This window comes from Melanostigma gelatinosum (assembly GCF_949748355.1).
Source record: "Melanostigma gelatinosum genome assembly, contig: SUPER_10_unloc_1, whole genome shotgun sequence".
NCBI classification, from domain to species: Eukaryota; Metazoa; Chordata; class Actinopteri; order Perciformes; family Zoarcidae; genus Melanostigma; species Melanostigma gelatinosum.
The window spans coordinates 109,145-181,233 of NW_027635324.1; the positions used below are offsets into that span (position 1 = coordinate 109,145).

The window sequence follows — 72,089 nt, forward strand, 5'->3', positions numbered from 1 at the left end:
TGTACTAATAACACAGTCATATCATTATGAGTGCTTTAACCTCATGTATGCAACCAGCCATCAAGAGGACATGAGAGCAAGTACACACTAAGCACACACACAATTCAGAATGCTGAGTCAGCACAATATGTGCCATAATGTAATGAACACATCCATAAGTTTATTCAGCGCCAAATGAACTTTACGAACAGCACGGCCTGCAGCGGCTTTCCCCATGTTCTCCGCATCGCAGACACTGTACTAAAATGTAGCACTCGCAGAACAGCACAAGGCTGCATCCAGTCTGAGACAGTCAGTGCTCGGCTGGGCGTGTGGTGTTCAATGTCTGCTCCAGAAGCTCTGTAAATAAATGATTCCTTGTGGGCAGAATGGATAGCGCTCGTATAGGAAGTCATCATGATGTGATGACGGATCTTGGCGATGTGGAAGAAGTCTCTCCCTATAAAACGCTCATCTAACTAATATCCTCCTTCATCAGTGGATCTCTGAGGAAGGGAGCTGCACATTAATGCAACAGAGGCTTCTTAGTTTGCTCCGCTGGTTTTAAGGATCACCGTGTGTCTCACTTTACATGCATTTCCGGAACTCCCGTATAACCCCCAGTATATGCGCAAGTCCGTATGTGACGGGAGCTGCCATGTTTTCCGGGGGAGTGACCAGCTTATCCAGCTACCTTCACTGAGCCTGCGCTGGAGCAGGTTCAAGCTTTTGGATGCGTTGCCATGGTGATTTTGCCGAACTTGCTTCGTGGAACCGAAAAGCCTGATCTACATCATCTTATCCTGAAAAGTATCCGGCTAACTAAGTTAGACACGTACGTGGAACGGGGCCCAGACGTCATTAATGAATGCTGACAGGTCTCCACCTCACAGAAACACTTGTTGTATTTGAGCATTCATAACTTTTTACATCCTACCAATGGTCTGCCCTCCAAACTAAGCCAATCGTGCCAGAGTCCTGGAGGCCTCCATTCTCTGCTGCTCCAGGCGCTGCTGGGCCTCCCAGTTCGCTCTCTCGTCCTCGAACACGCGTCTCTTCTCCTCCAGCTCTCTGTGCTGCGCCTCCAGGTTCTTCTTCATCTGCTCGTGACGCCGCTGAAGCTCTGCTTCAGAGTCTTTGAGCTTCTGCACTTTTTCCTTGACTTTCATCTCGAACACCTGCTCCATCTCCATCTCCATCTTCTTCATCTTAGTCACATGCTCTCGCCTTTCCTCCTCCATCTGGGCCAGAGGACTCTTGGTGGACAGTTGACCTTTAACCCTGTTGTTGTCCACTCCGTTGTAGGTGACCGCAGCCAGCTTCCTGCTGCGGTAGTTTTCGTAGTGGACGTTGTTCGTCACGTCCTTCAGGTCCTGCATGTGTGTTCTGATGAGCATATCTCTCAGGATGGTGAAGTCACAGTGGTCACTGTTTTCAACTTCTGCAACCCCTGTTGTGAAAAAATGTGTTGTAGCTGTCTTTCACACTTAGAGCAGGTTTAAGAATGAAACAGAAGCTCTCAGAGGCGTATAGTTAAATCAAAGCAATAGATTTATTTATCAACAGAGTTATTCAGCCCAGCTATCAAAAACAAGCTTGGGTGCTAATGGATGAACTTCGCAGAGATTCACCATGAGACACGCTTCAACACATCAGCGTGAAACTTAATATAGGGGGTCCACCCCTTGATACACATTGGTTAAAGTCAAAGATGCAGGCGTGGCACGTTTGTACGTTATGACACCTGGGTGGAAGCCGTGGATGTCCATCCACCTTGGCCCCTCCCAGTAGGCGTTGGTTTCCATCAGTGTGAGTGAGGTGTTGCATGCGAGAGGTCCTAAGAAAGAGTGTGTGAAGAAGCCGGGCTCAGCTAGGGCGTTGGCCCTCGCTTGAATCTCACTGTCTTATCTATCTGAAAGATGGCTGCCTGTTCCTTGTGACGCAGTTAAATAAGTAACCTTTCACCTGCTTCTCTCTGGCCTTGCTGTGTTGTGAGCACTGTATAAGTGGTTAATAGAGCTGCATAAGCTAATGGTTATTAAAACTACAAATATGCTAGTGATTAATTAAACTGTATATAAGTCAATTGCTACTTAAAGCTGTATATATAAGCTAGTTGCTACTTAAAGCTGCATATAAACTAGCTGCTGATTAAGCTGCATATAAACTAGCTGCTGATTAAGCTGTATATAAGCTAATTGCTGATTAAGCTGTATATAAGCTAATTTTATCAACAAATCCCTCTCTTGACGTCTGAAGGACGTCACTTTCTTTACTTTCCTGCCCTGTTCACACGCTGGTGTCTGCCTCTGCCTCTCCTGACCCTACCAGGCTGTTTTGCTCTTCCCATACTGGGTAAGCTCCATAAGGAGGGGGTGGTAATGGTTCCTTGGAGAGGGCAGTGGTGATAGGACGGCCAACCAAAGAACGAATACAGGGTATTATACAACATCCACATGAGACCAGTATTGCAATGAACACACCCACTGACACTGCTATTGACAAGATCAGGTGCTTCCATTTTCCAAACATGTTTTCCATCCAATCTCCAAATGGATTATTCACACCTGATGCTTCCTGCATTTCTTTTGACAGTGCCTTCAGACTATTCAGTGCTTTTGTGACTGAACCGTCCGGCGCAGTATTGTTGGGGATGACAGTGCAACACAGGTCTCCAAACATTGAGCAAGCAACATGTCCAAAGCCATTTTGTTTTGCATAGAAATCAAAGAAGTTGGGGCCAGCTGCTCAGCCAGACCCTCTATTGCATCCCTAGTATGATTAGCCAAACGAAGAACATTGTAATGCACATAATTGATACGATCAACATTTTTATTCACTGTTATCCATGGAATAATACTCGCGATACTCTCAAAACCTGCTGCAATTTAGTCTATCAATTTGTATTCATTAGGCACTCCTCTGGGCTCTCCGATTGCATCTATGTAGGTTGGACCTTTGTCCAGACTGAACTCAGTTCCAGCTGCTCTTTTTGCTAAGATATGTCTGCGTCTGCGTTGGGTCAGGTTTTGTACTTTAAATATGGATGCCAGAGTCGTGCAATTTGGTGGAGTAGCCATTTTAGTCATATTTGTCATGCATGCGTATCCTGTTGGGTCAGATTCAGGATATAGTGGTGCTGGTTCGGTGAACATAGCTGGTCTAGCTGCAGCACAAGCTACACAGCCACTCATTTTGTTTTTTTATAGCATTATCAACAATCCAATTTAACCAAACATTGTCGCTTCCATGTCCTGTAGCTAATTGGATCACCTGTTGGTGGTTGCTGAAAAGTCAAATTACAAATTACAAAACAAATTATGCATTTTGCGTCAGATTACCTCGGACCTCTGCTAGAGGTCTGGACGGCTCAGATGCTGGGGCACAGTGTGACAGGTGGTGCCAAGGTGCTCCTGCTTTACCTATGACTTGGACCGAGTGTGAAGTAACCTCCTTCACTTCGTACGGCCCTGTCCACCTGGGGTCAGTCCACTTTTCTTATGAACTTTGACCCTGACCCAGTCACCCTCTCGGATGAGATTTTTTACCTTTTCCTGGTCAGCTGCACTGGTTCGCTGGACCTGTTTGGAGAGAGCCTCCGTGAGAATGATTAATGCAGTCACATATGCCTTCATTTCAACTTGCTGCACATCTAGGTATATGTACATCTATGTATCTATGTATATTTATGTATATGACTACCGTCTCTTGGAGGACCAGGCATTTGCTTCCCTGTCATTAACTCATGTGGTGAAAGATGCGTCTTATTTCCTTTTGCGCTCCTCACTGCCATTAGAGCTAGTGGTAAAATTTTAACCCATGTCAGCTTTGATGCTACACATGTCTTCGCTATTTTTGATTTTAGCGTCTGATTTGCCCTCTCCACCAGTCCTTGTGACTGTGAATGATACACTGATCCAGATCTATGTCTGATTCCTAGTCTGGCTTCAACTTCCTGCAAATGCTTATTACTGAAATGTGAACCATTATCGGAGTATCAGCTCTGTCTGCAGCCACTTCATTACTGTCTGTGCGTCTTCTCTTTTAGTTGGGATTGCCTCCACCCACTTTGAGAATCTGTCAACCATTACCAAGATGTATCTTTTTCCTTGTACTCTGTTTTTCATGTCCCATGTCAGTGAAGTATATGCTGGTGTCTTGGAAGCAGGCTGATGGTACAGGATAAGAGCCCATAGGTGTTTTGTACGGTTTTTTCACATTATGATCCCCACAGGTGGTGCATTCGTCGCAGAAGAGGCACAGTGCTTGCATTCTTTGCAATGTTCCTTTCTTTCCTTCGTGCGTGCCTCTGATATCAGTGAGACACACAATTCTGCTGGTGCTACCACTCTGCCTTCATGGGATCTCCAAAGTCCACTTTCTCCTTTTGTTGCTCCTTTCCTTTGCCATTCGGACCATTCGTATGGTCCAGCCTTCTTCTGTATCTCAATCAGTGTTTCTTCAGTGATTTCTGGTTCTTGTATGGCTATTTTCAGAACCATCTGTTTTGGTCTGTATCCTCTTCTTCGCCACATGGGCCCATCACCGTGAGCTGCTCCATGTGCGTAAGCAGAATCTGTGAAGATGTTTACTGATTTTCCTTCTGCTATTTTCAAGGCTTGTATGAGCGCTTCGACTTCTGCCAGTTGTGCTGATGCTGGTTGAGGTAGGATACCTGATGCTACTATTGAGTGTTCCATATCTTCGAATTGTCTCACCACAGCATAGGATGCTATGTTTCCTTCATCTCCTTTGTAGCAACATTCTTCCTGTTTCATAGACAATATGTGCTCTTGTGCATTCTTTTTGAATTTTCGATTTTCTTGCAGCTCCGAATGTGAATTTTTCTTAGGAGGATTCTTTGATGAGTCTCCTCTTTCTCCCCCTTTTTTCTGATACAAAACTGCATTAACATCCCTCTTTTTTGTTCAGAAACATCTAGGTGGAAAGGGAATGAATAGTCAATTCTTGAAGTGCCGATGCATGTGACAGAGTCTACGTGAGAATGGTGAACACATCTTCTGTTTCTTGTGTTCAAACTAAAGGGGCTGAGGTGTTTCATGATGGAGGATGCTTTGTCTGTGGGCTGTGGGCTGTGGGTTGTTAAGGCAATATGTGGGTCTGGAACTGGATATGACGCAGGTATTGTGGCTAATAGTTGCAGCAGTGTCTCTGTTGTTGCCAGGTATGTGAAAGATATTGCTGTTCAGTTTGATTCTGGCTTCTTGGATGCTGACTGCCTGTCTCTCTCTGATAATTTCCTCTTCTTCCACGTGGTGAGCCTTGTTGTTGTTGACCACGCCGGTTCTCTTCTTCGTCATCGGTCTCTGGGAACTCGTAGATCTTGATTTTATGCTCTTGGATTTCTCGCATGACCTGTTTCTTGAACTGTTGGCATTCCTCTGGGGTGAGGGTGTCTGCTTTGGCGATCAGCGGGATGACATTAACGTTTCGGAGAAATCACTCCTTCTTCAGGCACATGGCTTAATTGTCGGTCACGCGAATTTCGTGACCGTTTCATTGTAACTTGTAAAACTGTGTCTAATTGCCGTCTCCCCCAGTGAGGTTGAGTTTAGGGCAACAGTACAGGGACTGGATAAAAAAATGGAGGCTGGGTCGGAGGGCGATAGCCACCTCACTGACAACATTCCACGCAGCGAGTACGGTAAAGGCACGGGCTAAGTTAGGTGAGGGTTTTTGCCTCCCGAACGTCATGACAACGTCCGAGAGAAGTGCACTGTCCATAAACCGACTCTGAGTTGCCAGCAAGGCAACCACCACCCCCCGGTGTCCTGGCCTTAACCAAATTTGTCCGTCCATTCTCCCACCGACGTAACCCCCGATGTTCCACAAGCACACCTGCGTACACACACGCTTAAAAATTTAGACTGTTTTGTCTTAAATAAAAATTAATAGCAGACTGTATGGTCTGACCCCTGCTCTCCGAGCAGACTGCATGGTCTGAGCCTTAACATTAACGTTTCGGAGACTGAAATTAGCAGCCTATTACGAGGACTCACCTGAAACAACCGGATTAAGATTCATTCGTAAATCTAACTGGTCTCCCCCACAATCAGTAATCCCCCAAGAGATAGTTAAAATTATCAGGGCGGACACAAAGTACTTCCAAGAGTACTTCACTAATCACCAGACACCTCCAAATTTGACCCCTCAAGAATATCTGGCCCTATTGGAATTAACAAAAAACAAAAGATTAGTCATTAAACCAGCGGATAAAGGCAGCTCAATTGTAATTATGGACAGAGAACAGTACTTATGGGAGGGGTACAGACAACTGAAGGATCCGAAATATTATGTCAAATTAGACAAACCTATCTATTTGATAACAATACCGATGGTGAACAAAATCCAAAATTCTCTCAATGTTAAGGGTTTCATAAATAAAAAACAACAGTATTATCTGATGGGGGACAAGGAACCCAGAGCCAGAATATTTTATATGCTGCCAAAAATCCACAAGGATACTGCAAAGTGGAGCATACCATACATCATTCCTCCGGGGAGACCTATAGTTTCAGACTGCAATAGTGAGACATATTATACAGCAGAATACTTGGACTATTTTCTCAATCCACTCTCAATTATACATCCAAGCTACATCAAAGATACATATCACTTTGTAAACCTGGTGAAAGAACTAACTATTCCGGAAGAGGCTATTCTATTTACCATTGATATCGACAGCTTGTACACAAATATAGATATGAAGGAGGGCATGCAAGCCATAAAAAATATCTTCCAAAAAAATCCCAGCAAGCACAGACCAGACAAGGAGCTATTGCAACTCCTAGAAATTAATCTGATGAGAAACGACTTTGTTTTCAACCAAGATATCTTTCTGCAGATCAAGGGAACAGCTATGGGTAAGAAATTCGCTCCAGCATACGCAAACATCTTCATGGCAGAGTGGGAAGAATCAGCCCTGAAAGCCTGCACACTGAGACCACTGCATTACTACAGGTTTCTAGACGACATCTGGGGAATATGGCAACATTCCAGAGAAGAATTTGACACATTTCTCAATACTCTACATAATCACAGAGAATCTATAAAAATTAAATCCACACATAGCATCACAACAGTTGATTTTTTGGACACAACCACGTACAAAGGAGAAAAATTCAAAGAAAAAAACACACTGGACGTTAAGGTCTTCTTTAAAGAAACAGACACACATGCTCTACTTTTCAAGACCAGTTTCCACCCCAAGCATACATATGCAGGACTCATAAAGTCACAACTACTGAGATTCCACAGGATTTGCACCAGGTCTGAAGACTTCCACAAAGCAGTCAAAATCTTGTTCACGGCTTTGTCCACCAGGGGGTACTCCAGGACCTTCTGTAGAAACTGCTACAGGACATTTCTGGAAACTAAACCAATCATGGTCACTAGTAATAGTCCGCTGATCACCAGGTTTTCACCATCCACCAGGGAGCTAGCCAATAAATGTAAGAAAAACTTCCAGAGAATCACCACAGGGACAAATATTCTACAAAATCATAGTATTCTTCCTGCATACAGGAGAAATAAAAATTTAAAAGATCTCCTCGTGAGGGCCAAATTAGGATCTGCCTCGGTCCCTATAATTAATAAATCAGAGACCTTCCTTAAACACAAACAGTGGATACAGAACCAAAATACACAAGAAATTTTTCAAATTAAGACAAGGGGGAATCTGAAAACCACAAATTGTGTTTATTTAATTTACTGTACAACATGCAAGTTGCAATATGTGGGAGAAACGGGTAACTCAGTCTCCACCAGGTTTACCCAACACAGATACAATATCATTAGTAAGAAAAAGACAGACACACACCTGGTGAAACACTTTATAGCACATGGCTGGGACTCACTCAGGACCACTGTGATAGAATACAACACAGGATGGAATGTGTCACAAAGGAGAAACAAGGAGAGAGTCTGGATCGCCAGATTAGGCACCAGAGCACCGGGGGGCCTCAATGAGGGCTGAGGGTTCCTGGGTTGGGCGGGTTATGTGACAGTGCATCGGCAAACCCATTGCTTTACGGCAGTGGGCTAGCCAAAACAATCGATTTCCCTACCCAGCCAGTGCCTTCCTGCCCGACCTGGGTCCTTTTGGTTCCTCATGGGACCCTCCGGTTTTCAGAGCACTAACCATAATCAAGTGGGGGACTTTAATGATTAGTAGTCCCCAGCCCTAAACATAACCAGGAGAGGACATGCTTTTAAGACCTAATCATGGTTTGTATACTAATCTCAACCTGTTGAAATACTAACCTAACACACAACCCTAACCCTAACCATAACCATAACCAGGTGGGGGACTTTAATGATCAGTTGTTGCCAGCCCTAAACATAACCAGGGGGGAACATGCTTTTAAGACCTAACCATGGTTTGTATACTAATCTCAACCTGTTGAAATACAAACCTAACACACAACCTGGAATCACATGAATGCAATAAAATTGTGGTTTATTGTGAAAAATACTTACCTGGTCATCATGACATGTACTTTCAGTCCTCAACTCATGTCATCATATCATTTACCTGCATGTACAGTGTTCATTCTGTAAAAACAATTGATACTAATGTACAAATTAATATGAATGCAAATGTTGTTCTCTGTTATTACACAGAAGTCTTTATTGTATTTGGCAGACAACTCGTTATTATTAGTTGGAAACCCACATGTTTGTATGTAACAATGTACACTGTAACCACAATAAGCAGTTTGGAGTCGAGTGTAAGTTTTAGGGGGGTCACATGACTAGAGGGACACGCCTGCTCAGGTCTGTTTGACATTTGACCTCTAAGCACTGTTATGCCCCACCCTGTCTTATTACTCAGAGCACGCTGCAGTACGAACGTACTTAGCATAACCCAGTCCATTGTAATTCACTCTTGATTACAATGCTTATTTTCAGCCTGATGAAGGTTAAATATTAACCGAAACGTCGCTTTATTATATATTTGTATTTGTTTATTTGTGTTTAACTTCAACCAACGAGAATAAAAGGTAAAACGCAAGGCTTCTGCAACTTTTTCCTCGTGAAGTTTCCCGTCGGAGGCCATCATGGCTAGCAGAGACACACACAGACGTGAACGAAACACGGACCAATATGGAGATGAACGCAGCAGAGGCCGCAGAACACGCTACCACAGCCCAGAACACCACGGCAGACCTGCCTCCCCACGAAGAGGTAGGGTCCACTCGGACAACCGTAGGCTCAATGAGTATTCCGATGGAAACATTACCGGATACGAGCATAGTGGACAGGGCAGCTGGAGCGGAGCGCGACGCACAGATTCAACCCATAGACACCGCGCTCCGTCACCACGTTACCGCCGGTCGTACGCCTCGGTCACGAGAACTGGGCGCAGACCTGATGAAGGCGGCCCTGTTAGACGGCATGGTTCTCCTCGACGGGCACACGGAAGTGGGTCTCGGTCCAGACGCGACGGACGCGCGGAGCGCACCTGGACACAGCGCGCCACGGACAGAGATGGTCCACCCCCACGGCATATGGAGCCATCCCGACACCGTGACCACTCCAACCACCACCGGACCAGCCCGGTAAGAAGAACAGAGAGAGACTATTACAACCGGAGAGACCATGTTCCCGGCTCGCGCCGCTGGCCGCTGGAGCGAGCTCGCAGAGCGCGCGCTCCTATCGTGAGGAGCGCATTCCAACGCGATACAGGACAAAGACGTGACCCGCCCCGGAGGACCAGGGAGGAAGAGCAGGGTCGTAGAAGTGCTCGAGACCACAGCACCCGTCGACCACGGACCGGGGAGGGCCACAACAACACGCACAGAGCAGGACCACACGACGGCGGACGCAGAACGACGCAGCAACGCTCCCGCAGCCACGAACAACGGGATGACAGCGGACCCAGGTCGGATGACCCGGACTTTGCTTTGAAGTGCCGCATACTGTTCAAGGTGATAAAGACTTTACATCATTTCCTAAATGTCACAAATGAAAAACCACCTTTGACCATAGAACAAATGACAAAACATCTGACCACAGCCATCAAACCGGCAATCCCAAATCCCAACGTTTTAAAGACAATTGAAGGCAACGCCAAGAATTGGGCCAAAAATACTTTAAAAACACTCAAAGAGGATCAGTATGTGTATTATTCATAATCAGACATTCAATCAATTGCAGCAGTGAAAAGAAATAGTGTGTGATTCTCTCTATTCTTATCATGAGTCCACCTTCATCATGTTCTACAGTAATGATGTGCTGTGTACTAATAACACAGTCATATCATTATGAGTGCTTTAACCTCATGTATGCAACCAGCCATCAAGAGGACATGAGAGCAAGTACACACTAAGCACACACACAATTCAGAATGCTGAGTCAGCACAATATGTGCCATAATGTAATGAACACATCCATAAGTTTATTCAGCGCCAAATGAACTTTACGAACAGCACGGCCTGCAGCGGCTTTCCCCATGTTCTCCGCATCGCAGACACTGTACTAAAATGTAGCACTCGCAGAACAGCACAAGGCTGCATCCAGTCTGAGACAGTCAGTGCTCGGCTGGGCGTGTGGTGTTCAATGTCTGCTCCAGAAGCTCTGTAAATAAATGATTCCTTGTGGGCAGAATGGATAGCGCTCGTATAGGAAGTCATCATGATGTGATGACGGATCTTGGCGATGTGGAAGAAGTCTCTCCCTATAAAACGCTCATCTAACTAATATCCTCCTTCATCAGTGGATCTCTGAGGAAGGGAGCTGCACATTAATGCAACAGAGGCTTCTTAGTTTGCTCCGCTGGTTTTAAGGATCACCGTGTGTCTCACTTTACATGCATTTCCGGAACTCCCGTATAACCCCCAGTATATGCGCAAGTCCGTATGTGACGGGAGCTGCCATGTTTTCCGGGGGAGTGACCAGCTTATCCAGCTACCTTCACTGAGCCTGCGCTGGAGCAGGTTCAAGCTTTTGGATGCGTTGCCATGGTGATTTTGCCGAACTTGCTTCGTGGAACCGAAAAGCCTGATCTACATCATCTTATCCTGAAAAGTATCCGGCTAACTAAGTTAGACACGTACGTGGAACGGGGCCCAGACGTCATTAATGAATGCTGACAGGTCTCCACCTCACAGAAACACTTGTTGTATTTGAGCATTCATAACTTTTTACATCCTACCAATGGTCTGCCCTCCAAACTAAGCCAATCGTGCCAGAGTCCTGGAGGCCTCCATTCTCTGCTGCTCCAGGCGCTGCTGGGCCTCCCAGTTCGCTCTCTCGTCCTCGAACACGCGTCTCTTCTCCTCCAGCTCTCTGTGCTGCGCCTCCAGGTTCTTCTTCATCTGCTCGTGACGCCGCTGAAGCTCTGCTTCAGAGTCTTTGAGCTTCTGCACTTTTTCCTTGACTTTCATCTCGAACACCTGCTCCATCTCCATCTCCATCTTCTTCATCTTAGTCACATGCTCTCGCCTTTCCTCCTCCATCTGGGCCAGAGGACTCTTGGTGGACAGTTGACCTTTAACCCTGTTGTTGTCCACTCCGTTGTAGGTGACCGCAGCCAGCTTCCTGCTGCGGTAGTTTTCGTAGTGGACGTTGTTCGTCACGTCCTTCAGGTCCTGCATGTGTGTTCTGATGAGCATATCTCTCAGGATGGTGAAGTCACAGTGGTCACTGTTTTCAACTTCTGCAACCCCTGTTGTGAAAAAATGTGTTGTAGCTGTCTTTCACACTTAGAGCAGGTTTAAGAATGAAACAGAAGCTCTCAGAGGCGTATAGTTAAATCAAAGCAATAGATTTATTTATCAACAGAGTTATTCAGCCCAGCTATCAAAAACAAGCTTGGGTGCTAATGGATGAACTTCGCAGAGATTCACCATGAGACACGCTTCAACACATCAGCGTGAAACTTAATATAGGGGGTCCACCCCTTGATACACATTGGTTAAAGTCAAAGATGCAGGCGTGGCACGTTTGTACGTTATGACACCTGGGTGGAAGCCGTGGATGTCCATCCACCTTGGCCCCTCCCAGTAGGCGTTGGTTTCCATCAGTGTGAGTGAGGTGTTGCATGCGAGAGGTCCTAAGAAAGAGTGTGTGAAGAAGCCGGGCTCAGCTAGGGCGTTGGCCCTCGCTTGAATCTCACTGTCTTATCTATCTGAAAGATGGCTGCCTGTTCCTTGTGACGCAGTTAAATAAGTAACCTTTCACCTGCTTCTCTCTGGCCTTGCTGTGTTGTGAGCACTGTATAAGTGGTTAATAGAGCTGCATAAGCTAATGGTTATTAAAACTACAAATATGCTAGTGATTAATTAAACTGTATATAAGTCAATTGCTACTTAAAGCTGTATATATAAGCTAGTTGCTACTTAAAGCTGCATATAAACTAGCTGCTGATTAAGCTGCATATAAACTAGCTGCTGATTAAGCTGTATATAAGCTAATTGCTGATTAAGCTGTATATAAGCTAATTTTATCAACAAATCCCTCTCTTGACGTCTGAAGGACGTCACTTTCTTTACTTTCCTGCCCTGTTCACACGCTGGTGTCTGCCTCTGCCTCTCCTGACCCTACCAGGCTGTTTTGCTCTTCCCATACTGGGTAAGCTCCATAAGGAGGGGGTGGTAATGGTTCCTTGGAGAGGGCAGTGGTGATAGGACGGCCAACCAAAGAACGAATACAGGGTATTATACAACATCCACATGAGACCAGTATTGCAATGAACACACCCACTGACACTGCTATTGACAAGATCAGGTGCTTCCATTTTCCAAACATGTTTTCCATCCAATCTCCAAATGGATTATTCACACCTGATGCTTCCTGCATTTCTTTTGACAGTGCCTTCAGACTATTCAGTGCTTTTGTGACTGAACCGTCCGGCGCAGTATTGTTGGGGATGACAGTGCAACACAGGTCTCCAAACATTGAGCAAGCAACATGTCCAAAGCCATTTTGTTTTGCATAGAAATCAAAGAAGTTGGGGCCAGCTGCTCAGCCAGACCCTCTATTGCATCCCTAGTATGATTAGCCAAACGAAGAACATTGTAATGCACATAATTGATACGATCAACATTTTTATTCACTGTTATCCATGGAATAATACTCGCGATACTCTCAAAACCTGCTGCAATTTAGTCTATCAATTTGTATTCATTAGGCACTCCTCTGGGCTCTCCGATTGCATCTATGTAGGTTGGACCTTTGTCCAGACTGAACTCAGTTCCAGCTGCTCTTTTTGCTAAGATATGTCTGCGTCTGCGTTGGGTCAGGTTTTGTACTTTAAATATGGATGCCAGAGTCGTGCAATTTGGTGGAGTAGCCATTTTAGTCATATTTGTCATGCATGCGTATCCTGTTGGGTCAGATTCAGGATATAGTGGTGCTGGTTCGGTGAACATAGCTGGTCTAGCTGCAGCACAAGCTACACAGCCACTCATTTTGTTTTTTTATAGCATTATCAACAATCCAATTTAACCAAACATTGTCGCTTCCATGTCCTGTAGCTAATTGGATCACCTGTTGGTGGTTGCTGAAAAGTCAAATTACAAATTACAAAACAAATTATGCATTTTGCGTCAGATTACCTCGGACCTCTGCTAGAGGTCTGGACGGCTCAGATGCTGGGGCACAGTGTGACAGGTGGTGCCAAGGTGCTCCTGCTTTACCTATGACTTGGACCGAGTGTGAAGTAACCTCCTTCACTTCGTACGGCCCTGTCCACCTGGGGTCAGTCCACTTTTCTTATGAACTTTGACCCTGACCCAGTCACCCTCTCGGATGAGATTTTTTACCTTTTCCTGGTCAGCTGCACTGGTTCGCTGGACCTGTTTGGAGAGAGCCTCCGTGAGAATGATTAATGCAGTCACATATGCCTTCATTTCAACTTGCTGCACATCTAGGTATATGTACATCTATGTATCTATGTATATTTATGTATATGACTACCGTCTCTTGGAGGACCAGGCATTTGCTTCCCTGTCATTAACTCATGTGGTGAAAGATGCGTCTTATTTCCTTTTGCGCTCCTCACTGCCATTAGAGCTAGTGGTAAAATTTTAACCCATGTCAGCTTTGATGCTACACATGTCTTCGCTATTTTTGATTTTAGCGTCTGATTTGCCCTCTCCACCAGTCCTTGTGACTGTGAATGATACACTGATCCAGATCTATGTCTGATTCCTAGTCTGGCTTCAACTTCCTGCAAATGCTTATTACTGAAATGTGAACCATTATCGGAGTATCAGCTCTGTCTGCAGCCACTTCATTACTGTCTGTGCGTCTTCTCTTTTAGTTGGGATTGCCTCCACCCACTTTGAGAATCTGTCAACCATTACCAAGATGTATCTTTTTCCTTGTACTCTGTTTTTCATGTCCCATGTCAGTGAAGTATATGCTGGTGTCTTGGAAGCAGGCTGATGGTACAGGATAAGAGCCCATAGGTGTTTTGTACGGTTTTTTCACATTATGATCCCCACAGGTGGTGCATTCGTCGCAGAAGAGGCACAGTGCTTGCATTCTTTGCAATGTTCCTTTCTTTCCTTCGTGCGTGCCTCTGATATCAGTGAGACACACAATTCTGCTGGTGCTACCACTCTGCCTTCATGGGATCTCCAAAGTCCACTTTCTCCTTTTGTTGCTCCTTTCCTTTGCCATTCGGACCATTCGTATGGTCCAGCCTTCTTCTGTATCTCAATCAGTGTTTCTTCAGTGATTTCTGGTTCTTGTATGGCTATTTTCAGAACCATCTGTTTTGGTCTGTATCCTCTTCTTCGCCACATGGGCCCATCACCGTGAGCTGCTCCATGTGCGTAAGCAGAATCTGTGAAGATGTTTACTGATTTTCCTTCTGCTATTTTCAAGGCTTGTATGAGCGCTTCGACTTCTGCCAGTTGTGCTGATGCTGGTTGAGGTAGGATACCTGATGCTACTATTGAGTGTTCCATATCTTCGAATTGTCTCACCACAGCATAGGATGCTATGTTTCCTTCATCTCCTTTGTAGCAACATTCTTCCTGTTTCATAGACAATATGTGCTCTTGTGCATTCTTTTTGAATTTTCGATTTTCTTGCAGCTCCGAATGTGAATTTTTCTTAGGAGGATTCTTTGATGAGTCTCCTCTTTCTCCCCCTTTTTTCTGATACAAAACTGCATTAACATCCCTCTTTTTTGTTCAGAAACATCTAGGTGGAAAGGGAATGAATAGTCAATTCTTGAAGTGCCGATGCATGTGACAGAGTCTACGTGAGAATGGTGAACACATCTTCTGTTTCTTGTGTTCAAACTAAAGGGGCTGAGGTGTTTCATGATGGAGGATGCTTTGTCTGTGGGCTGTGGGCTGTGGGTTGTTAAGGCAATATGTGGGTCTGGAACTGGATATGACGCAGGTATTGTGGCTAATAGTTGCAGCAGTGTCTCTGTTGTTGCCAGGTATGTGAAAGATATTGCTGTTCAGCTTGATTCTGGCTTCTTGGATGCTGACTGCCTGTCTCTCTCTGATAATTTCCTCTTCTTCCACGTGGTGAGCCTTGTTGTTGTTGACCACGCCGGTTCTCTTCTTCGTCATCGGTCTCTGGGAACTCGTAGATCTTGATTTTATGCTCTTGGATTTCTCGCATGACCTGTTTCTTGAACTGTTGGCATTCCTCTGGGGTGAGGGTGTCTGCTTTGGCGATCAGCGGGATGACATTAACGTTTCGGAGAAATCACTCCTTCTTCAGGCACATGGCTTAATTGTCGGTCACGCGAATTTCGTGACCGTTTCATTGTAACTTGTAAAACTGTGTCTAATTGCCGTCTCCCCCAGTGAGGTTGAGTTTAGGGCAACAGTACAGGGACTGGATAAAAAAATGGAGGCTGGGTCGGAGGGCGATAGCCACCTCACTGACAACATTCCACGCAGCGAGTACGGTAAAGGCACGGGCTAAGTTAGGTGAGGGTTTTTGCCTCCCGAACGTCATGACAACGTCCGAGAGAAGTGCACTGTCCATAAACCGACTCTGAGTTGCCAGCAAGGCAACCACCACCCCCCGGTGTCCTGGCCTTAACCAAATTTGTCCGTCCATTCTCCCACCGACGTAACCCCCGATGTTCCACAAGCACACCTGCGTACACACACGCTTAAAAATTTAGACTGTTTTGTCTTAAATAAAAATTAATAGCAGACTGTATGGTCTGACCCCTGCTCTCCGAGCAGACTGCATGGTCTGAGCCTTAACATTAACGTTTCGGAGACTGAAATTAGCAGCCTATTACGAGGACTCACCTGAAACAACCGGATTAAGATTCATTCGTAAATCTAACTGGTCTCCCCCACAATCAGTAATCCCCCAAGAGATAGTTAAAATTATCAGGGCGGACACAAAGTACTTCCAAGAGTACTTCACTAATCACCAGACACCTCCAAATTTGACCCCTCAAGAATATCTGGCCCTATTGGAATTAACAAAAAACAAAAGATTAGTCATTAAACCAGCGGATAAAGGCAGCTCAATTGTAATTATGGACAGAGAACAGTACTTATGGGAGGGGTACAGACAACTGAAGGATCCGAAATATTATGTCAAATTAGACAAACCTATCTATTTGATAACAATACCGATGGTGAACAAAATCCTAAATTCTCTCAATGTTAAGGGTTTCATAAATAAAAAACAACAGTATTATCTGATGGGGGACAAGGAACCCAGAGCCAGAATATTTTGTATGCTGCCAAAAATCCACAAGGATACTGCAAAGTGGAGCATACCATACATCATTCCTCCGGGGAGACCTATAGTTTCAGACTGCAATAGTGAGACATATTATACAGCAGAATACTTGGACTATTTTCTCAATCCACTCTCAATTATACATCCAAGCTACATCAAAGATACATATCACTTTGTAAACCTGGTGAAAGAACTAACTATTCCGGAAGAGGCTATTCTATTTACCATTGATATCGACAGCTTGTACACAAATATAGATATGAAGGAGGGCATGCAAGCCATAAAAAATATCTTCCAAAAAAATCCCAGCAAGCACAGACCAGACAAGGAGCTATTGCAACTCCTAGAAATTAATCTGATGAGAAACGACTTTGTTTTCAACCAAGATATCTTTCTGCAGATCAAGGGAACAGCTATGGGTAAGAAATTCGCTCCAGCATACGCAAACATCTTCATGGCAGAGTGGGAAGAATCAGCCCTGAAAGCCTGCACACTGAGACCACTGCATTACTACAGGTTTCTAGACGACATCTGGGGAATATGGCAACATTCCAGAGAAGAATTTGACACATTTCTCAATACTCTACATAATCACAGAGAATCTATAAAAATTAAATCCACACATAGCATCACAACAGTTGATTTTTTGGACACAACCACGTACAAAGGAGAAAAATTCAAAGAAAAAAACACACTGGACGTTAAGGTCTTCTTTAAAGAAACAGACACACATGCTCTACTTTTCAAGACCAGTTTCCACCCCAAGCATACATATGCAGGACTCATAAAGTCACAACTACTGAGATTCCACAGGATTTGCACCAGGTCTGAAGACTTCCACAAAGCAGTCAAAATCTTGTTCACGGCTTTGTCCACCAGGGGGTACTCCAGGACCTTCTGTAGAAACTGCTACAGGACATTTCTGGAAACTAAACCAATCATGGTCACTAGTAATATTCCGCTGATCACCAGGTTTTCACCATCCACCAGGGAGCTAGCCAATAAATGTAAGAAAAACTTCCAGAGAATCACCACAGGGACAAATATTCTACAAAATCATAGTATTCTTCCTGCATACAGGAGAAATAAAAATTTAAAAGATCTCCTCGTGAGGGCCAAATTAGGATCTGCCTCGGTCCCTATAATTAATAAATCAGAGACCTTCCTTAAACACAAACAGTGGATACAGAACCAAAATACACAAGAAATTTTTCAAATTAAGACAAGGGGGAATCTGAAAACCACAAATTGTGTTTATTTAATTTACTGTACAACATGCAAGTTGCAATATGTGGGAGAAACGGGTAACTCAGTCTCCACCAGGTTTACCCAACACAGATACAATATCATTAGTAAGAAAAAGACAGACACACACCTGGTGAAACACTTTATAGCACATGGCTGGGACTCACTCAGGACCACTGTGATAGAATACAACACAGGATGGAATGTGTCACAAAGGAGAAACAAGGAGAGAGTCTGGATCGCCAGATTAGGCACCAGAGCACCGGGGGGCCTCAATGAGGGCTGAGGGTTCCTGGGTTGGGCGGGTTATGTGACAGTGCATCGGCAAACCCATTGCTTTACGGCAGTGGGCTAGCCAAAACAATCGATTTCCCTACCCAGCCAGTGCCTTCCTGCCCGACCTGGGTCCTTTTGGTTCCTCATGGGACCCTCCGGTTTTCAGAGCACTAACCATAATCAAGTGGGGGACTTTAATGATTAGTAGTCCCCAGCCCTAAACATAACCAGGAGAGGACATGCTTTTAAGACCTAATCATGGTTTGTATACTAATCTCAACCTGTTGAAATACTAACCTAACACACAACCCTAACCCTAACCATAACCATAACCAGGTGGGGGACTTTAATGATCAGTTGTTGCCAGCCCTAAACATAACCAGGGGGGAACATGCTTTTAAGACCTAACCATGGTTTGTATACTAATCTCAACCTGTTGAAATACAAACCTAACACACAACCTGGAATCACATGAATGCAATAAAATTGTGGTTTATTGTGAAAAATACTTACCTGGTCATCATGACATGTACTTTCAGTCCTCAACTCATGTCATCATATCATTTACCTGCATGTACAGTGTTCATTCTGTAAAAACAATTGATACTAATGTACAAATTAATATGAATGCAAATGTTGTTCTCTGTTATTACACAGAAGTCTTTATTGTATTTGGCAGACAACTCGTTATTATTAGTTGGAAACCCACATGTTTGTATGTAACAATGTACACTGTAACCACAATAAGCAGTTTGGAGTCGAGTGTAAGTTTTAGGGGGGTCACATGACTAGAGGGACACGCCTGCTCAGGTCTGTTTGACATTTGACCTCTAAGCACTGTTATGCCCCACCCTGTCTTATTACTCAGAGCACGCTGCAGTACGAACGTACTTAGCATAACCCAGTCCATTGTAATTCACTCTTGATTACAATGCTTATTTTCAGCCTGATGAAGGTTAAATATTAACCGAAACGTCGCTTTATTATATATTTTTATTTGTTTATTTGTGTTTAACTTCAACCAACGAGAATAAAAGGTAAAACGCAAGGCTTCTGCAACTTTTTCCTCGTGAAGTTTCCCGTCGGAGGCCATCATGGCTAGCAGAGACACACACAGACGTGAACGAAACACGGACCAATATGGAGATGAACGCAGCAGAGGCCGCAGAACACGCTACCACAGCCCAGAACACCACGGCAGACCTGCCTCCCCACGAAGAGGTAGGGTCCACTCGGACAACCGTAGGCTCAATGAGTATTCCGATGGAAACATTACCGGATACGAGCATAGTGGACAGGGCAGCTGGAGCGGAGCGCGACGCACAGATTCAACCCATAGACACCGCGCTCCGTCACCACGTTACCGCCGGTCGTACGCCTCGGTCACGAGAACTGGGCGCAGACCTGATGAAGGCGGCCCTGTTAGACGGCATGGTTCTCCTCGACGGGCACACGGAAGTGGGTCTCGGTCCAGACGCGACGGACGCGCGGAGCGCACCTGGACACAGCGCGCCACGGACAGAGATGGTCCACCCCCATGGCATATGGAGCCATCCCGACACCGTGACCACTCCAACCACCACCGGACCAGCCCGGTAAGAAGAACAGAGAGAGACTATTACAACCGGAGAGACCATGTTCCCGGCTCGCGCCGCTGGCCGCTGGAGCGAGCTCGCGGAGCGCGCGCTCCTATCGTGAGGAGCGCATTCCAACGCGATACAGGACAAAGACGTGACCCGCCCCGGAGGACCAGGGAGGAAGAGCAGGGTCGTAGAAGTGCTCGAGACCACAGCACCCGTCGACCACGGACCGGGGAGGGCCACAACAACACGCACAGAGCAGGACCACACGACGGCGGACGCAGAACGACGCAGCAACGCTCCCGCAGCCACGAACAACGGGATGACAGCGGACCCAGGTCGGATGACCCGGACTTTGCTTTGAAGTGCCGCATACTGTTCAAGGTGATAAAGACTTTACATCATTTCCTAAATGTCACAAATGAAAAACCACCTTTGACCATAGAACAAATGACAAAACATCTGACCACAGCCATCAAACCGGCAATCCCAAATCCCAACGTTTTAAAGACAATTGAAGGCAACGCCAAGAATTGGGCCAAAAATACTTTAAAAACACTCAAAGAGGATCAGTATGTGTATTATTCATAATCAGACATTCAATCAATTGCAGCAGTGAAAAGAAATAGTGTGTGATTCTCTCTATTCTTATCATGAGTCCACCTTCATCATGTTCTACAGTAATGATGTGCTGTGTACTAATAACACAGTCATATCATTATGAGTGCTTTAACCTCATGTATGCAACCAGCCATCAAGAGGACATGAGAGCAAGTACACACTAAGCACACACACAATTCAGAATGCTGAGTCAGCACAATATGTGCCATAATGTAATGAACACATCCATAAGTTTATTCAGCGCCAAATGAACTTTACGAACAGCACGGCATGCAGCGGCTTTCCCCATGTTCTCCGCATCGCAGACACTGTACTAAAATGTAGCACTCGCAGAACAGCACAAGGCTGCATCCAGTCTGAGACAGTCAGTGCTCGGCTGGGCGTGTGGTGTTCAATGTCTGCTCCAGAAGCTCTGTAAATAAATGATTCCTTGTGGGCAGAATGGATAGCGCTCGTATAGGAAGTCATCATGATGTGATGACGGATCTTGGCGATGTGGAAGAAGTCTCTCCCTATAAAACGCTCATCTAACTAATATCCTCCTTCATCAGTGGATCTCTGAGGAAGGGAGCTGCACATTAATGCAACAGAGGCTTCTTAGTTTGCTCCGCTGGTTTTAAGGATCACCGTGTGTCTCACTTTACATGCATTTCCGGAACTCCCGTATAACCCCCAGTATATGCGCAAGTCCGTATGTGACGGGAGCTGCCATGTTTTCCGGGGGAGTGACCAGCTTATCCAGCTACCTTCACTGAGCCTGCGCTGGAGCAGGTTCAAGCTTTTGGATGCGTTGCCATGGTGATTTTGCCGAACTTGCTTCGTGGAACCGAAAAGCCTGATCTACATCATCTTATCCTGAAAAGTATCCGGCTAACTAAGTTAGACACGTACGTGGAACGGGGCCCAGACGTCATTAATGAATGCTGACAGGTCTCCACCTCACAGAAACACTTGTTGTATTTGAGCATTCATAACTTTTTACATCCTACCAATGGTCTGCCCTCCAAACTAAGCCAATCGTGCCAGAGTCCTGGAGGCCTCCATTCTCTGCTGCTCCAGGCGCTGCTGGGCCTCCCAGTTCGCTCTCTCGTCCTCGAACACGCGTCTCTTCTCCTCCAGCTCTCTGTGCTGCGCCTCCAGGTTCTTCTTCATCTGCTCGTGACGCCGCTGAAGCTCTGCTTCAGAGTCTTTGAGCTTCTGCACTTTTTCCTTGACTTTCATCTCGAACACCTGCTCCATCTCCATCTCCATCTTCTTCATCTTAATCACATGCTCTCGCCTTTCCTCCTCCATCTGGGCCAGAGGACTCTTGGTGGACAGTTGACCTTTAACCCTGTTGTTGTCCACTCCGTTGTAGGTGACCGCAGCCAGCTTCCTGCTGCGGTAGTTTTCGTAGTGGACGTTGTTCGTCACGTCCTTCAGGTCCTGCATGTGTGTTCTGATGAGCATATCTCTCAGGATGGTGAAGTCACAGTGGTCACTGTTTTCAACTTCTGCAACCCCCCAGGGGTATTGTCTCCCTCTGACTCTTTTGCTGTTCACCTCGATGATGGTGTTGCTTCCTACTACAGCCAGCGGCAACTTGTCCTTTATCTTCTTCACCAGCCGGTTCTCTTCTTCGTCATCGGTCTCTGGGAACTCGTAGATCTTGATTTTATGCTCTTGGATTTCTCGCATGACCTGTTTCTTGAACTGTTGGCATTCCTCTGGGGTGAGGGTGTCTGCTTTGGCGATCAGCGGGATGACATTAACGTTTCGGAGAAATCACTCCTTCTTCAGGCACATGGCTTAATTGACGGTCACGCGAATTTCGTGACCGTTTCATTGTAACTTGTAAAACTGTGTCTAATTGCCGTCTCCCCCAGTGAGGTTGAGTTTAGGGCAACAGTACAGGGACTGGATAAAAAAATGGAGGCTGGGTCGGAGGGCGATAGCCACCTCACTGACAACATTCCACGCAGCGAGTACGGTAAAGGCACGGGCTAAGTTAGGTGAGGGTTTTTGCCTCCCGAACGTCATGACAACGTCCGAGAGAAGTGCACTGTCCATAAACCGACTCTGAGTTGCCAGCAAGGCAACCACCACCCCCCGGTGTCCTGGCCTTAACCAAATTTGTCCGTCCATTCTCCCACCGACGTAACCCCCGATGTTCCACAAGCACACCTGCGTACACACACGCTTAAAAATTTAGACTGTTTTGTCTTAAATAAAAATTAATAGCAGACTGTATGGTCTGACCCCTGCTCTCCGAGCAGACTGCATGGTCTGAGCCCTGCGCTCAGAGCAGACCGAGCTTGTCCTGCACTCCACGCAGACTAAATGGTCTTGGCCCTGCCCTCCAAACTAAGCCAATCGTGCCAGAGTCCTGGAGGCCTCCATTCTCTGCTGCTCCAGGCGCTGCTGGGCCTCCCAGTTCGCTCTCTCGTCCTCGAACACGCGTCTCTTCTCCTCCAGCTCTCTGTGCTGCGCCTCCAGGTTCTTCTTCATCTGCTCGTGACGCCGCTGAAGCTCTGCTTCAGAGTCTTTGAGCTTCTGCACTTTTTCCTTGACTTTCATCTCGAACACCTGCTCCATCTCCATCTCCATCTTCTTCATCTTAGTCACATGCTCTCGCCTTTCCTCCTCCATCTGGGCCAGAGGACTCTTGGTGGACAGTTGACCTTTAACCCTGTTGTTGTCCACTCCGTTGTAGGTGACCGCAGCCAGCTTCCTGCTGCGGTAGTTTTCGTAGTGGACGTTGTTCGTCACGTCCTTCAGGTCCTGCATGTGTGTTCTGATGAGCATATCTCTCAGGATGGTGAAGTCACAGTGGTCACTGTTTTCAACTTCTGCAACCCCCCAGGGGTATTGTCTCCCTCTGACTCTTTTGCTGTTCACCTCGATGATGGTGTTGCTTCCTACTACAGCCAGCGGCAACTTGTCCTTTATCTTCTTCACCAGCCGGTTCTCTTCTTCGTCATCGGTCTCTGGGAACTCGTAGATCTTGATTTTATGCTCTTGGATTTCTCGCATGACCTGTTTCTTGAACTGTTGGCATTCCTCTGGGGTGAGGGTGTCTGCTTTGGCGATCAGCGGGATGACATTAACGTTTCGGAGAAATCACTCCTTCTTCAGGCACATGGCTTAATTGACGGTCACGCGAATTTCGTGACCGTTTCATTGTAACTTGTAAAACTGTGTCTAATTGCCGTCTCCCCCAGTGAGGTTGAGTTTAGGGCAACAGTACAGGGACTGGATAAAAAAATGGAGGCTGGGTCGGAGGGCGATAGCCACCTCACTGACAACATTCCACGCAGCGAGTACGGTAAAGGCACGGGCTAAGTTAGGTGAGGGTTTTTGCCTCCCGAACGTCATGACAACGTCCGAGAGAAGTGCACTGTCCATAAACCGACTCTGAGTTGCCAGCAAGGCAACCACCACCCCCCGGTGTCCTGGCCTTAACCAAATTTGTCCGTCCATTCTCCCACCGACGTAACCCCCGATGTTCCACAAGCACACCTGCGTACACACACGCTTAAAAATTTAGACTGTTTTGTCTTAAATAAAAATTAATAGCAGACTGTATGGTCTGACCCCTGCTCTCCGAGCAGACTGCATGGTCTGAGCCCTGCGCTCAGAGCAGACCGAGCTTGTCCTGCACTCCACGCAGACTAAATGGTCTTGGCCCTGCCCTCCAAACTAAGCCAATCGTGCCAGAGTCCTGGAGGCCTCCATTCTCTGCTGCTCCAGGCGCTGCTGGGCCTCCCAGTTCGCTCTCTCGTCCTCGAACACGCGTCTCTTCTCCTCCAGCTCTCTGTGCTGCGCCTCCAGGTTCTTCTTCATCTGCTCGTGACGCCGCTGAAGCTCTGCTTCAGAGTCTTTGAGCTTCTGCACTTTTTCCTTGACTTTCATCTCGAACACCTGCTCCATCTCCATCTCCATCTTCTTCATCTTAGTCACATGCTCTCGCCTTTCCTCCTCCATCTGGGCCAGAGGACTCTTGGTGGACAGTTGACCTTTAACCCTGTTGTTGTCCACTCCGTTGTAGGTGACCGCAGCCAGCTTCCTGCTGCGGTAGTTTTCGTAGTGGACGTTGTTCGTCACGTCCTTCAGGTCCTGCATGTGTGTTCTGATGAGCATATCTCTCAGGATGGTGAAGTCACAGTGGTCACTGTTTTCAACTTCTGCAACCCCCCAGGGGTATTGTCTCCCTCTGACTCTTTTGCTGTTCACCTCGATGATGGTGTTGCTTCCTACTACAGCCAGCGGCAACTTGTCCTTTATCTTCTTCACCAGCCGGTTCTCTTCTTCGTCATCGGCCTCTGGGAACTCGTAGATCTTGATTCTATTTCATCCTTACTGACCGCCAGAGGCAGTGCTTAACACTGAATGTATTCCGTCGCGCGCATGCGCAGGTCGAATATTTATATCAACAAAGTCACGTGTGACCTCGGATGACCACCGTCATCTATAAGTTCCGGTGTCATCCTGAGCTCAGTCCTTTTTTTCTTCTCGCGTCACAGGTTAGCTACCATGGTAGCTTAAACAAGGATGTGTCTACGATCAAGACATATTAGAGCTCGTCGCTGTAGCCTTGTGACTACCGGTCGGAGTTGCGGTTCTCTCGCCCTCCAAAGGCTGCGACGAGCTGTCCCTCTTCGGAGGGAACGGTGTGTTCGCCGTGCGGACATCAAGCCCCGGACTGGTGGACGCTCCTATCATCGGTCGTCACCAGTCTGATAAGGGCAGCTAAGTCGTGATGACAGCAATCGGTAAGATCGATTAACATTGTTTTCTATAACAGTTGTTTGTTCCACGGTTGGCAGAGCGCTTCCGCTCTAGTAATCGAGTGGCGCGCTAACGAGAGCGTAGAATTACGCTGTCGGCCCGCCCTTCACAGTGTTACGGCTATCACAGTTAGCAGAGTGTTCCTGCTCAGGCAAACGTTGTGAGACACTAGTCCGCATTGGCGTTGTGTACATGGAGATTTAATCTTTACATCTGACGTAATTCGCAGTTAGCAGTGTCTTCACTCAGGCTAACTTGGATGCTAGCTGGGACTGCGTCCATCAACTTTGTAAACCTTACGGCTGTCACAGTTAACAGAGCGTCCTCGCTCAGGTTAACTCAGTGGAAAACTAGCTAAACAAAGCTGATACTGGGGCTGTAGCCATCAACTTTGTATCCTTACAGCTGTCACAGTTAACAGAGCGTCCTCGCTCAGGTTAACTCAGTGGGAAACTAGCTAAACAAAAGCTGATACTGGGACTGCGTCCATCAACTTTGTATCCTTACGGCTGTCACAGTTAACAGAGCTGTCACAGTTAACAGAGCGTCCTCGCTCAGGTTAACTCAGTGGGAAACTAGCTAAACAGAGCTGATACTGGGGCTGTAGCCATCAACTTTGTATCCTTACAGCTGTCACAGTTAACAGAGCGTCCCCGCTCAGGTTACCTCAGTGGAAAACTAGCTAAACAAAGCTGATACTGGGGCTGTAGCCATCAACTTTGTATCCTTACAGCTGTCACAGTTAACAGAGCGTCCTCGCTCAGGTTAACTCAGTGGGAAACTAGCTAAACAAAAGCTGATGCTGGGACTGCGTCCATCAACTTTGTATTGGCCATCAACTTTGTAGCATTACAACGATCACAGTTAGCGGAATGTGCTCGCTCAGGCTAACTCGGTGAATGCTAGTTAGACTAAATCAACGTCGAGGTTGTGCCCATTGATGGTTTTTACGCATTACGGCTGTCGAGTTCGCTCCGGCTAACTAGACTAAGCTAATACTCGGTGGGTCCATTGATTGTTGTAAACATTATGGACATATCGGTAGCGGATATCAGTTAGCAGAGTGCCCTCGCTCAGGCTAACTGGTAGCACACCAAGAGTTACAGCACCTGTCCAAGTGGAGAGTGTCCTCGCACTGTAAGGACTGTGGTTTTTTTTGTCCGTTTTCACAGTAGCAGAGTGCTCTCGCTCAAGCTAACTGGTGGGGCACCAATATCTGCAGCAACTATCCGAGTGAAGAGTGTCCTCGCTCCCCTCTCACTATGAGGACTGTTTTCCTGACCTGTTCCACAGTGGCAGAGTGCTCTCGCTCAAGCTAACTGGTGGGACACCAATATCTGCAGCAGCTGTCTTAGTGAAGAGTGTCCTCGCTCCCCTCTCACTGTAAGGACTGTGTTCTTTTTGTCAGTTTTTCACAGTAGCAGAGTGCTCTCGCTCAAGCTAACTGGTGGGACACCAATATCTGCAGCAACTAGCTTAGTGAAGAGTGTCCTCGCTGCCCTCTCACTATAAGGACTTGCCTGGCCTGTTTCCACAGTGGCAGAGTGCTCTCGCTCAAGCTAACTGGTGGGACACCAATATCTGCAGCAATTAGTTTAGTGAAGAGTGTCCTCGCCCCTCTCACTATAAGGACTTTGCCTGACCTGTTTCCACAGTGGCAGAGTGCTCTCGCTCAAGCTAACTGGTGGGACACCAATATCGGCAGCAACTATCTTAGTGAAGAGTGGCCTCGCTCCCCTCTCACTGTACGGACTGTGTTCTGTTTTGTCCGTTTTTTACGGTAACAGAGTGCTCTCGCTCAAGCTAACTGGGGGGACACTAATATCTGCAGCAACTATCTTAGTGAAGAGAGTGGGCTTAGAGAGTGCCCTCGCCCCTCTCACTATAAGGACTTTGCCTGACCTGTTTCCACAGTTGCAGAGTGCTCTCGCTCAGGCTAACTGGTGGGTCACCAATATCCGCAGCGGCTGGCTAAGGGAGGAGTGTCCGAAGGATCACTCGCCACTGACTGCCCCCTGCCTGTTCTCTTAACATTCAGCAGAGCGCTCCCGCTCGGACTGATTTGGAATTCCGCATAAACTAGTGGGACAAGGGTTCCACCAGAATCGCGGCCATGTTAAACTCTCCCGGCTGTAGGACCTGTATAGCTCCTCTTCAGCCGGAGGACGGCCCTGACCTCTTGCCCTGGCAGGGAGAACCCAGGCAGGACCTGCGGCATCACGCCTTGAGCAGTAAGGTCTGCTAGGCTGGCCGAAGTGGAACACCTGATGCGGGAGGGCTACCTCCCCCTGTCAGGGAAGCTGAATCCAGACCAACCTACCCTGGTCATTTGTATGGCGCTTGCACGCCGGGCATACACAGCAGCTGGAACATCCACCTGTGAGTGCCTTCTTCAGGCACCTTCCCGCCCTCACCACCTTTTCTTCCTCCCTCCGAGGAATATCTGAGGGAGTTGCGTGCATGGTGGAGACACCAGGGCTCTCTCCCACCTTACATCAGACCATGCAGGAGGTGGCAAATCTGGCCTTGCACGTATGCCAGCCAGTTAGACGACTATGGCGTCCATCAGTTTCCCCTGAGGAGACTCTGAGGCCCGATGCCAGGTGCCCTCGACCCAATGTCGGGTCAAAGATGACCTGCTATCCAGGGCTTAGGACACAGCAGCACTGTGCACCGTATCGACAACTCCCTCTCCCACCTCATGCTTTCCCTCGCAGATTCTCTGCAGCGGGCTACTTCGACGCTTCTGCTCAGTGATGCTTCATTGCAGGCGTTTGCGCTCATATCGAGGGAACGTGGATGTATGATGTCCACCCTGGTTCAGACTCGCCGCCAGGTTTGGCTGGCGCAGTCACCCCTATCTGAGACATGTAGGAGGACCCTCCATACTGTCCCAGTGGAGCCTGGTGAGCTGTTCGAGTCAGCTGCTGTACAGGCGCTTCAGCGGACTGTTAGAGCTAGCCAGACCTGGCAGCAGTTCTCTGGTCTTTGCAGGGACATGCCTGCACCCCCAGACCTAGGGGTCCCATTTTTGGCCCACAAGGCCGTTTCTCAGCCTCCAGCTTACCCTAGTAGCGCAACAGGCCTCGGCGTCCTGCTGAGAGGCCGGACCGCTACCTATACAACCCTACTTACGTCCCCGTCCCCCCCGGCAGGGGTGCCAGGAGATGTCTCCAGGCCGGCTGTCAGGGTTCTTTCTCCCATCAGCGGATTTCCAAGGGAGAGTGCTTCACGTCTATCGACGCCTGTTCCCATGGTGCGTCACCACAACTTTCAGTCCTGGGTGCTTCCATTCGGACTCTCCCATCTCCCCATGGGTGTCCACAGTGTGTTACTGCTGTCCTTTCCCCCTGCAATCGCAGGGCGTGAACATACTGCCGTACTTAGACGACTGGCTGACCTAGGTGCCGTCCCGGCTTCAGGCGCCACAGGACACTGCTCGCCTTCTCTCACGTGGCCCGGTAGGCCTCAAGGTGAACATGGAGAGGAGCTACCTGAGCCCTTCTCAGAGCATAACCTTCATTAGGGTGGCCCTATGAGGGCCTGTCTGTCGCCCCAGTGCGGATGGCTGAACAGCCTTCACTTGGATGCCAAGTGGCACAGGGCAATACAGGGCAATAATATTATCGAAACAGTGTCTATTCATCTATTCACTATCCCCATGGAGGGAGTGCATATCTGGCGAACAGTGTCCCAGGAACCGAGCCCCAGGGGCTCGGTTCCATTCCACCAGGAGATTGTCACAACAGGTACCTGCCTCTCAAGGCGGGTGCAGGGTGACAGAACGGGACAGCCTGGGGGCAGTTGTCTGCTGAAAGACCGCAGGTCCAGGTTCTAGAGCTAGCGCTCGAGCACTTCCTTCCATGTTGAAGGGAAAGCATGTGCTTGTCCGGTGGACAGCACCTCTGCTGTGATTTCCCATGAACTATCGATGGGGCACCAGATCTGCAGAAGTTGCTACGGGGATCACCGTGGCCTTCTGACTTGGGAGGCCCCTCGCCTGACCAGCCTGTGGGCAATGTACCCACCAGGGGAATGGAACAAGGTTGTGGTTTTCCTGTTCTGTTACAAGCCTCCACCAGGAGAGTGGCGGCTGCATCCAGACGTGTCGACCCACTGCCCCCACTGGGTCTCCCTGACGGAGAGGACCAGCCCTCTGGGTCAAGATGCCCTGGCTCACACGTGGCCAGAGGATCTTCTTTATGCCTTTCCACCAGTCCCTCTGCTTTTGCTATAAGCTTGTCAGAGTTCTTCCCCGACAGGAGGGATCTCCTGTCGCAACTAGAGGGTCGGATTTGGCATTCCAATCCCTGCCGCCTTCAATTAGGGGTCACGGGGGGGCCCGACCGGATGCTGAGTGGCTGCATAGAACCAGTCTGACGGACTATTCTGAATGCCAGTGCGCGGTCTACCTGCCTGCAGTACAAGAAACAGGTGGAAGCTGTTCTCCGACTAGTGTGCGGCTCGGAACAAGGTCCCAGTACAGCGCCCCGTGCCTGCTGTACTGAGTTTCTACAGTCTCTCCTGGATAAGGGCCGGTCTCCCCTGCATGGGACCTACCCTTGGTACTGGACAGCTTATGCTTGTCCTTTTGAACCCCTGGCACAGGCGGAGCCTAGATGGCTATCAGCAAGACGGTTTTCTCCTTGCTGTCAATTCAGCTCAATGTGGGGGCGAGCTGCATGCCCTATCAGTGGAAGAATCATGTCTGAGGTGGAACTCAGATGGCTTGGGTGTCACTTTCTGGCCTAAGGCAGTGTTTCTCCCAAGGGGGTGGATACGTTCACATATAAACCGGCCTATCCAGCTGGCAAAGTTGACCCCCCCCTCCCCCATCGGGAGAGGAGAGGTCAAGGCTGCTGTGCCCAGTGTGGGCCCTCAGAGCTTATATGGAAGCCACCGCCTGCATAGTCAGTTATGGTGAGCCTAAGAAGGGCTGTGCTCCTTTTTTAAGAAAAAAAGGAAAAACAGCACCTGTCCCACTGGATAGTGGAGGCCATTGCCGATACATACAAGGCGAGCGGCTGCGCTCGGCCATCCGGGGTGAAGGGTCACTACCAAGAGTGTCTCCACACCGAGGGCAAGCCTGAGTGGTGTGCCTGTGGGGGATACATGTGCGGTGGCCTCATGGGCATCACCGAGCACATTCACCAAACACTACAGAGTTAACGTTGCCGACCCTCACCCACTGGGGAGGGTTCTTGGCCAATTTTCTCTGCCGGAGCTATAAGGGGTAGTTACTGTGCTTCCTCGTGACTCTTTTGGTATAAGTCATCCAGTGTTAAGCACTGCCTCTGGCGGTCAGTAAGGATGAAATAGAACGAAAGTTACGAACGTAACTACGGTTCTATGAATCCTGGATGACCGCCAGAGTTCTTGGTCACTCGGAATCCCGTGAACTCGCGAGAAGATTCCATAGGACTGAGCTCAGGATGACACCGGAACTTATAGATGACGGTGGTCATCCGAGGTCACACGTGACTTTGTTGATATAAATATTCGACCTGCGCATGCGCGCGACGGAATACATTCAGTGTTAAGCACTGCCTCTGGCGGTCATCCAGGATTCATAGAACCGTAGTTACGTTCGTAACTTTCGTTTTATGCTCTTGGATTTCTCGCATGACCTGTTTCTTGAACTGTTGGCATTCCTCTGGGGTGAGGGTGTCTGCTTTGGCGATCAGCGGGATGACATTAACGTTTCGGAGAAATCACTCCTTCTTCAGGCACATGGCTTAATTGTCGGTCACGCGAATTTCGTGACCGTTTCATTGTAACTTGTAAAACTGTGTCTAATTGCCGTCTCCCCCAGTGAGGTTGAGTTTAGGGCAACAGTACAGGGACTGGATAAAAAAATGGAGGCTGGGTCGGAGGGCGATAGCCACCTCACTGACAACATTCCACGCAGCGAGTACGGTAAAGGCACGGGCTAAGTTAGGTGAGGGTTTTTGCCTCCCGAACGTCATGACAACGTCCGAGAGAAGTGCACTGTCCATAAACCGACTCTGAGTTGCCAGCAAGGCAACCACCACCCCCCGGTGTCCTGGCCTTAACCAAATTTGTCCGTCCATTCTCCCACCGACGTAACCCCCGATGTTCCACAAGCACACCTGCGTACACACACGCTTAAAAATTTAGACTGTTTTGTCTTAAATAAAAATTAATAGCAGACTGTATGGTCTGACCCCTGCTCTCCGAGCAGACTGCATGGTCTGAGCCCTGCGCTCAGAGCAGACCGAGCTTGTCCTGCACTCCACGCAGACTAAATGGTCTTGGCCCTGCCCTCCAAACTAAGCCAATCGTGCCAGAGTCCTGGAGGCCTCCATTCTCTGCTGCTCCAGGCGCTGCTGGGCCTCCCAGTTCGCTCTCTCGTCCTCGAACACGCGTCTCTTCTCCTCCAGCTCTCTGTGCTGCGCCTCCAGGTTCTTCTTCATCTGCTCGTGACGCCGCTGAAGCTCTGCTTCAGAGTCTTTGAGCTTCTGCACTTTTTCCTTGACTTTCATCTCGAACACCTGCTCCATCTCCATCTCCATCTTCTTCATCTTAGTCACATGCTCTCGCCTTTCCTCCTCCATCTGGGCCAGAGGACTCTTGGTGGACAGTTGACCTTTAACCCTGTTGTTGTCCACTCCGTTGTAGGTGACCGCAGCCAGCTTCCTGCTGCGGTAGTTTTCGTAGTGGACGTTGTTCGTCACGTCCTTCAGGTCCTGCATGTGTGTTCTGATGAGCATATCTCTCAGGATGGTGAAGTCACAGTGGTCACTGTTTTCAACTTCTGCAACCCCCCAGGGGTATTGTCTCCCTCTGACTCTTTTGCTGTTCACTGTTGATCAAATTAGCTCATATACAGCTTTAATCAGCAATTAGCTCATATACAGCTTAATCAGCAGCTAGTTTATATGCAGCTTTAAGTAGCAACTAGCTTATATACAGTTTAATTAACAGCTAGCTTATATACAGCTTAATCAGCAGCTAGCTTATATATACAGTTTAATTAATCACTAGCATATTTGTAGTTTTAATAACCATTAGCTTATGCAGCTCTATTAACCACTTATACAGTGCTCACAGCATACACAGGGCCTGAGAGAAGCAGGAGGAAGGTTACTGAGGTTAACTGCGTCACAAGGAACAGGCAGCCATCTTTAAATAGATAAGACACTCAGATTCAAGCGAGGGACTACGCCCAGCTGAGCCCGGCTTTCTCCACACACTCTTTCTCTAGGACCTCTCGCATTCAACACCTCACTCACACTGACGGAAACCAACGCCTATTGGGAGGGGCCAAAGGTGAATGGACATTCACGGCTTCCAACCAAGCGTAATACACGTAATAAACGTGCTACGTTTGCATCTTTGACTTTGACTAATGTGTATCAAGGGGCGGACCCCTATATTAAGGTTCATGCTGATGTGTTCAAGCGTGTTCTGATGGTGGAGCTCTGCGAAGTGAATCCATTAGATTGCCCATGCATGTTTAATTGTGTTGGGCTGAATAACTCTGTTGATAAATAAATCTATTGCTTTGATACAACTATACGCCTCTGAGAGCTTTCTGTTTCATTCTTAAACCTGCTCTAAGTGTGAAAGACACATTTTTTCACAACAAAGTGGTGACCCCGACGTGATCCAATACGATACAGAGCTTCAGGTTGGAATGTTAACAGGCCTCTCCTTTTGATTCCAGATAACGCCGCATCTCTCCCTTCGAGGCTGGGAACCGATAATTGCCATCGGAGCGAGCTTGCAGCTTCGGGGAGTCTGAGTCGTACCGGTACATCTCACAGGTGAGCAGAAGCCTATTTAACTGAATTCTGCAACATTGTATTCATAGACATATTCCAAATTTTGCTCAGACTGTCCGAACTGTAAGTATTTGCTTAATTATAGAGTAATTGTAAAGATTAAACACACAGCAACAGAGTTGTTATACAGCCATTTGGGGGGTCTGTGTATACGTGTGAATGAGCCCAGCAGAAAACGTCAAATAAAGGCGAGAAATTGCGCACTTGTGATAGTGTAGATGTGAGGTGTTGTGAGCCGTGCGACGCATTGGTTCGCTGACACGTGCTTCGCGCTGAGCACTCAAATTCATGTCACAAAAGGCGTAATTTCTAACGTACTTATGGGATGTTTTGGGCTACGAAGAAATTGCATAACATGACGGGGATATATGTATATGTCATTGATGTCATTGATAAACTGTATTGAGAAAACTGACTGCGGAATTCCCGTATTAAGAGCATCGAGTCTTCGGACATTAACTCGTGAGTGGCGTCCAGTGAAAAATAATGTTACTCTGCTTAGAGTTTCCTTGACGAAGTTTCTGGACGAGAGCACAGAATTTAATTATATCGGTGTGTTGTTAATAACGGAAGAGATTAATGAACGTGTACAGGTCCAGAGATGACCTAGGATAAAAAAGCAGTTAAATTGTGTTGTTGACGTGCTACCCTGATGGTGTAGTGGTTAATATAACGGTCTTCCACGCGGTAGGTTTGGGTTCAATACCTGACTGTAACATTGTTTTTGACAAATAAACAGCGGCCGTTGTGATGTATTAAAGAGCAGAGCTCTTTGATATGTGTGAAATTGGTTATAATTTGACTGATTGTTTGCTAAAAAGCAGTTTTTCATTTGTATCGTGGTCAAGAGGTCAGCGGTACACAGTCTGTTTGCTGAGTTTGAGGAAAAAGACAAATTGCTGTTAAAATGCGCTGCTGATAAAAGTGTGTCTAAAAAAAAAAGAGCTGTTCAGCTCATCCGAGGGCTGCGCTTCTGACTGATTTATATTTAAAGAGACAGCCGTGTATGTTCTAATTTGTGTTCATTGTTTCACTGCATTTGTAACGATATTAATTTCATTCTAGACCATAATTGCGAATTGTGCGCATTTCAGATTTGGTTTTAATTTGTGTTTATCCTTTGACTGTGTTTGTTTGCTGAGAAGCAGTTGTCATTTGTGCGGTGGCCAAGAGGTGTCTGTTTGCTTAGTTTGAGAAAAAGAGCTGTTCAGCTCATCCGAGGGCTGCGCTTGTGACTGACTTATGCTTAAAGAGACGGAAGCGTGTGTTTTGATTATTTAGTATGAATGCGGGTGACTATTTGCTGAGCTGTACGTTTTCACTTTTCTTCATCATTTAACAGCGTTTGTAAAACTCTTCACTTCATTCTGAGACCGTGTTGTGATTTCTACACAAATCTGAGACGGTAGTTTATTGATTCAAGTTTGTTTGAATGAGTGGAACTATTTGGCGCATACATGAGCGAGCTGACAGCTGAGCCGCTGAGGAGTACGTTTTAACTTTTGTTTATTTGTTTGACTGTATTTCTAAAAGATATTCCTTTACCGTATTTGTGATCTGTGCGCATTTCAAAAATGGCAGTGTGTTGCAATTTTGTTTAAATGCGAGTGATTGTTTGAAGTGATTGTATATGACAGAAGGTGTGCTGACAGCTGTAAAAAGTTTGTGCGTTCCTGTGAGGGACAGGCAGTTGAGATCTTGATTTGTGGCTGAATGTTCGTGTGTGGTTTCAAAGTTTGGAGTCCAGAGCAGGAAAAACACACATTATACACAAGCGTTGCATTCACACACACACATAAATCACTAGAATAGGCTGAGAGACAGCTGAGGGTTAATATAAGTGTCAGTTTTACTGGCGTAGTTAAATTTATTGGAAAATTGGGTTCCCCAGGGACTGTTAGCAAAGTCTAATGCGGAAACACAGCAGCCACTATATTCAGCCAGACAGACGCTAAAAATTAGGAATGTACAAGGTTTAAAGCTGAAACAAAGCATCCATTCATTTAGTCAGACAAACGGTGAGAATATTAGGGAGGGTGTGCCTTCCTGATAAAAACACAGCTGCGGCCTTGATTTGAACAAGGACAGAGAGCGGAAGACATTTAAAAAGGTGGGGGCTAGGTTGACACTGTCTGCCTTATAAAAAATATTAGTTACAGCCATTGCTGAGTAATTAAAACATAGCATTTCACACCTAGCAGGGGTATATAGGGAGATTTGTAAATAACATATATTCATACACTGTTAAATAATATGCGTTATACTTGTAAAGCTTATATTGCGGAGTTGTGAGGTCACTGTATGAAGGTCAAAAACGCCGAAAGAAGCACTCCGTCATTCTTTCGTACAACAGAAAAAAGATCAGTGACCCCTGAACAGTAACGCTTGCTAACCATCAGATTAGGGCTGAAAATTGCCAACTTAGTATAATGGACGAGCTTTTGTCTATTCACACAGACACTTTAAAATAACTTATGACTATACTGTTTTCGTCTTCTTCACCCTAAGTGTTAATAATAAAATAGATCATCATTTCACACACATATGTTCCAGAGAAAAGCAGGTTTTAAGACATGCGCCAGTGTAAATGACATCGCTCTGAGTTCAAACAGACACCAGAAAACTTGGGAGAAGCGTTGGCTCCCTCTGCTGGTGCTTCATGATAAAAAAAAATAAAAAAAAACATTTGTCATGCATGTTGTCTTTTCTGTGGCCTCTTCAAGAACTGCAACAGGAACAGTGGACAGGAGCGTTGGCCACTCCCTTTCCACCTAGATGTTTCTGAACAAAAAGGAGGGATGGTAAATGCAGTTTTGTATCAGAAAAAAGGGGGAGGAAGAGAGGTACTCATGTATCACTCATCAAAACTGGACCCAGTTGAAGTTGGCCAATCCACCTGTACAAGACACATGGCGGCAATTGCAAAGGCGATCGAGAAAACATCCCACATTGTCATGTGCCACTCTCTGAAAATCCACACACATCATGGTGTGGCTGCATTCCTCCTCAGCAAAGAATTCACGTTCGGAGCTGCAAGAAAATCGAAAATTCAAAAAGAATGCACAAGACCACATATTGTCTATGAAACAGGAGGAATCAATATGGCGTCATCACTACAACAAGGACAAGGAGATCAACCACACAGCTGCGAAGCAAGAGCAATCATTGAAAACAAACTAAGGCCAGACTTAGGAAATACACCAATCTCAGGAGCAGAAATGTGGTTATACACGGACGGATGTTGCTACAAAGGAGATGAAGGAAACACAGCATCCTATGCTGTGGTGAGACAATTCGAAGACATGGAACACACAATAGTAGCATCAGGTATCCTACCTCAACCAGCATCAGCACAACTGGCAGAAGTCGAAGCGCTCATACAAGCCTTGAAAATAGCAGAAGGAAAATCAGTAAACATCTTCACAGATTCTGCTTACGCACATGGAGCAGCTCACGTTGATGGGCCCATGTGGCGAAGAAGAGGATACACAACATCAATGGACGCACCCATCAAACACAAGAAGGAAATCATGGCACTGGTGGAAGCTATGAAGCTACCAAAAAGAGTGGCAATCATGAAATGCAAAGGACATGATGGCAAGGCAAGGACCAGAATAAGTGTGGGAAACGACAGGGCAGATGAAGCTGCTAAAGAAGTAGGAGGATACAGACCAAAACAGATGATTCTGAAAATGGCCATACAAGAACCCGAAATCACTGAAGAAACACTGATTGAGATACAGAAGAAGGCTGGACCATACGAATGGTCTGAATGGCAAAGGAAAGGAGCAACAAAAGGAGAAAGTGGACTTTGGAGATCCCATGATGGCAGAGTGGTAGCACCAGCAGAATTGTGTGTCTCACTGATACCAGAGGCACATGGACCAACGCACGAAGGAAAGAAAGGAACATTACAAAGGGTGGAAGCACTGTGGTGGCACCCACGCATGGAAAGTATGGTGTCCCTCTTCTGCGACGAATGCACCACCTGTGGGGATCACAATGTGAAGAAACCGTACAAAACACCTATGGGCTCTTATCCTGTACCATCAGCCTGCTTCCAAGACATCAGCATAGACTTTACTGACATGGGACATGATAACAGAGTACAAGGAAAAAGGTACATCTTGGTAATGGTTGACAGATTCTCAAAGTGGGTGGAGGCAATCCCAACTAAAAAAGAAGACGCACAGACAGTAATAAAGTGGCTGCAAACAGAACTAATACCTCGCTATGGTGTTCCTAGATGCATAAGGTCCGATAATGGTTCACATTTCAGTAATAAGCATTTGCAGGAAGTGGAAGCCAGACTAGGAATCAGACATAGATATGGATCAGTGTATCATCCACAGTCACAAGGACTGGTAGAGAGGGCAAATCAGACGCTAAAATCAAAAATAGCAAAGACATGTGCGGCATCAAAGCTGACATGGGTTGAAGCTTTACCATTAGCTCTAATGGCAATGAGGAGTGCAAAAGGAAATGAGACGCATCTTTCACCACATGAGTTAATGACAGGGAGGCAAATGCCTGGTCCTCCAAGAGACGGTAGTCATATACCAGCCTTAGATGTGCAGCAAGTTGAAATGAAGGCATATATGACTGCTTTAATCACTCTCACGGAGGCTCTCTCCAAACAGGTCCAGCGGACCAGTCCAGCTGACCAGGAGGAAGTAAAAAATCTCATCCGAGTGGGTGACTGGGTCAGGGTCAAAGTTCACAAGAGAAAGTGGACTGACCCCAGGTGGACAGGGCCGTACGAAGTGAAGGAGGTTACTTCACACTCGGTCCAGGTCATAGGTAAATCAGGAGCACCTTGGCACCACCTGACACATTGTGCCCCAGCATCTGAGCGTTCCAGACCCTTAGCAGAGGTCCGAGGTAATCTGACACAAAATGCCGGTTTATCTGTTTGGGAGAACGGACATCCAGCCACTGGGGATTCATCCCCCAGTCACCTGGAAAGACATGGGTATAGGTAAAAGAACTGGGTGGATTCTAATGGGTTTGGGTGTGGCATTTGTGATATTCTTGACTTGGGGATTGAAAATGGGGGACAAAACAGTGAACAAACCAACTAGCGGAAACTATGGCTGTCTGCCAGAGGCAGTGCAAAATCTGACAGGGTTTGAGAGTCATCCAAGCTGCAATCTGACAGCAAGTGGCAAGGATGTGAACATGCAAAATCTGACTAGGTTTGAGAGTCATCCAAGCTGCAATCTGACAGCAAGTGGCAAGGATGTGAACATGCAAAATCTGACTAGGTTTGAGAGTCATCCAAGCTTCAATCTGACAACAAGCGGCGAGGATGTGAACAAAACTCAAAACGACCTCAAGAGAGGGAAGGTTAGGCAAAAAAGAGATGCCTCAGAACCGGCATACAAGCCACCACCAAAAGCGTGTCGTGCATATCTGACCTTAAACTATACCAAGGGGAGCAAAACCGTTTTTACTTTTGATTTGTGTGATGTGATTAACTGTGGAAGACGACCAAAAGCATGGAGAGGTCATGCTGTGTATTTGTGTGCTGACAATGCCATAGTCAACAGATGTGAGAATTACGTGAACGTCGCGAACACAGCGTTTTGTCATTCCTGGGGGGCGGTAACAAAATACACAGGGCGGTGGAAGCCGAGAATGCGAGGGGAAAGTCCGAGAAGGACCTTATGGGACAAAATAGACTTCCAACGAGACTTTTCAGCAACAGCCAATCCCTTATCTCTGTCTCTGAACAACGTCACCAAAAGCAGCACAGGAAAAAACATAATATGGTTCGCCCTATTAGTGGACGTCCCCGGCAAAGACCCGAGAGTAGGAATTCAGATAAATATAATTCCGCACAGACAACCGCCACCACCGGACCCACCAACTGTCTTATCAGAAGACTTTTCTAAATGGACTCCCCAACAGGTGATCCAATTAGCTACAGGACAAGGAAGCGACAATGTTTGGTTAAATTGGATTGTTGATAATGCTATAAAAAACAAAATGAGTGGCTGTGTAGCTTGTGCTGCAGCTAGACCAGCTATGTTCACCGAACCAGCACCACTATATCCTGAATCTGACCCAACAGGATACGCGTGCATGACAAATATGACTAAAATGGCTACTCCACCAAATTGCACTACTCTGGCATCCATATTTCCACCAATTAACAACCAAACTACAGTAGGTTATTTCAAAGCTTACAAAGGACTAGGATCCAGATATGTCTGTTACCATTTCACCAACGATAGAGCTCAAACCAACTTAGGTAGTGTGCCAGAAGACTGGTGCAACGTGACACGACCAGGCTCAGAGATAGGTTCTTGGGCTAGGGGAGGGCTATTTTACTACTGTGGGGGTCTGCGCTTATTCACTAACATACCAACATCTACAATGGGAATGTGTGCTATGGTGAGGCTAGCAATGCCACTTACCTTAGTGGGAGACAAAATACTACAGGAGCAAAACAAAGTACAAAGCCTGACCCAACGCAGACGCAGACATATCTTAGCTAAAAGAGCAGCTGGAGCTGAGTTCAGCCTGGACAGAGGTCCAACCTACATAGATGCTATCGGAGTGCCCAGAGGAGTGCCTAATGAATACAAATTGGTAGACCAAATTGCAGCAGGTTTTGAGAGTGTCGCAAGTATTATTCCATGGATAACTGTGAATAAAAATGTTGATCGTATCAATTATGTGCATTACAATGTTCTTCGTTTGGCTAATCATACTAGGGATGCAATAGAGGATCTGGCTGAGCAGCTGGCCCCTACTTCTTTGATTACTGTACAAAACAGAATGGCTTTGGACATGTTGCTTGCTGAAAAAGGAGGTGTTTGCTCAATGTTTGGAGACCTGTGTTGCACTGTCATCCCCAACAATACTGCGCCGGACGGTTCAGTCACAAAAGCACTGAATAGTCTGAGGGCACTGTCAAACGAAATGCAGGAAGCATCAGGTGTGAACAATCCATTTGGAGATTGGATGGAAAACATGTTTGGAAAATGGAAGCACCTGATCTTGTCAATAGCAGTGTCAGTGGGTGTGTTCATTGCAATATTGGTCTCATGTGGATGTTGTATAATACCCTGTATTCGTTCTTTGGTTGGCCGTCTTATCACCACTGCCCTCTCCAAGGAACCATTACCACCCCCTCCTTATGGAGCTTACCCAGTATGGGAAGAGCAGAACAGCCTGGTAGGGTCAGGAGAGGCAGAGGAAGACACCAGCGTGTGAACAGGGCAGAAAGGTAAAGAAAGTGACGTCCTTCAGACATCAAGAGAGGGATTTGTTGATAAAATTAGCTCATATACAGCTTTAATCAGCAATTAGCTCATATACAGCTTAATCAGCAGCTAGTTTATATGCAGCTTTAAGTAGCAACTAGCTTATATACAGTTTAATTAACAGGTAGCTTATATACAGCTTAATCAGCAGCTAGCTTATATATACAGTTTAATTAATCACTAGCATATTTGTAGTTTTAATAACCATTAGCTTATGCAGCTCTATTAACCACTTATACAGTGCTCACAGCATACACAGGGCCTGAGAGAAGCAGGAGGAAGGTTACTGAGGTTAACTGCGTCACAAGGAACAGGCAGCCATCTTTAAATAGATAAGACACTCAGATTCAAGCGAGGGACTACGCCCAGCTGAGCCCGGCTTTCTCCACACACTCTTTCTCTAGGACCTCTCGCATTCAACAACTCACTCACACTGACGGAAACCAACGCCTATTGGGAGGGGCCAAAGGTGAATGGACATTCACGGCTTCCAACCAAGCGTAATACACGTAATAAACGTGCTACGTTTGCATCTTTGACTTTGACTAATGTGTATCAAGGGGCGGACCCCTATATTAAGGTTCATGCTGATGTGTTCAAGCGTGTTCTGATGGTGGAGCTCTGCGAAGTGAATCCATTAGATTGCCCATGCATGTTTAATTGTGTTGGGCTGAATAACTCTGTTGATAAATAAATCTATTGCTTTGATACAACTATACGCCTCTGAGAGCTTTCTGTTTCATTCTTAAACCTGCTCTAAGTGTGAAAGACAGCTACACATTTTTTCACAACACAAGAATGGCCATAACTTCTCAAATATGGATCCCAGAACCCACATATTGTGGACACACATTGTGGACTAGGCCTACAATAGGATCACCTGAATAAAATCCCTCTAGATTATCTAGAAAAGATTTTTGCCTGTATAAAACTCAGACTTCAGCATGGGGTACACGTCCTTAAACTGTACACCCTGTCGTACTCTTGGTGAGATTAGACCAACTTTTACTTCTGAAGATGTCAGAGCCCTGCTTTTTTAATATGTTGTAGACAGGCCCCAATGAGGCACATTCAAGTTGGATGGGACTCCCTAGCACTTAGCATGCCTGCGCGGGAAGAGGGGCAGTTGGCCTATATTTCACAGGTGAGAGAGGGGAGAGACCATGAGATGGTTTTATGTTGAGGTTTGTAGAAAGTCTTTTGTAATCGTGGAGAATATTATACTGAATACTTCAGAGAGTCTATTGGTTTCAATCCCAAACTGATCATACTCTCAGGGTTTAAATCATATAACTATTTAAAAATAGTCTAGACGCAAATGAAACACATTTTGACCCATCAAAGATGATGTTGAAGTTATTAGTTCATCGTAAACCATATTAACATTTCTATCCTCTAATATATTTGCAGGCGCTGATGTGACAGATGGCTTTAACCCTGAACAGACCAACGAGGTAGGATATGTCATCTTCTTTGGGTTCTTAATTGACAGTTAACCTGCTCGACTGTGAATGTCGAACAGAAATCAAAACAATGCTAGAGTAATTCATTTCTTACAGACTACAGCTAGTTAATCACACATATTAGACTTCCATTATTACGACAGTGTTTCCCACAGGGAGAAATTAAATAGTTTGCACTGCAGCCACTTATTCATAATGTCTGATGAAATATAAGTTGTAGTATTTGTTGTTTGGTTGTGTATTATTTTATTGATGTAAAACAGTGTAGACTGGTAGGTAGGTAGGTGGGTAGACTGATAGGTAGGCAGACTGGTAGGTTGGGAGCCTGTCTAAACATTACAAAAAAATGATTTGTTTTTCAGGAAGAACACCAGCGGTCCAGTGACAATACCGATATTCTTGACCCCACTCCAGCTGATGTCGATGAGGACACAAGTGTTCCAGAGCTCATGAGAACCGACAGTGGAGTTGTAAGTTTATTTGCAAAACTTCACATTCTAACATGAAAAGGGCCATGACATCTGTCAGTTTACAGGAATCAGGGTAATATGTTCAGAGGCTGTGATGATTATTGAAAGCGGTAATGTGAAGTGCCACTACGAGACAAAGCACAACTCTTTTGAGCTAACGTCTCGCATCTCAAATAAAGGCACAGGAAAATAAACCTAAGAGCCCAGTATGATCAGAATCCTAACGCATGAATTCACTGACCAACAATGACGTTAACAGAGAGGAATAGAGCTGAAACAAGTGGATTAATAACCACAGATAAAGTCCTGCTCGCTAATTCATCTTATTAGAAGATGAGAATAATATGGATATCTTGGTTTTCTTGGGTGACATCACTTCACACCTGAATTTAATTCATTTAAAGCTGCAGGGTACTTCATTTCTTTGTTTTAAGATGCACATTTTTCAAAAGCTTTCGGTTATGTAATTTAATCTTAATCTCAATTTTAAATCTGACAATAAATATTGTTTATGTATTATTCAATTGATCTTTCTATATTTGATAATCAGTTGTTTTCTACATACAGACTTTAATACAACTGTTGGCTACTTCAATATACAGTATATGGAACTAAATCAGAGTGCAAGTTAGACATTATTATGATGTTCTGGAGATTTAATGAGGAAATTCTCTCTGAATGGACCTTGTTGAACTTTAATTGAATACCCCAGTCATAGATGTTTAAAACTACCCGAAACAACACAACAATCTACGTTAATATGCGTGCTGTTCCACGGCATTGTTAAATGCTTGTGATTTTACAATGAAGAATATCCAAGTCTAATCCTTTCTTTTTCTCTTTCTTTTTTTAAGCTCAACAGACACGAAAGAGAACCTCTATCAAGTTCTGAGTACAGTGATGAGGATGAGTATGTTCCTCAATATGATGAAGAAACAGAAAGTGACTGTTCAGAAGAAGAGGTCAAACAGCACATGGCAAAGAAGAGAAAGGTACAGAGAACTTCAACCAACTCTCAGGAAGGAGATGACCAACCACGCAAGAAAACACATATGACACGTTTTATTCCCTGGCTGAACCTGACACCGACAAATCCTCATCTAATGGTTGCGACGTGACGGTCATGACCTTGAAGAAGAAAGACAATGGAGGCAGACTGTACAACAAAAAGTTTTACTGTGTGTTTTGCTCTAAGCCTTTCAACAAAATGGCACGCCATTTAGAATCAAAACACAAGGACAAACCTGAAGTGGCAAGAGCAATAACATTCCCAAAGGGTTCTAAAGAACGAAGAATACAGTTCAGTGTATTGAGAAATAGAGGGAACCGTTTCCATAATAATCAGGTTATTAAAGAAGGAAAGGGAATGGTGATACCCCGTCAACAATCAAGTGGACCTGTAAACGCCAGTGATTACATGCACTGTATAAACTGTGACGCCTACCTGAAGAGGAGATCACTATGGAGGCACATGCAGAGATGTCATCTACACAAGAAAGTCAAAGGTTTAAAGCCAGGGAAAACTAGAGTGCAGGCCCTTTGTTCGAATGCTCAGCCAGTTCCAGACAGCGTGAATGCACGATTTTGGAAGCTGGTGCTTGACATGAATCAAGATGAGGTTACAGATGTTGTCCGGAAGGACAACATCTGTACTCTTGGTACAGATTGACTCTTGGTACAAGAAGGACTCTTGGTGGACAGTTGACCTTTAACCCTGTTGTTGTCCACTCCGTTGTAGGTGACCGCAGCCAGCTTCCTGCTGCGGTAGTTTTCGTAGTGGACGTTGTTCGTCACGTCCTTCAGGTCCTGCATGTGTGTTCTGATGAGCATATCTCTCAGGATGGTGAAGTCACAGTGGTCACTGTTTTCAACTTCTGCAACCCCCCAGGGGTATTGTCTCCCTCTGACTCTTTTGCTGTTCACCTCGATGATGGTGTTGCTTCCTACTACAGCCAGCGGCAACTTGTCCTTTATCTTCTTCACCAGCCGGTTCTCTTCTTCGTCATCGGTCTCTGGGAACTCGTAGATCTTGATTTTATGCTCTTGGATTTCTCGCATGACCTGTTTCTTGAACTGTTGGCATTCCTCTGGGGTGAGGGTGTCTGCTTTGGCGATCAGCGGGATGACATTAACGTTTCGGAGAAATCACTCCTTCTTCAGGCACATGGCTTAATTGTCGGTCACGCGAATTTCGTGACCGTTTCATTGTAACTTGTAAAACTGTGTCTAATTGCCGTCTCCCCCAGTGAGGTTGAGTTTAGGCCAACAGTACAGGGACTGGATAAAAAAATGGAGGCTGGGTCGGAGGGCGATAGCCACCTCACTGACAACATTCCACGCAGCGAGTACGGTAAAGGCACGGGCTAAGTTAGGTGAGGGTTTTTGCCTCCCGAACGTCATGACAACGTCCGAGAGAAGTGCACTGTCCATAAACCGACTCTGAGTTGCCAGCAAGGCAACCACCACCCCCCGGTGTCCTGGCCTTAACCAAATTTGTCCATCCATTCTCCCACCGACGTAACCCCCGATGTTCCACAAGCACACCTGCGTACACACACGCTTAAAAATTTAGACTGTTTTGTCTTAAATAAAAATTAATAGCAGACTGTATGGTCTGACCCCTGCTCTCCGAGCAGACTGCATGGTCTGAGCCCTGCGCTCAGAGCAGACCGAGCTTGTCCTGCACTCCACGCAGACTAAATGGTCTTGGCCCTGCCCTCCAAACTAAGCCAATCGTGCCAGAGTCCTGGAGGCCTCCATTCTCTGCTGCTCCAGGCGCTGCTGGGCCTCCCAGTTCGCTCTCTCGTCCTCGAAAACGCGTCTCTTCTCCTCCAGCTCTCTGTGCTGCGCCTCCAGGTTCTTCTTCATCTGCTCGTGACGCCGCTGAAGCTCTGCTTCAGAGTCTTTGAGCTTCTGCACTTTTTCCTTGACTTTCATCTCGAACACCTGCTCCATCTCCATCTCCATCTTCTTCATCTTAGTCACATGCTCTCGCCTTTCCTCCTCCATCTGGGCCAGAGGACTCTTGGTGGACAGTTGACCTTTAACCCTGTTGTTGTCCACTCCGTTGTAGGTGACCGCAGCCAGCTTCCTGCTGCGGTAGTTTTCGTAGTGGACGTTGTTCGTCACGTCCTTCAGGTCCTGCATGTGTGTTCTGATGAGCATATCTCTCAGGATGGTGAAGTCACAGTGGTCACTGTTTTCAACTTCTGCAACCCCCCAGGGGTATTGTCTCCCTCTGACTCTTTTGCTGTTCACCTCGATGATGGTGTTGCTTCCTACTACAGCCAGCGGCAACTTGTCCTTTATCTTCTTCACCAGCCGGTTCTCTTCTTCGTCATCGGTCTCTGGGAACTCGTAGATCTTGATTTTATGCTCTTGGATTTCTCGCATGACCTGTTTCTTGAACTGTTGGCATTCCTCTGGGGTGAGGGTGTCTGCTTTGGCGATCAGCGGGATGACATTAACGTTTCGGAGAAATCACTCCTTCTTCAGGCACATGGCTTAATTGTCGGTCACGCGAATTTCGTGACCGTTTCATTGTAACTTGTAAAACTGTGTCTAATTGCCGTCTCCCCCAGTGAGGTTGAGTTTAGGGCAACAGTACAGGGACTGGATAAAAAAATGGAGGCTGGGTCGGAGGGCGATAGCCACCTCACTGACAACATTCCACGCAGCGAGTACGGTAAAGGCACGGGCTAAGTTAGGTGAGGGTTTTTGCCTCCCGAACGTCATGACAACGTCCGAGAGAAGTGCACTGTCCATAAACCGACTCTGAGTTGCCAGCAAGGCAACCACCACCCCCCGGTGTCCTGGCCTTAACCAAATTTGTCCGTCCATTCTCCCACCGACGTAACCCCCGATGTTCCACAAGCACACCTGCGTACACACACGCTTAAAAATTTAGACTGTTTTGTCTTAAATAAAAATTAATAGCAGACTGTATGGTCTGACCCCTGCTCTCCGAGCAGACTGCATGGTCTGAGCCTTAACATTAACGTTTCGGAGACTGAAATTAGCAGCCTATTACGAGGACTCACCTGAAACAACCGGATTAAGATTCATTCGTAAATCTAACTGGTCTCCCCCACAATCAGTAATCCCCCAAGAGATAGTTAAAATTATCAGGGCGGACACAAAGTACTTCCAAGAGTACTTCACTAATCACCAGACACCTCCAAATTTGACCCCTCAAGAATATCTGGCCCTATTGGAATTAACAAAAAACAAAAGATTAGTCATTAAACCAGCGGATAAAGGCAGCTCAATTGTAATTATGGACAGAGAACAGTACTTATGGGAGGGGTACAGACAACTGAAGGATCCGAAATATTATGTCAAATTAGACAAACCTATCTATTTGATAACAATACCGATGGTGAACAAAATCCAAAATTCTCTCAATGTTAAGGGTTTCATAAATAAAAAACAACAGTATTATCTGATGGGGGACAAGGAACCCAGAGCCAGAATATTTTATATGCTGCCAAAAATCCACAAGGATACTGCAAAGTGGAGCATACCATACATCATTCCTCCGGGGAGACCTATAGTTTCAGACTGCAATAGTGAGACATATTATACAGCAGAATACTTGGACTATTTTCTCAATCCACTCTCAATTATACATCCAAGCTACATCAAAGATACATATCACTTTGTAAACCTGGTGAAAGAACTAACTATTCCGGAAGAGGCTATTCTATTTACCATTGATATCGACAGCTTGTACACAAATATAGATATGAAGGAGGGCATGCAAGCCATAAAAAATATCTTCCAAAAAAATCCCAGCAAGCACAGACCAGACAAGGAGCTATTGCAACTCCTAGAAATTAATCTGATGAGAAACGACTTTGTTTTCAACCAAGATATCTTTCTGCAGATCAAGGGAACAGCTATGGGTAAGAAATTCGCTCCAGCATATGCAAACATCTTCATGGCAGAGTGGGAAGAATCAGCCCTGAAAGCCTGCACACTGAGACCACTGCATTACTACAGGTTTCTAGACGACATCTGGGGAATATGGCAACATTCCAGAGAAGAATTTGACACATTTCTCAATACTCTACATAATCACAGAGAATCTATAAAAATTAAATCCACACATAGCATCACAACAGTTGATTTTTTGGACACAACCACGTACAAAGGAGAAAAATTCAAAGAAAAAAACACACTGGACGTTAAGGTCTTCTTTAAAGAAACAGACACACATGCTCTACTTTTCAAGACCAGTTTCCACCCCAAGCATACATATGCAGGACTCATAAAGTCACAACTACTGAGATTCCACAGGATTTGCACCAGGTCTGAAGACTTCCACAAAGCAGTCAAAATCTTGTTCACGGCTTTGTCCACCAGGGGGTACTCCAGGACCTTCTGTAGAAACTGCTACAGGACATTTCTGGAAACTAAACCAATCATGGTCACTAGTAATAGTCCGCTGATCACCAGGTTTTCACCATCCACCAGGGAGCTAGCCAATAAATGTAAGAAAAACTTCCAGAGAATCACCACAGGGACAAATATTCTACAAAATCATAGTATTCTTCCTGCATACAGGAGAAATAAAAATTTAAAAGATCTCCTCGTGAGGGCCAAATTAGGATCTGCCTCGGTCCCTATAATTAATAAATCAGAGACCTTCCTTAAACACAAACAGTGGATACAGAACCAAAATACACAAGAAATTTTTCAAATTAAGACAAGGGGGAATCTGAAAACCACAAATTGTGTTTATTTAATTTACTGTACAACATGCAAGTTGCAATATGTGGGAGAAACGGGTAACTCAGTCTCCACCAGGTTTACCCAACACAGATACAATATCATTAGTAAGAAAAAGACAGACACACACCTGGTGAAACACTTTATAGCACATGGCTGGGACTCACTCAGGACCACTGTGATAGAATACAACACAGGATGGAATGTGTCACAAAGGAGAAACAAGGAGAGAGTCTGGATCGCCAGATTAGGCACCAGAGCACCGGGGGGCCTCAATGAGGGCTGAGGGTTCCTGGGTTGGGCGGGTTATGTGACAGTGCATCGGCAAACCCATTGCTTTACGGCAGTGGGCTAGCCAAAACAATCGATTTCCCTACCCAGCCAGTGCCTTCCTGCCCGACCTGGGTCCTTTTGGTTCCTCATGGGACCCTCCGGTTTTCAGAGCACTAACCATAATCAAGTGGGGGACTTTAATGATTAGTAGTCCCCAGCCCTAAACATAACCAGGAGAGGACATGCTTTTAAGACCTAATCATGGTTTGTATACTAATCTCAACCTGTTGAAATACTAACCTAACACACAACCCTAACCCTAACCATAACCATAACCAGGTGGGGGACTTTAATGATCAGTTGTTGCCAGCCCTAAACATAACCAGGGGGGAACATGCTTTTAAGACCTAACCATGGTTTGTATACTAATCTCAACCTGTTGAAATACAAACCTAACACACAACCTGGAATCACATGAATGCAATAAAATTGTGGTTTATTGTGAAAAATACTTACCTGGTCATCATGACATGTACTTTCAGTCCTCAACTCATGTCATCATATCATTTACCTGCATGTACAGTGTTCATTCTGTAAAAACAATTGATACTAATGTACAAATTAATATGAATGCAAATGTTGTTCTCTGTTATTACACAGAAGTCTTTATTGTATTTGGCAGACAACTCGTTATTATTAGTTGGAAACCCACATGTTTGTATGTAACAATGTACACTGTAACCACAATAAGCAGTTTGGAGTCGAGTGTAAGTTTTAGGGGGGTCACATGACTAGAGGGACACGCCTGCTCAGGTCTGTTTGACATTTGACCTCTAAGCACTGTTATGCCCCACCCTGTCTTATTACTCAGAGCACGCTGCAGTACGAACGTACTTAGCATAACCCAGTCCATTGTAATTCACTCTTGATTACAATGCTTATTTTCAGCCTGATGAAGGTTAAATATTAACCGAAACGTCGCTTTATTATATATTTGTATTTGTTTATTTGTGTTTAACTTCAACCAACGAGAATAAAAGGTAAAACGCAAGGCTTCTGCAACTTTTTCCTCGTGAAGTTTCCCGTCGGAGGCCATCATGGCTAGCAGAGACACACACAGACGTGAACGAAACACGGACCAATATGGAGATGAACGCAGCAGAGGCCGCAGAACACGCTACCACAGCCCAGAACACCACGGCAGACCTGCCTCCCCACGAAGAGGTAGGGTCCACTCGGACAACCGTAGGCTCAATGAGTATTCCGATGGAAACATTACCGGATACGAGCATAGTGGACAGGGCAGCTGGAGCGGAGCGCGACGCACAGATTCAACCCATAGACACCGCGCTCCGTCACCACGTTACCGCCGGTCGTACGCCTCGGTCACGAGAACTGGGCGCAGACCTGATGAAGGCGGCCCTGTTAGACGGCATGGTTCTCCTCGACGGGCACACGGAAGTGGGTCTCGGTCCAGATGCGACGGACGCGCGGAGCGCACCTGGACACAGCGCGCCACGGACAGAGATGGTCCACCCCCACGGCATATGGAGCCATCCCGACACCGTGACCACTCCAACCACCACCGGACCAGCCCGGTAAGAAGAACAGAGAGAGACTATTACAACCGGAGAGACCATGTTCCCGGCTCGCGCCGCTGGCCGCTGGAGCGAGCTCGCAGAGCGCGCGCTCCTATCGTGAGGAGCGCATTCCAACGCGATACAGGACAAAGACGTGACCCGCCCCGGAGGACCAGGGAGGAAGAGCAGGGTCGTAGAAGTGCTCGAGACCACAGCACCCGTCGACCACGGACCGGGGAGGGCCACAACAACACGCACAGAGCAGGACCACACGACGGCGGACGCAGAACGACGCAGCAACGCTCCCGCAGCCACGAACAATGGGATGACAGCGGACCCAGGTCGGATGACCCGGACTTTGCTTTGAAGTGCCGCATACTGTTCAAGGTGATAAAGACTTTACATCATTTCCTAAATGTCACAAATGAAAAACCACCTTTGACCATAGAACAAATGACAAAACATCTGACCACAGCCATCAAACCGGCAATCCCAAATCCCAACGTTTTAAAGACAATTGAAGGCAACGCCAAGAATTGGGCCAAAAATACTTTAAAAACACTCAAAGAGGATCAGTATGTGTATTATTCATAATCAGACATTCAATCAATTGCAGCAGTGAAAAGAAATAGTGTGTGATTCTCTCTATTCTTATCATGAGTCCACCTTCATCATGTTCTACAGTAATGATGTGCTGTGTACTAATAACACAGTCATATCATTATGAGTGCTTTAACCTCATGTATGCAACCAGCCATCAAGAGGACATGAGAGCAAGTACACACTAAGCACACACACAATTCAGAATGCTGAGTCAGCACAATATGTGCCATAATGTAATGAACACATCCATAAGTTTATTCAGCGCCAAATGAACTTTACGAACAGCACGGCCTGCAGCGGCTTTCCCCATGTTCTCCGCATCGCAGACACTGTACTAAAATGTAGCACTCGCAGAACAGCACAAGGCTGCATCCAGTCTGAGACAGTCAGTGCTCGGCTGGGCGTGTGGTGTTCAATGTCTGCTCCAGAAGCTCTGTAAATAAATGATTCCTTGTGGGCAGAATGGATAGCGCTCGTATAGGAAGTCATCATGATGTGATGACGGATCTTGGCGATGTGGAAGAAGTCTCTCCCTATAAAACGCTCATCTAACTAATATCCTCCTTCATCAGTGGATCTCTGAGGAAGGGAGCTGCACATTAATGCAACAGAGGCTTCTTAGTTTGCTCCGCTGGTTTTAAGGATCACCGTGTGTCTCACTTTACATGCATTTCCGGAACTCCCGTATAACCCCCAGTATATGCGCAAGTCCGTATGTGACGGGAGCTGCCATGTTTTCCGGGGGAGTGACCAGCTTATCCAGCTACCTTCACTGAGCCTGCGCTGGAGCAGGTTCAAGCTTTTGGATGCGTTGCCATGGTGATTTTGCCGAACTTGCTTCGTGGAACCGAAAAGCCTGATCTACATCATCTTATCCTGAAAAGTATCCGGCTAACTAAGTTAGACACGTACGTGGAACGGGGCCCAGACGTCATTAATGAATGCTGACAGGTCTCCACCTCACAGAAACACTTGTTGTATTTGAGCATTCATAACTTTTTACATCCTACCAATGGTCTGCCCTCCAAACTAAGCCAATCGTGCCAGAGTCCTGGAGGCCTCCATTCTCTGCTGCTCCAGGCGCTGCTGGGCCTCCCAGTTCGCTCTCTCGTCCTCGAACACGCGTCTCTTCTCCTCCAGCTCTCTGTGCTGCGCCTCCAGGTTCTTCTTCATCTGCTCGTGACGCCGCTGAAGCTCTGCTTCAGAGTCTTTGAGCTTCTGCACTTTTTCCTTGACTTTCATCTCGAACACCTGCTCCATCTCCATCTCCATCTTCTTCATCTTAGTCACATGCTCTCGCCTTTCCTCCTCCATCTGGGCCAGAGGACTCTTGGTGGACAGTTGACCTTTAACCCTGTTGTTGTCCACTCCGTTGTAGGTGACCGCAGCCAGCTTCCTGCTGCGGTAGTTTTCGTAGTGGACGTTGTTCGTCACGTCCTTCAGGTCCTGCATGTGTGTTCTGATGAGCATATCTCTCAGGATGGTGAAGTCACAGTGGTCACTGTTTTCAACTTCTGCAACCCCTGTTGTGAAAAAATGTGTTGTAGCTGTCTTTCACACTTAGAGCAGGTTTAAGAATGAAACAGAAGCTCTCAGAGGCGTATAGTTAAATCAAAGCAATAGATTTATTTATCAACAGAGTTATTCAGCCCAGCTATCAAAAACAAGCTTGGGTGCTAATGGATGAACTTCGCAGAGATTCACCATGAGACACGCTTCAACACATCAGCGTGAAACTTAATATAGGGGGTCCACCCCTTGATACACATTGGTTAAAGTCAAAGATGCAGGCGTGGCACGTTTGTACGTTATGACACCTGGGTGGAAGCCGTGGATGTCCATCCACCTTGGCCCCTCCCAGTAGGCGTTGGTTTCCATCAGTGTGAGTGAGGTGTTGCATGCGAGAGGTCCTAAGAAAGAGTGTGTGAAGAAGCCGGGCTCAGCTAGGGCGTTGGCCCTCGCTTGAATCTCACTGTCTTATCTATCTGAAAGATGGCTGCCTGTTCCTTGTGACGCAGTTAAATAAGTAACCTTTCACCTGCTTCTCTCTGGCCTTGCTGTGTTGTGAGCACTGTATAAGTGGTTAATAGAGCTGCATAAGCTAATGGTTATTAAAACTACAAATATGCTAGTGATTAATTAAACTGTATATAAGTCAATTGCTACTTAAAGCTGTATATATAAGCTAGTTGCTACTTAAAGCTGCATATAAACTAGCTGCTGATTAAGCTGCATATAAACTAGCTGCTGATTAAGCTGTATATAAGCTAATTGCTGATTAAGCTGTATATAAGCTAATTTTATCAACAAATCCCTCTCTTGACGTCTGAAGGACGTCACTTTCTTTACTTTCCTGCCCTGTTCACACGCTGGTGTCTGCCTCTGCCTCTCCTGACCCTACCAGGCTGTTTTGCTCTTCCCATACTGGGTAAGCTCCATAAGGAGGGGGTGGTAATGGTTCCTTGGAGAGGGCAGTGGTGATAGGACGGCCAACCAAAGAACGAATACAGGGTATTATACAACATCCACATGAGACCAGTATTGCAATGAACACACCCACTGACACTGCTATTGACAAGATCAGGTGCTTCCATTTTCCAAACATGTTTTCCATCCAATCTCCAAATGGATTATTCACACCTGATGCTTCCTGCATTTCTTTTGACAGTGCCTTCAGACTATTCAGTGCTTTTGTGACTGAACCGTCCGGCGCAGTATTGTTGGGGATGACAGTGCAACACAGGTCTCCAAACATTGAGCAAGCAACATGTCCAAAGCCATTTTGTTTTGCATAGAAATCAAAGAAGTTGGGGCCAGCTGCTCAGCCAGACCCTCTATTGCATCCCTAGTATGATTAGCCAAACGAAGAACATTGTAATGCACATAATTGATACGATCAACATTTTTATTCACTGTTATCCATGGAATAATACTCGCGATACTCTCAAAACCTGCTGCAATTTAGTCTATCAATTTGTATTCATTAGGCACTCCTCTGGGCTCTCCGATTGCATCTATGTAGGTTGGACCTTTGTCCAGACTGAACTCAGTTCCAGCTGCTCTTTTTGCTAAGATATGTCTGCGTCTGCGTTGGGTCAGGTTTTGTACTTTAAATATGGATGCCAGAGTCGTGCAATTTGGTGGAGTAGCCATTTTAGTCATATTTGTCATGCATGCGTATCCTGTTGGGTCAGATTCAGGATATAGTGGTGCTGGTTCGGTGAACATAGCTGGTCTAGCTGCAGCACAAGCTACACAGCCACTCATTTTGTTTTTTTATAGCATTATCAACAATCCAATTTAACCAAACATTGTCGCTTCCATGTCCTGTAGCTAATTGGATCACCTGTTGGTGGTTGCTGAAAAGTCAAATTACAAATTACAAAACAAATTATGCATTTTGCGTCAGATTACCTCGGACCTCTGCTAGAGGTCTGGACGGCTCAGATGCTGGGGCACAGTGTGACAGGTGGTGCCAAGGTGCTCCTGCTTTACCTATGACTTGGACCGAGTGTGAAGTAACCTCCTTCACTTCGTACGGCCCTGTCCACCTGGGGTCAGTCCACTTTTCTTATGAACTTTGACCCTGACCCAGTCACCCTCTCGGATGAGATTTTTTACCTTTTCCTGGTCAGCTGCACTGGTTCGCTGGACCTGTTTGGAGAGAGCCTCCGTGAGAATGATTAATGCAGTCACATATGCCTTCATTTCAACTTGCTGCACATCTAGGTATATGTACATCTATGTATCTATGTATATTTATGTATATGACTACCGTCTCTTGGAGGACCAGGCATTTGCCTCCCTGTCATTAACTCATGTGGTGAAAGATGCGTCTTATTTCCTTTTGCGCTCCTCACTGCCATTAGAGCTAGTGGTAAAATTTTAACCCATGTCAGCTTTGATGCTACACATGTCTTCGCTATTTTTGATTTTAGCGTCTGATTTGCCCTCTCCACCAGTCCTTGTGACTGTGAATGATACACTGATCCAGATCTATGTCTGATTCCTAGTCTGGCTTCAACTTCCTGCAAATGCTTATTACTGAAATGTGAACCATTATCGGAGTATCAGCTCTGTCTGCAGCCACTTCATTACTGTCTGTGCGTCTTCTCTTTTAGTTGGGATTGCCTCCACCCACTTTGAGAATCTGTCAACCATTACCAAGATGTATCTTTTTCCTTGTACTCTGTTTTTCATGTCCCATGTCAGTGAAGTATATGCTGGTGTCTTGGAAGCAGGCTGATGGTACAGGATAAGAGCCCATAGGTGTTTTGTACGGTTTTTTCACATTATGATCCCCACAGGTGGTGCATTCGTCGCAGAAGAGGCACAGTGCTTGCATTCTTTGCAATGTTCCTTTCTTTCCTTCGTGCGTGCCTCTGATATCAGTGAGACACACAATTCTGCTGGTGCTACCACTCTGCCTTCATGGGATCTCCAAAGTCCACTTTCTCCTTTTGTTGCTCCTTTCCTTTGCCATTCGGACCATTCGTATGGTCCAGCCTTCTTCTGTATCTCAATCAGTGTTTCTTCAGTGATTTCTGGTTCTTGTATGGCTATTTTCAGAACCATCTGTTTTGGTCTGTATCCTCTTCTTCGCCACATGGGCCCATCACCGTGAGCTGCTCCATGTGCGTAAGCAGAATCTGTGAAGATGTTTACTGATTTTCCTTCTGCTATTTTCAAGGCTTGTATGAGCGCTTCGACTTCTGCCAGTTGTGCTGATGCTGGTTGAGGTAGGATACCTGATGCTACTATTGAGTGTTCCATATCTTCGAATTGTCTCACCACAGCATAGGATGCTATGTTTCCTTCATCTCCTTTGTAGCAACATTCTTCCTGTTTCATAGACAATATGTGCTCTTGTGCATTCTTTTTGAATTTTCGATTTTCTTGCAGCTCCGAATGTGAATTTTTCTTAGGAGGATTCTTTGATGAGTCTCCTCTTTCTCCCCCTTTTTTCTGATACAAAACTGCATTAACATCCCTCTTTTTTGTTCAGAAACATCTAGGTGGAAAGGGAATGAATAGTCAATTCTTGAAGTGCCGATGCATGTGACAGAGTCTACGTGAGAATGGTCAACACATCTTCTGTTTCTTGTGTTCAAACTAAAGGGGCTGAGGTGTTTCATGATGGAGGATGCTTTGTCTGTGGGCTGTGGGCTGTGGGTTGTTAAGGCAATATGTGGGTCTGGAACTGGATATGACGCAGGTATTGTGGCTAATAGTTGCAGCAGTGTCTCTGTTGTTGCCAGGTATGTGAAAGATATTGCTGTTCAGCTTGATTCTGGCTTCTTGGATGCTGACTGCCTGTCTCTCTCTGATAATTTCCTCTTCTTCCACGTGGTGAGCCTTGTTGTTGTTGACCACGCCGGTTCTCTTCTTCGTCATCGGTCTCTGGGAACTCGTAGATCTTGATTTTATGCTCTTGGATTTCTCGCATGACCTGTTTCTTGAACTGTTGGCATTCCTCTGGGGTGAGGGTGTCTGCTTTGGCGATCAGCGGGATGACATTAACGTTTCGGAGAAATCACTCCTTCTTCAGGCACATGGCTTAATTGTCGGTCACGCGAATTTCGTGACCGTTTCATTGTAACTTGTAAAACTGTGTCTAATTGCCGTCTCCCCCAGTGAGGTTGAGTTTAGGGCAACAGTACAGGGACTGGATAAAAAAATGGAGGCTGGGTCGGAGGGCGATAGCCACCTCACTGACAACATTCCACGCAGCGAGTACGGTAAAGGCACGGGCTAAGTTAGGTGAGGGTTTTTGCCTCCCGAACGTCATGACAACGTCCGAGAGAAGTGCACTGTCCATAAACCGACTCTGAGTTGCCAGCAAGGCAACCACCACCCCCCGGTGTCCTGGCCTTAACCAAATTTGTCCGTCCATTCTCCCACCGACGTAACCCCCGATGTTCCACAAGCACACCTGCGTACACACACGCTTAAAAATTTAGACTGTTTTGTCTTAAATAAAAATTAATAGCAGACTGTATGGTCTGACCCCTGCTCTCCGAGCAGACTGCATGGTCTGAGCCTTAACATTAACGTTTCGGAGACTGAAATTAGCAGCCTATTACGAGGACTCACCTGAAACAACCGGATTAAGATTCATTCGTAAATCTAACTGGTCTCCCCCACAATCAGTAATCCCCCAAGAGATAGTTAAAATTATCAGGGCGGACACAAAGTACTTCCAAGAGTACTTCACTAATCACCAGACACCTCCAAATTTGACCCCTCAAGAATATCTGGCCCTATTGGAATTAACAAAAAACAAAAGATTAGTCATTAAACCAGCGGATAAAGGCAGCTCAATTGTAATTATGGACAGAGAACAGTACTTATGGGAGGGGTACAGACAACTGAAGGATCCGAAATATTATGTCAAATTAGACAAACCTATCTATTTGATAACAATACCGATGGTGAACAAAATCCTAAATTCTCTCAATGTTAAGGGTTTCATAAATAAAAAACAACAGTATTATCTGATGGGGGACAAGGAACCCAGAGCCAGAATATTTTGTATGCTGCCAAAAATCCACAAGGATACTGCAAAGTGGAGCATACCATACATCATTCCTCCGGGGAGACCTATAGTTTCAGACTGCAATAGTGAGACATATTATACAGCAGAATACTTGGACTATTTTCTCAATCCACTCTCAATTATACATCCAAGCTACATCAAAGATACATATCACTTTGTAAACCTGGTGAAAGAACTAACTATTCCGGAAGAGGCTATTCTATTTACCATTGATATCGACAGCTTGTACACAAATATAGATATGAAGGAGGGCATGCAAGCCATAAAAAATATCTTCCAAAAAAATCCCAGCAAGCACAGACCAGACAAGGAGCTATTGCAACTCCTAGAAATTAATCTGATGAGAAACGACTTTGTTTTCAACCAAGATATCTTTCTGCAGATCAAGGGAACAGCTATGGGTAAGAAATTCGCTCCAGCATACGCAAACATCTTCATGGCAGAGTGGGAAGAATCAGCCCTGAAAGCCTGCACACTGAGACCACTGCATTACTACAGGTTTCTAGACGACATCTGGGGAATATGGCAACATTCCAGAGAAGAATTTGACACATTTCTCAATACTCTACATAATCACAGAGAATCTATAAAAATTAAATCCACACATAGCATCACAACAGTTGATTTTTTGGACACAACCACGTACAAAGGAGAAAAATTCAAAGAAAAAAACACACTGGACGTTAAGGTCTTCTTTAAAGAAACAGACACACATGCTCTACTTTTCAAGACCAGTTTCCACCCCAAGCATACATATGCAGGACTCATAAAGTCACAACTACTGAGATTCCACAGGATTTGCACCAGGTCTGAAGACTTCCACAAAGCAGTCAAAATCTTGTTCACGGCTTTGTCCACCAGGGGGTACTCCAGGACCTTCTGTAGAAACTGCTACAGGACATTTCTGGAAACTAAACCAATCATGGTCACTAGTAATATTCCGCTGATCACCAGGTTTTCACCATCCACCAGGGAGCTAGCCAATAAATGTAAGAAAAACTTCCAGAGAATCACCACAGGGACAAATATTCTACAAAATCATAGTATTCTTCCTGCATACAGGAGAAATAAAAATTTAAAAGATCTCCTCGTGAGGGCCAAATTAGGATCTGCCTCGGTCCCTATAATTAATAAATCAGAGACCTTCCTTAAACACAAACAGTGGATACAGAACCAAAATACACAAGAAATTTTTCAAATTAAGACAAGGGGGAATCTGAAAACCACAAATTGTGTTTATTTAATTTACTGTACAACATGCAAGTTGCAATATGTGGGAGAAACGGGTAACTCAGTCTCCACCAGGTTTACCCAACACAGATACAATATCATTAGTAAGAAAAAGACAGACACACACCTGGTGAAACACTTTATAGCACATGGCTGGGACTCACTCAGGACCACTGTGATAGAATACAACACAGGATGGAATGTGTCACAAAGGAGAAACAAGGAGAGAGTCTGGATCGCCAGATTAGGCACCAGAGCACCGGGGGGCCTCAATGAGGGCTGAGGGTTCCTGGGTTGGGCGGGTTATGTGACAGTGCATCGGCAAACCCATTGCTTTACGGCAGTGGGCTAGCCAAAACAATCGATTTCCCTACCCAGCCAGTGCCTTCCTGCCCGACCTGGGTCCTTTTGGTTCCTCATGGGACCCTCCGGTTTTCAGAGCACTAACCATAATCAAGTGGGGGACTTTAATGATTAGTAGTCCCCAGCCCTAAACATAACCAGGAGAGGACATGCTTTTAAGACCTAATCATGGTTTGTATACTAATCTCAACCTGTTGAAATACTAACCTAACACACAACCCTAACCCTAACCATAACCATAACCAGGTGGGGGACTTTAATGATCAGTTGTTGCCAGCCCTAAACATAACCAGGGGGGAACATGCTTTTAAGACCTAACCATGGTTTGTATACTAATCTCAACCTGTTGAAATACAAACCTAACACACAACCTGGAATCACATGAATGCAATAAAATTGTGGTTTATTGTGAAAAATACTTACCTGGTCATCATGACATGTACTTTCAGTCCTCAACTCATGTCATCATATCATTTACCTGCATGTACAGTGTTCATTCTGTAAAAACAATTGATACTAATGTACAAATTAATATGAATGCAAATGTTGTTCTCTGTTATTACACAGAAGTCTTTATTGTATTTGGCAGACAACTCGTTATTATTAGTTGGAAACCCACATGTTTGTATGTAACAATGTACACTGTAACCACAATAAGCAGTTTGGAGTCGAGTGTAAGTTTTAGGGGGGTCACATGACTAGAGGGACACGCCTGCTCAGGTCTGTTTGACATTTGACCTCTAAGCACTGTTATGCCCCACCCTGTCTTATTACTCAGAGCACGCTGCAGTACGAACGTACTTAGCATAACCCAGTCCATTGTAATTCACTCTTGATTACAATGCTTATTTTCAGCCTGATGAAGGTTAAATATTAACCGAAACGTCGCTTTATTATATATTTTTATTTGTTTATTTGTGTTTAACTTCAACCAACGAGAATAAAAGGTAAAACGCAAGGCTTCTGCAACTTTTTCCTCGTGAAGTTTCCCGTCGGAGGCCATCATGGCTAGCAGAGACACACACAGACGTGAACGAAACACGGACCAATATGGAGATGAACGCAGCAGAGGCCGCAGAACACGCTACCACAGCCCAGAACACCACGGCAGACCTGCCTCCCCACGAAGAGGTAGGGTCCACTCGGACAACCGTAGGCTCAATGAGTATTCCGATGGAAACATTACCGGATACGAGCATAGTGGACAGGGCAGCTGGAGCGGAGCGCGACGCACAGATTCAACCCATAGACACCGCGCTCCGTCACCACGTTACCGCCGGTCGTACGCCTCGGTCACGAGAACTGGGCGCAGACCTGATGAAGGCGGCCCTGTTAGACGGCATGGTTCTCCTCGACGGGCACACGGAAGTGGGTCTCGGTCCAGACGCGACGGACGCGCGGAGCGCACCTGGACACAGCGCGCCACGGACAGAGATGGTCCACCCCCATGGCATATGGAGCCATCCCGACACCGTGACCACTCCAACCACCACCGGACCAGCCCGGTAAGAAGAACAGAGAGAGACTATTACAACCGGAGAGACCATGTTCCCGGCTCGCGCCGCTGGCCGCTGGAGCGAGCTCGCGGAGCGCGCGCTCCTATCGTGAGGAGCGCATTCCAACGCGATACAGGACAAAGACGTGACCCGCCCCGGAGGACCAGGGAGGAAGAGCAGGGTCGTAGAAGTGCTCGAGACCACAGCACCCGTCGACCACGGACCGGGGAGGGCCACAACAACACGCACAGAGCAGGACCACACGACGGCGGACGCAGAACGACGCAGCAACGCTCCCGCAGCCACGAACAACGGGATGACAGCGGACCCAGGTCAGATGACCCGGACTTTGCTTTGAAGTGCCGCATACTGTTCAAGGTGATAAAGACTTTACATCATTTCCTAAATGTCACAAATGAAAAACCACCTTTGACCATAGAACAAATGACAAAACATCTGACCACAGCCATCAAACCGGCAATCCCAAATCCCAACGTTTTAAAGACAATTGAAGGCAACGCCAAGAATTGGGCCAAAAATACTTTAAAAACACTCAAAGAGGATCAGTATGTGTATTATTCATAATCAGACATTCAATCAATTGCAGCAGTGAAAAGAAATAGTGTGTGATTCTCTCTATTCTTATCATGAGTCCACCTTCATCATGTTCTACAGTAATGATGTGCTGTGTACTAATAACACAGTCATATCATTATGAGTGCTTTAACCTCATGTATGCAACCAGCCATCAAGAGGACATGAGAGCAAGTACACACTAAGCACACACACAATTCAGAATGCTGAGTCAGCACAATATGTGCCATAATGTAATGAACACATCCATAAGTTTATTCAGCGCCAAATGAACTTTACGAACAGCACGGCATGCAGCGGCTTTCCCCATGTTCTCCGCATCGCAGACACTGTACTAAAATGTAGCACTCGCAGAACAGCACAAGGCTGCATCCAGTCTGAGACAGTCAGTGCTCGGCTGGGCGTGTGGTGTTCAATGTCTGCTCCAGAAGCTCTGTAAATAAATGATTCCTTGTGGGCAGAATGGATAGCGCTCGTATAGGAAGTCATCATGATGTGATGACGGATCTTGGCGATGTGGAAGAAGTCTCTCCCTATAAAACGCTCATCTAACTAATATCCTCCTTCATCAGTGGATCTCTGAGGAAGGGAGCTGCACATTAATGCAACAGAGGCTTCTTAGTTTGCTCCGCTGGTTTTAAGGATCACCGTGTGTCTCACTTTACATGCATTTCCGGAACTCCCGTATAACCCCCAGTATATGCGCAAGTCCGTATGTGACGGGAGCTGCCATGTTTTCCGGGGGAGTGACCAGCTTATCCAGCTACCTTCACTGAGCCTGCGCTGGAGCAGGTTCAAGCTTTTGGATGCGTTGCCATGGTGATTTTGCCGAACTTGCTTCGTGGAACCGAAAAGCCTGATCTACATCATCTTATCCTGAAAAGTATCCGGCTAACTAAGTTAGACACGTACGTGGAACGGGGCCCAGACGTCATTAATGAATGCTGACAGGTCTCCACCTCACAGAAACACTTGTTGTATTTGAGCATTCATAACTTTTTACATCCTACCAATGGTCTGCCCTCCAAACTAAGCCAATCGTGCCAGAGTCCTGGAGGCCTCCATTCTCTGCTGCTCCAGGCGCTGCTGGGCCTCCCAGTTCGCTCTCTCGTCCTCGAACACGCGTCTCTTCTCCTCCAGCTCTCTGTGCTGCGCCTCCAGGTTCTTCTTCATCTGCTCGTGACGCCGCTGAAGCTCTGCTTCAGAGTCTTTGAGCTTCTGCACTTTTTCCTTGACTTTCATCTCGAACACCTGCTCCATCTCCATCTCCATCTTCTTCATCTTAGTCACATGCTCTCGCCTTTCCTCCTCCATCTGGGCCAGAGGACTCTTGGTGGACAGTTGACCTTTAACCCTGTTGTTGTCCACTCCGTTGTAGGTGACCGCAGCCAGCTTCCTGCTGCGGTAGTTTTCGTAGTGGACGTTGTTCGTCACGTCCTTCAGGTCCTGCATGTGTGTTCTGATGAGCATATCTCTCAGGATGGTGAAGTCACAGTGGTCACTGTTTTCAACTTCTGCAACCCCCCAGGGGTATTGTCTCCCTCTGACTCTTTTGCTGTTCACCTCGATGATGGTGTTGCTTCCTACTACAGCCAGCGGCAACTTGTCCTTTATCTTCTTCACCAGCCGGTTCTCTTCTTCGTCATCGGTCTCTGGGAACTCGTAGATCTTGATTTTATGCTCTTGGATTTCTCGCATGACCTGTTTCTTGAACTGTTGGCATTCCTCTGGGGTGAGGGTGTCTGCTTTGGCGATCAGCGGGATGACATTAACGTTTCGGAGAAATCACTCCTTCTTCAGGCACATGGCTTAATTGTCGGTCACGCGAATTTCGTGACCGTTTCATTGTAACTTGTAAAACTGTGTCTAATTGCCGTCTCCCCCAGTGAGGTTGAGTTTAGGGCAACAGTACAGGGACTGGATAAAAAAATGGAGGCTGGGTCGGAGGGCGATAGCCACCTCACTGACAACATTCCACGCAGCGAGTACGGTAAAGGCACGGGCTAAGTTAGGTGAGGGTTTTTGCCTCCCGAACGTCATGACAACGTCCGAGAGAAGTGCACTGTCCATAAACCGACTCTGAGTTGCCAGCAAGGCAACCACCACCCCCCGGTGTCCTGGCCTTAACCAAATTTGTCCGTCCATTCTCCCACCGACGTAACCCCCGATGTTCCACAAGCACACCTGCGTACACACACGCTTAAAAATTTAGACTGTTTTGTCTTAAATAAAAATTAATAGCAGACTGTATGGTCTGACCCCTGCTCTCCGAGCAGACTGCATGGTCTGAGCCTTAACATTAACGTTTCGGAGACTGAAATTAGCAGCCTATTACGAGGACTCACCTGAAACAACCGGATTAAGATTCATTCGTAAATCTAACTGGTCTCCCCCACAATCAGTAATCCCCCAAGAGATAGTTAAAATTATCAGGGCGGACACAAAGTACTTCCAAGAGTACTTCACTAATCACCAGACACCTCCAAATTTGACCCCTCAAGAATATCTGGCCCTATTGGAATTAACAAAAAACAAAAGATTAGTCATTAAACCAGCGGATAAAGGCAGCTCAATTGTAATTATGGACAGAGAACAGTACTTATGGGAGGGGTACAGACAACTGAAGGATCCGAAATATTATGTCAAATTAGACAAACCTATCTATTTGATAACAATACCGATGGTGAACAAAATCCAAAATTCTCTCAATGTTAAGGGTTTCATAAATAAAAAACAACAGTATTATCTGATGGGGGACAAGGAACCCAGAGCCAGAATATTTTATATGCTGCCAAAAATCCACAAGGATACTGCAAAGTGGAGCATACCATACATCATTCCTCCGGGGAGACCTATAGTTTCAGACTGCAATAGTGAGACATATTATACAGCAGAATACTTGGACTATTTTCTCAATCCACTCTCAATTATACATCCAAGCTACATCAAAGATACATATCACTTTGTAAACCTGGTGAAAGAACGAACTATTCCGGAAGAGGCTATTCTATTTACCATTGATATCGACAGCTTGTACACAAATATAGATATGAAGGAGGGCATGCAAGCCATAAAAAATATCTTCCAAAAAAATCCCAGCAAGCACAGACCAGACAAGGAGCTATTGCAACTCCTAGAAATTAATCTGATGAGAAACGACTTTGTTTTCAACCAAGATATCTTTCTGCAGATCAAGGGAACAGCTATGGGTAAGAAATTCGCTCCAGCATATGCAAACATCTTCATGGCAGAGTGGGAAGAATCAGCCCTGAAAGCCTGCACACTGAGACCACTGCATTACTACAGGTTTCTAGACGACATCTGGGGAATATGGCAACATTCCAGAGAAGAATTTGACACATTTCTCAATACTCTACATAATCACAGAGAATCTATAAAAATTAAATCCACACATAGCATCACAACAGTTGATTTTTTGGACACAACCACGTACAAAGGAGAAAAATTCAAAGAAAAAAACACACTGGACGTTAAGGTCTTCTTTAAAGAAACAGACACACATGCTCTACTTTTCAAGACCAGTTTCCACCCCAAGCATACATATGCAGGACTCATAAAGTCACAACTACTGAGATTCCACAGGATTTGCACCAGGTCTGAAGACTTCCACAAAGCAGTCAAAATCTTGTTCACGGCTTTGTCCACCAGGGGGTACTCCAGGACCTTCTGTAGAAACTGCTACAGGACATTTCTGGAAACTAAACCAATCATGGTCACTAGTAATAGTCCGCTGATCACCAGGTTTTCACCATCCACCAGGGAGCTAGCCAATAAATGTAAGAAAAACTTCCAGAGAATCACCACAGGGACAAATATTCTACAAAATCATAGTATTCTTCCTGCATACAGGAGAAATAAAAATTTAAAAGATCTCCTCGTGAGGGCCAAATTAGGATCTGCCTCGGTCCCTATAATTAATAAATCAGAGACCTTCCTTAAACACAAACAGTGGATACAGAACCAAAATACACAAGAAATTTTTCAAATTAAGACAAGGGGGAATCTGAAAACCACAAATTGTGTTTATTTAATTTACTGTACAACATGCAAGTTGCAATATGTGGGAGAAACGGGTAACTCAGTCTCCACCAGGTTTACCCAACACAGATACAATATCATTAGTAAGAAAAAGACAGACACACACCTGGTGAAACACTTTATAGCACATGGCTGGGACTCACTCAGGACCACTGTGATAGAATACAACACAGGATGGAATGTGTCACAAAGGAGAAACAAGGAGAGAGTCTGGATCGCCAGATTAGGCACCAGAGCACCGGGGGGCCTCAATGAGGGCTGAGGGTTCCTGGGTTGGGCGGGTTATGTGACAGTGCATCGGCAAACCCATTGCTTTACGGCAGTGGGCTAGCCAAAACAATCGATTTCCCTACCCAGCCAGTGCCTTCCTGCCCGACCTGGGTCCTTTTGGTTCCTCATGGGACCCTCCGGTTTTCAGAGCACTAACCATAATCAAGTGGGGGACTTTAATGATTAGTAGTCCCCAGCCCTAAACATAACCAGGAGAGGACATGCTTTTAAGACCTAATCATGGTTTGTATACTAATCTCAACCTGTTGAAATACTAACCTAACACACAACCCTAACCCTAACCATAACCATAACCAGGTGGGGGACTTTAATGATCAGTTGTTGCCAGCCCTAAACATAACCAGGGGGGAACATGCTTTTAAGACCTAACCATGGTTTGTATACTAATCTCAACCTGTTGAAATACAAACCTAACACACAACCTGGAATCACATGAATGCAATAAAATTGTGGTTTATTGTGAAAAATACTTACCTGGTCATCATGACATGTACTTTCAGTCCTCAACTCATGTCATCATATCATTTACCTGCATGTACAGTGTTCATTCTGTAAAAACAATTGATACTAATGTACAAATTAATATGAATGCAAATGTTGTTCTCTGTTATTACACAGAAGTCTTTATTGTATTTGGCAGACAACTCGTTATTATTAGTTGGAAACCCACATGTTTGTATGTAACAATGTACACTGTAACCACAATAAGCAGTTTGGAGTCGAGTGTAAGTTTTAGGGGGGTCACATGACTAGAGGGACACGCCTGCTCAGGTCTGTTTGACATTTGACCTCTAAGCACTGTTATGCCCCACCCTGTCTTATTACTCAGAGCACGCTGCAGTACGAACGTACTTAGCATAACCCAGTCCATTGTAATTCACTCTTGATTACAATGCTTATTTTCAGCCTGATGAAGGTTAAATATTAACCGAAACGTCGCTTTATTATATATTTGTATTTGTTTATTTGTGTTTAACTTCAACCAACGAGAATAAAAGGTAAAACGCAAGGCTTCTGCAACTTTTTCCTCGTGAAGTTTCCCGTCGGAGGCCATCATGGCTAGCAGAGACACACACAGACGTGAACGAAACACGGACCAATATGGAGATGAACGCAGCAGAGGCCGCAGAACACGCTACCACAGCCCAGAACACCACGGCAGACCTGCCTCCCCACGAAGAGGTAGGGTCCACTCGGACAACCGTAGGCTCAATGAGTATTCCGATGGAAACATTACCGGATACGAGCATAGTGGACAGGGCAGCTGGAGCGGAGCGCGACGCACAGATTCAACCCATAGACACCGCGCTCCGTCACCACGTTACCGCCGGTCGTACGCCTCGGTCACGAGAACTGGGCGCAGACCTGATGAAGGCGGCCCTGTTAGACGGCATGGTTCTCCTCGACGGGCACACGGAAGTGGGTCTCGGTCCAGATGCGACGGACGCGCGGAGCGCACCTGGACACAGCGCGCCACGGACAGAGATGGTCCACCCCCACGGCATATGGAGCCATCCCGACACCGTGACCACTCCAACCACCACCGGACCAGCCCGGTAAGAAGAACAGAGAGAGACTATTACAACCGGAGAGACCATGTTCCCGGCTCGCGCCGCTGGCCGCTGGAGCGAGCTCGCAGAGCGCGCGCTCCTATCGTGAGGAGCGCATTCCAACGCGATACAGGACAAAGACGTGACCCGCCCCGGAGGACCAGGGAGGAAGAGCAGGGTCGTAGAAGTGCTCGAGACCACAGCACCCGTCGACCACGGACCGGGGAGGGCCACAACAACACGCACAGAGCAGGACCACACGACGGCGGACGCAGAACGACGCAGCAACGCTCCCGCAGCCACGAACAACGGGATGACAGCGGACCCAGGTCGGATGACCCGGACTTTGCTTTGAAGTGCCGCATACTGTTCAAGGTGATAAAGACTTTACATCATTTCCTAAATGTCACAAATGAAAAACCACCTTTGACCATAGAACAAATGACAAAACATCTGACCACAGCCATCAAACCGGCAATCCCAAATCCCAACGTTTTAAAGACAATTGAAGGCAACGCCAAGAATTGGGCCAAAAATACTTTAAAAACACTCAAAGAGGATCAGTATGTGTATTATTCATAATCAGACATTCAATCAATTGCAGCAGTGAAAAGAAATAGTGTGTGATTCTCTCTATTCTTATCATGAGTCCACCTTCATCATGTTCTACAGTAATGATGTGCTGTGTACTAATAACACAGTCATATCATTATGAGTGCTTTAACCTCATGTATGCAACCAGCCATCAAGAGGACATGAGAGCAAGTACACACTAAGCACACACACAATTCAGAATGCTGAGTCAGCACAATATGTGCCATAATGTAATGAACACATCCATAAGTTTATTCAGCGCCAAATGAACTTTACGAACAGCACGGCCTGCAGCGGCTTTCCCCATGTTCTCCGCATCGCAGACACTGTACTAAAATGTAGCACTCGCAGAACAGCACAAGGCTGCATCCAGTCTGAGACAGTCAGTGCTCGGCTGGGCGTGTGGTGTTCAATGTCTGCTCCAGAAGCTCTGTAAATAAATGATTCCTTGTGGGCAGAATGGATAGCGCTCGTATAGGAAGTCATCATGATGTGATGACGGATCTTGGCGATGTGGAAGAAGTCTCTCCCTATAAAACGCTCATCTAACTAATATCCTCCTTCATCAGTGGATCTCTGAGGAAGGGAGCTGCACATTAATGCAACAGAGGCTTCTTAGTTTGCTCCGCTGGTTTTAAGGATCACCGTGTGTCTCACTTTACATGCATTTCCGGAACTCCCGTATAACCCCCAGTATATGCGCAAGTCCGTATGTGACGGGAGCTGCCATGTTTTCCGGGGGAGTGACCAGCTTATCCAGCTACCTTCACTGAGCCTGCGCTGGAGCAGGTTCAAGCTTTTGGATGCGTTGCCATGGTGATTTTGCCGAACTTGCTTCGTGGAACCGAAAAGCCTGATCTACATCATCTTATCCTGAAAAGTATCCGGCTAACTAAGTTAGACACGTACGTGGAACGGGGCCCAGACGTCATTAATGAATGCTGACAGGTCTCCACCTCACAGAAACACTTGTTGTATTTGAGCATTCATAACTTTTTACATCCTACCAATGGTCTGCCCTCCAAACTAAGCCAATCGTGCCAGAGTCCTGGAGGCCTCCATTCTCTGCTGCTCCAGGCGCTGCTGGGCCTCCCAGTTCGCTCTCTCGTCCTCGAACACGCGTCTCTTCTCCTCCAGCTCTCTGTGCTGCGCCTCCAGGTTCTTCTTCATCTGCTCGTGACGCCGCTGAAGCTCTGCTTCAGAGTCTTTGAGCTTCTGCACTTTTTCCTTGACTTTCATCTCGAACACCTGCTCCATCTCCATCTCCATCTTCTTCATCTTAGTCACATGCTCTCGCCTTTCCTCCTCCATCTGGGCCAGAGGACTCTTGGTGGACAGTTGACCTTTAACCCTGTTGTTGTCCACTCCGTTGTAGGTGACCGCAGCCAGCTTCCTGCTGCGGTAGTTTTCGTAGTGGACGTTGTTCGTCACGTCCTTCAGGTCCTGCATGTGTGTTCTGATGAGCATATCTCTCAGGATGGTGAAGTCACAGTGGTCACTGTTTTCAACTTCTGCAACCCCTGTTGTGAAAAAATGTGTTGTAGCTGTCTTTCACACTTAGAGCAGGTTTAAGAATGAAACAGAAGCTCTCAGAGGCGTATAGTTAAATCAAAGCAATAGATTTATTTATCAACAGAGTTATTCAGCCCAGCTATCAAAAACAAGCTTGGGTGCTAATGGATGAACTTCGCAGAGATTCACCATGAGACACGCTTCAACACATCAGCGTGAAACTTAATATAGGGGGTCCACCCCTTGATACACATTGGTTAAAGTCAAAGATGCAGGCGTGGCACGTTTGTACGTTATGACACCTGGGTGGAAGCCGTGGATGTCCATCCACCTTGGCCCCTCCCAGTAGGCGTTGGTTTCCATCAGTGTGAGTGAGGTGTTGCATGCGAGAGGTCCTAAGAAAGAGTGTGTGAAGAAGCCGGGCTCAGCTAGGGCGTTGGCCCTCGCTTGAATCTCACTGTCTTATCTATCTGAAAGATGGCTGCCTGTTCCTTGTGACGCAGTTAAATAAGTAACCTTTCACCTGCTTCTCTCTGGCCTTGCTGTGTTGTGAGCACTGTATAAGTGGTTAATAGAGCTGCATAAGCTAATGGTTATTAAAACTACAAATATGCTAGTGATTAATTAAACTGTATATAAGTCAATTGCTACTTAAAGCTGTATATATAAGCTAGTTGCTACTTAAAGCTGCATATAAACTAGCTGCTGATTAAGCTGCATATAAACTAGCTGCTGATTAAGCTGTATATAAGCTAATTGCTGATTAAGCTGTATATAAGCTAATTTTATCAACAAATCCCTCTCTTGACGTCTGAAGGACGTCACTTTCTTTACTTTCCTGCCCTGTTCACACGCTGGTGTCTGCCTCTGCCTCTCCTGACCCTACCAGGCTGTTTTGCTCTTCCCATACTGGGTAAGCTCCATAAGGAGGGGGTGGTAATGGTTCCTTGGAGAGGGCAGTGGTGATAGGACGGCCAACCAAAGAACGAATACAGGGTATTATACAACATCCACATGAGACCAGTATTGCAATGAACACACCCACTGACACTGCTATTGACAAGATCAGGTGCTTCCATTTTCCAAACATGTTTTCCATCCAATCTCCAAATGGATTATTCACACCTGATGCTTCCTGCATTTCTTTTGACAGTGCCTTCAGACTATTCAGTGCTTTTGTGACTGAACCGTCCGGCGCAGTATTGTTGGGGATGACAGTGCAACACAGGTCTCCAAACATTGAGCAAGCAACATGTCCAAAGCCATTTTGTTTTGCATAGAAATCAAAGAAGTTGGGGCCAGCTGCTCAGCCAGACCCTCTATTGCATCCCTAGTATGATTAGCCAAACGAAGAACATTGTAATGCACATAATTGATACGATCAACATTTTTATTCACTGTTATCCATGGAATAATACTCGCGATACTCTCAAAACCTGCTGCAATTTAGTCTATCAATTTGTATTCATTAGGCACTCCTCTGGGCTCTCCGATTGCATCTATGTAGGTTGGACCTTTGTCCAGACTGAACTCAGTTCCAGCTGCTCTTTTTGCTAAGATATGTCTGCGTCTGCGTTGGGTCAGGTTTTGTACTTTAAATATGGATGCCAGAGTCGTGCAATTTGGTGGAGTAGCCATTTTAGTCATATTTGTCATGCATGCGTATCCTGTTGGGTCAGATTCAGGATATAGTGGTGCTGGTTCGGTGAACATAGCTGGTCTAGCTGCAGCACAAGCTACACAGCCACTCATTTTGTTTTTTTATAGCATTATCAACAATCCAATTTAACCAAACATTGTCGCTTCCATGTCCTGTAGCTAATTGGATCACCTGTTGGTGGTTGCTGAAAAGTCAAATTACAAATTACAAAACAAATTATGCATTTTGCGTCAGATTACCTCGGACCTCTGCTAGAGGTCTGGACGGCTCAGATGCTGGGGCACAGTGTGACAGGTGGTGCCAAGGTGCTCCTGCTTTACCTATGACTTGGACCGAGTGTGAAGTAACCTCCTTCACTTCGTACGGCCCTGTCCACCTGGGGTCAGTCCACTTTTCTTATGAACTTTGACCCTGACCCAGTCACCCTCTCGGATGAGATTTTTTACCTTTTCCTGGTCAGCTGCACTGGTTCGCTGGACCTGTTTGGAGAGAGCCTCCGTGAGAATGATTAATGCAGTCACATATGCCTTCATTTCAACTTGCTGCACATCTAGGTATATGTACATCTATGTATCTATGTATATTTATGTATATGACTACCGTCTCTTGGAGGACCAGGCATTTGCCTCCCTGTCATTAACTCATGTGGTGAAAGATGCGTCTTATTTCCTTTTGCGCTCCTCACTGCCATTAGAGCTAGTGGTAAAATTTTAACCCATGTCAGCTTTGATGCTACACATGTCTTCGCTATTTTTGATTTTAGCGTCTGATTTGCCCTCTCCACCAGTCCTTGTGACTGTGAATGATACACTGATCCAGATCTATGTCTGATTCCTAGTCTGGCTTCAACTTCCTGCAAATGCTTATTACTGAAATGTGAACCATTATCGGAGTATCAGCTCTGTCTGCAGCCACTTCATTACTGTCTGTGCGTCTTCTCTTTTAGTTGGGATTGCCTCCACCCACTTTGAGAATCTGTCAACCATTACCAAGATGTATCTTTTTCCTTGTACTCTGTTTTTCATGTCCCATGTCAGTGAAGTCTATGCTGGTGTCTTGGAAGCAGGCTGATGGTACAGGATAAGAGCCCATAGGTGTTTTGTACGGTTTTTTCACATTATGATCCCCACAGGTGGTGCATTCGTCGCAGAAGAGGCACAGTGCTTGCATTCTTTGCAATGTTCCTTTCTTTCCTTCGTGCGTGCCTCTGATATCAGTGAGACACACAATTCTGCTGGTGCTACCACTCTGCCTTCATGGGATCTCCAAAGTCCACTTTCTCCTTTTGTTGCTCCTTTCCTTTGCCATTCGGACCATTCGTATGGTCCAGCCTTCTTCTGTATCTCAATCAGTGTTTCTTCAGTGATTTCTGGTTCTTGTATGGCTATTTTCAGAACCATCTGTTTTGGTCTGTATCCTCTTCTTCGCCACATGGGCCCATCACCGTGAGCTGCTCCATGTGCGTAAGCAGAATCTGTGAAGATGTTTACTGATTTTCCTTCTGCTATTTTCAAGGCTTGTATGAGCGCTTCGACTTCTGCCAGTTGTGCTGATGCTGGTTGAGGTAGGATACCTGATGCTACTATTGAGTGTTCCATATCTTCGAATTGTCTCACCACAGCATAGGATGCTATGTTTCCTTCATCTCCTTTGTAGAAACATTCTTCCTGTTTCATAGACAATATGTGCTCTTGTGCATTCTTTTTGAATTTTCGATTTTCTTGCAGCTCCGAATGTGAATTTTTCTTAGGAGGATTCTTTGATGAGTCTCCTCTTTCTCCCCCTTTTTTCTGATACAAAACTGCATTAACATCCCT

General features: G+C 46.0%; 3 protein-coding genes across 3 annotated transcripts; all 3 read right to left on the reverse strand.

Annotated features, from left to right (window-relative positions):
• Window positions 1-22,748: 22,748 nt before the first annotated feature.
• On the reverse strand, window positions 22,749-23,489 carry LOC306783930 (septin-7-like; the record flags this gene model as incomplete). The annotated part of the gene is made up of 1 exon (XM_079297322.1): window positions 22,749-23,489. A coding segment is annotated over one exon (741 nt), but the record flags the coding sequence as incomplete, so codon positions are not given.
• Window positions 23,490-31,462: 7,973 nt separating this feature from the next.
• LOC306783931 (septin-7-like) lies at window positions 31,463-44,311 on the reverse strand (the record flags this gene model as incomplete). Its single annotated transcript, XM_079297323.1, has 2 exons — window positions 31,463-31,947; window positions 44,044-44,311. Coding segments are annotated over 2 exons (753 nt in total), but the record flags the coding sequence as incomplete, so codon positions are not given.
• Window positions 44,312-44,905: 594 nt separating this feature from the next.
• Window positions 44,906-45,646, reverse strand: LOC306783932 (septin-7-like; the record flags this gene model as incomplete). Its single annotated transcript, XM_079297324.1, has 1 exon — window positions 44,906-45,646. A coding segment is annotated over one exon (741 nt), but the record flags the coding sequence as incomplete, so codon positions are not given.
• Window positions 45,647-72,089: the final 26,443 nt, after the last annotated feature.